The 72,089-nt window shown below is 29.1% G+C and overlaps 4 long non-coding RNA genes across 4 annotated transcripts; 2 read left to right on the forward strand and 2 right to left on the reverse strand.

Annotated features, from left to right (window-relative positions):
* Positions 1-16,899: 16,899 nt before the first annotated feature.
* LOC121121859 (uncharacterized) lies at positions 16,900-17,609 on the reverse strand. Its single transcript, XR_005865603.2, has 3 exons — positions 17,491-17,609; positions 17,263-17,432; positions 16,900-17,201 (listed from the first exon to the last, which is right to left on the reverse strand). It is a non-coding gene; the product is annotated as an uncharacterized lncRNA (long non-coding RNA).
* A 984-nt stretch (positions 17,610-18,593) lies between these two features.
* On the forward strand, positions 18,594-19,301 carry LOC121121858 (uncharacterized). Its single transcript, XR_005865602.1, has 3 exons — positions 18,594-18,754; positions 18,826-18,992; positions 19,050-19,301. It is a non-coding gene; the product is annotated as an uncharacterized lncRNA (long non-coding RNA).
* A 5,597-nt stretch (positions 19,302-24,898) lies between these two features.
* On the reverse strand, positions 24,899-25,612 carry LOC121121857 (uncharacterized). Its single transcript, XR_005865601.2, has 3 exons — positions 25,471-25,612; positions 25,243-25,412; positions 24,899-25,181 (listed from the first exon to the last, which is right to left on the reverse strand). It is a non-coding gene; the product is annotated as an uncharacterized lncRNA (long non-coding RNA).
* A 983-nt stretch (positions 25,613-26,595) lies between these two features.
* Positions 26,596-27,260, forward strand: LOC121122150 (uncharacterized). Its single transcript, XR_005865714.2, has 3 exons — positions 26,596-26,714; positions 26,786-26,952; positions 27,010-27,260. It is a non-coding gene; the product is annotated as an uncharacterized lncRNA (long non-coding RNA).
* Positions 27,261-72,089: the final 44,829 nt, after the last annotated feature.

Genomic DNA, 72,089 nt, shown 5'->3' on the forward strand with positions numbered 1-72,089 from the left:
GAGGCATTAAAATTTATGTAATTTTACACATTTGAAGAAAAAAGGAAAACTCTAAAATTGTACATAATTTGCAGGGCTTTATCGCGATTTGAACTTTTGTAAAAGAATACACCTCTACGGATTTCAAACTTATATCCAAAATTATCCAAAAAACCCATTTGGAAACACATGGTGTTATTAAGATCATTATAAGAGGTGTGTTTAAAAAGTAAGGTGATTTTTCAAGCTACGAGGGCAACGTACATTTAGTGTACTTGATTTAATCCATTTTTTATGATAGTACACTCACCATGAAGATATGTTTACTGTTCCAGCAATATAGTATGTTGAGTTTGTCTGCGAAAAGCATATCAATTAGAAGTATTTTGCGTATTCGGCAATATTTGCGTCAATTTTTTGTTGTAAAAAATGAAATGAAGTGCTCCATAACACTTGAAATTAAGACAATGGCATACAGTGAGATTGTTTTGAGAATAACAAATGTATTAAAGTAGTGCAAACTCTTCCAAATTGGCCAAGAGGATGTCAATGACGAGCCTCACTCTGGACACCCAAGTAGGTCTACACAAGATAGTAATGTTGAAGCAGTAAAGAAAATTATTGATGAAAGTTGCTGTGTTTAATACATATCGGTGGTGGTGTCATAAATTTTGTTTTGTTTTTATCAATTGAGCATGAGAGTCTTAATTTTGACCACAAGAATCTTTGTATTTTTTGTCCAATCAGCAACACAATCATTCCACAGCCACACCATCCACTGGATTGGACTTTTTATTTTTTTCAAAACTAAAGAGATCTATAAAAGAACTGAGATGTGTATCGATTGAGGAGATAAAGACTGCATTAATGGAAGAGCTCGAGATTATACCGAAAAGTACTTATGAGAAGTGCTTCGAGGATTAGAAAAAGTTTTGGCACAAGTCTATTGTCTCTCAGGGGGGATTAATTTGAAGGGGAAATCATAAATATTGATATATAAATTAATATTTATTCCTCTTACTTTTTGAACAACATAAAAAAATAAAATAAACCAAGGAAAACTCATAATCTATGTTCGACAAATTTAATTATTATTATTTTTTTCCGTCCGAAATATTGTGTTTGAATTTTTTGTTCGAGTTTGTAATCTATTTCTAATAAATCATATTTAGAACTAGCGTTAGTTACACATTGTGAGGTATCTGTTACCTGTCTATTCATTTCTTTCCCCTGATTGTGTGTGACAAGAAAATTCAATATCTACTATTTTTTTATCTTTTGCCATCATTTGAAAGTCATTATTAAAAATATTTCGAAGAATCGGTGTTGCTGTAAGCTGACATTTGCGCCACACAATAAATCTTGGCGTAATCTGTGACAAAAAAAAAATTACTTTTTATATTTAAGATATTCTTCTTTTTTGTGCTACTTTCTATTACACTATATTTTATTATCCTTTGTAATATTAACTTCTGAATGTACTAACAAGTAGGTTATTTGGGTCAACAATTTTCTTCTTTTTTTTCGATAACAAAGTTCACAACAAACCTTGGACTTTCCGATCCAAATATAGAGCAATCTTTCAATAATAGGTTAAATATGTAAACTCAAATATCAGAACTCCCTGATTAAAAATGTCAGTATGCATTTTAGACTCTTGAACTGGCCATAGGAATATATTCTTCATTAAAAGGTGCCTTTGTGGAAATTACCACTTTTGTGTAGAAGTTTTCTTTTTGGATGATTCTATTCAATACAGAAATTATCTATTTGCTGAATTACACATAATTTTTTTTTAATGCAAAGGATACAACATTGACATTTTTACGCTTTAAAATCGTTGTGTAGGCTAAGAGAACATCTCTCTGAGAATAAAGTGCTCAAAATCAAGTATTATACTCCTTCTGAAAAGATTTTTCTGACAGAGTGGTTATGAGTACCCATGAAGTATCAGTTGTTTTGAATAATAATACACTTTTCTACTTTTGTAAAGAAAGAAAAAAAGAACATGGGATCTGTTACATGAACTGTTTTGACTGCAGAACTAAGAACAATTTTCAGAACCCATTAGAAATGGAGGATTCATTTGTTCTTACATCTAAAAGTAAATTAAAACAGATGGCAGTACTCATAAAACTTGATGTATTTTTAATATCAATAAATTGTTATTATTATTGTGACAGAATACATTCAGACTTGTTGAAAAAACAATCAATAGAATGTAATTCTTAATAAGCATAGAGTACAAAATATGTGAGAATTTACTACATTTTTATTTATTTATTTAATAATAACCAAAAAAGGATTTTTTAAAGAAAATATTTGCATTTATTTAGAAGGAAAATAAATTGCAGTTTATCATTAAACATTGATTTTCTTACCCACAATAGTCTTTAGTCTACTTTAGACCCATTTAAACAAAGCAATAATGACAATCAATAGAAATATACCAATAATTAAATATATCAACTTAAAGTTCAAATTCGTGTCTTTTTTTTAATATGTAGGATATGAGAACTTGATTTAACATATAAAATACCATGCAGTAATGTGTATTAGGATTAAACAAATAATTAAGGTTAAAGTATGACATCTTTATTTGGAAAGTCAATCATTTGGTCATTTTTTTATAGACTCAGGCTTGTCTTGAACTCGTAACTATGAGGAATTAGATTTGACTTGCACTATGAAATGTTGGATTCAAATATAGCACTTGGTCCAACTACATCAATCTACAAATCTCCGTTACAAAATCTTACGTAAAATTATACCGTCCAGAGGAATTTTGAGGAAGCTCATTTTTATTATGATTGAAAGGCTTAAAAAATCTTTAATAAAAAGATTAGTTTAAATGTATAAGCACCAGAGTTAAGATAACATTTATTGCGGCCTTTGTTTTAAAATAAGCACATAATGCTATTATAATAGAGAATAATCAAAGTGGAAACAAATTAATAAATTTAATTCAAAAAGGTCTGATTTTCTAAGCAATATATGTAACCACACTCAAAAGAGCAATATTTTCCTTTTAAGGTCAACTTATCTTAACATACAGGATCATTTTATTTTATAATTTTGCCAACAACATGACTCAATTTTTTTTTTAATATTAACAGGTGTAACATTGAAATATGAAAAATTAATATTTTTAACTTTAAAGAAATATATTTCTTTAGCTAATAAATATGTACAAAAAATGTGGGAGATCAGCTGAAACACTATATTGTCTCTTCTTATTTTCTATGTAACCCCGTCTGACATCCACGATGCCTTCAACACGCCTCCTAAAGGGTTGACACGTCTTTTTGATGTACTCTTTGAACATTCTTGCTCAGTATTTATTTACGGTGGCTTATTTGGGAGTGATGCTTTTATGTCTAAGGGTACAGGATCTGGACTCTACAAACGATCAAAAGGCGTTGTCCAAAGGGTTGGTGTTAGATAAATACGGGCCATAATTTATTATGGCCAGAAATTGATAATATTGCTGAACCATCTATGAGCAGGTTTGACATTGTGAGCAGGAGTGTTGTAAAACTTGCTGAACCCAATTATCCCCCGGGAATTTACCCCGAACTAGCGAAGGAGGTAAGCCTCTACATTTTATTTTCTGTGTCAAGGAATATGCGTATCTTCATGCGAAGATATATTTTAGCATCGCACCGGGTATGCAATATCTGACGTCATTAAAACACTATAAACATATAGGAAATATTGATTTTTTTTACATATTTACATATTGATGTTTCATTGATATACTTTTAGCTTGAACAACAAAATATAAATCATTCATACCCTTTTTTAAAGTCCTATTCATAATCTTATTTATAAATACATTTTTTATAATGATATTATTAATACATATTTTAATATATATATATATCTCTAAATATAATTGAAGCAAAGTTTGAATGCCACAAAGTGGCACAAAGAAAGATAAATTATGAAGGCAGTTCACTCATATTTTTTATGTAATAAATGAACTTATAAAAACCATTTTTCTTAAGATAAACGATTATATATATATATATATATCACATTGATAAATGATCATTGTACGTATATCTCATAATATATTCATAATAATTAAAAAAAAATCTGTGTACGACATTTTATTTTTAAAGATATAATTTGTCAATGAAATATGTTAGTGAAGAGACGATATGATGAAAGTTGTACAAAATATGACTTGCCAGTTTGCTATAAAAAAAGCAAAGTGAAGCTAGTAATATATGCTGCCCACTCATATAGGTCCAAGATCCTCCTGGGCTTTGACAGACTCGTGAATTGAATGTTAGACCTCTTGGAGGTGTTCAACGAAAATTGAGCAAAACTAAGACAATTATATATATTGATTATTATTGATAATCACTGTGTAAGGTCACCGAAATTTTTTAAGGGAGGGATTAATTAGAGCTTGCTCTCTCCCTCCTTATTCTTTAATTATTAACTAGCAAAAGGTTACCCGGCATTCTTGGTGCCAAGAAGAAAGCAAAAAATTTTATTGAGAATGGTCAATGTTATTTCTTCTTAATGGTTATAACCATTTGGTGCGGGCAATCCTTAGTAAATTGTAAATTCATCATTATGAATTTTTTTTTTAAATGTGTAGTAAACATCAAATTTTAAGAACCAAAATTTATACATGAAAGCTTTGTCTATATACGATTTACATCCTTTATTCTTATCAATAAATTGCCAAATCGAAATTCCTTAAGAAAATTGTAAAAAAAATATTTTGCACTAATTTTGCAAAATAAAAAGTAGTAAAAAGCTTTTATTGGCATTGTAACAAGGAACACAAGCCTACCAATATTTTTTTTGTACTTGCAAAAACAATAAAAGTAATAGAAAATAATGACAATAAAAAATAACCCTCGGTAACTGGTTCATTTTTTGTAAATATTACAAAAAAATTCATACAAAATGTTCCATAAATTGAATAAACTATTATTAAAATAATAGGGTTTAAAATTTTAAACAACCTGCATCATTTTTGCAGCATTTTATATTAAAAATTTACGTTTGATGGAAAAAAAGAAAATAAATGAAAAATCATGTAGATATTTCAGTTAAACAAAATTTTTATATGCCATATTTATATGCTAATAAATCTACAAAAAAAATTACAAATGCTTTATTTTATCTACGAATCCAATATTTTATTGGAAATTTTATTAGTCATTTTTTTGTTTTTTGTCCATAACTTTTTTTTATACATGTTTTTTTATGAGAAGCCGGGTTCTTTTCGATTTATAAATAGAATAAACCCCCTTATATGCCCCCCTCCCTATAAAAAAATAGGCGAATCCGTCAATAGAAGAACCTATGATCAATTCAGCCTCCTCGGTTCATCGGTGTGAGTACCCATAAAAGACACACAAAATCTATTTGATATCTTGCAAGGACATGTGCAAATATTATCCTGAAGTCTATTTCAATTTTAACTCTGATTCTAAAACAAAGTTACACAAAGAACTCCTATCATTAGTGTTACTCTTCATATTTAAAGAATAAGTAAATACTATATGATTTTGATGTTCTTTCAAGACTAAAATAATAATAATAATAATAGCTTCTAAAAATAAAAAAAAACCTATAAGGTTGCAACTAAAAAATTATCATGTTGGTCTATGGTCATATTTTCTACAATTCTAGATATAATGTATAATTGTTTTATTCTAAGCAAAAATTGAACAGTACATAATTTTGAAATTTGTATATTAAAAAAAAATTTGTAAAGAAATTCAATGACTTACTGTAACAAAAGGAGCAAATAAAAACTTTTAATATATTGCGATTTTGCTATTTAATTAAAAAAAATAGATAATAATCTGTCTACAAAATTAAGCTAGTATAAGCCCAACTATACAATACAATAATAAATTATCTCACCTTTATAAATAAAATCCTCAGGGTCTATACTAAATCAATTTATTAGAAATTTTTAAACTGAGCTTTAGGTTATATAATATCATTCACTCATACTCCATTTAAAATCAAATAAACTAATAAAAGAACAAAATAATACTCATATTTTAATAAGATAATTTACTTATGTCAAAAAAGTTGTTAAATATATTTAATCATCAGTTCTTATGGTTACGAGATAATAAAAGAAAACACAAAATTTTCGGGGAAAAGGTGATTTTTTTTAACTTATAGGACGTTAGGTCATTTAAAAATTGTTCAAAAAAATTTCAGTCATCGTATTTTACCCAAATCCATACTTTTAGCCTATGAGAGTTTAACAATTCTCAAAAAAGTGAGAAATGAACCGTCTACTTTTATGTTTTTTGGATTTATTCCCCTTGGAAGACAAAACTTCAACTTTTGCTCAAACAAAGTTCGCTTGAAAAGAATCAAACAAATAAAGACAGTATAAAAGTAGTTTTAGGTATATCAAGACATTTAAAATTTTGTCATTTATCTTTACCTTCAACATCAAAAGTACAAACAAATATTGTGTTTGCCAAAACACCTTTTATTTGTTATTTGTATGCATTTTCAAGGAATACATAGGTTGACATAAACAATCATCTTTAGCATTTTAACGTGGCTAATAAAACTCAATTATTTGATCTGATTATTGGCATGGGTAGTAATAAATTAATTATCGAACAAACGACTTTATATTTGGGGATCTATCCAATGTACACATGAGAAAAATTCGTTTGACAAGAAGAATTCATCTATTTGTTGTTATGTTTAGAACGTTCAAACAACGATACGACTGATTATTTCCTTATGAACAGAATTATATATAATATTTTATCATTAACTAATATGCAATACATTATATACGCAACATCATTGGCAATCTTATATTAAAAAATCACTCTTCTATCAAGTACTATTTAATATATAATTATCTAAAATATTGAATCAAATCCTCGTCCTTGCATCATTTACTGTAAGAATATACAATAATGATTTAGCATCTGCCACTTACTCTTGTTTATTTCCATTCCAAGGTGAGGTACTAAAGGAACACTGTTTATTAGAAGATGATGAATCTGATCGCTAAGCGTGTTAATTCCTGATAATTTTATTGAGTGATTAGGTCTGGTATATGTATTTTCTTTATTTACTGTTTCTCCAGCTCCATCAAAATATAGCCAAAATTGGAAAAATAGGAGACTTAAGTACCTATCTATGAATCCAGACGTAATGGATAGAGGGAGGCATCATATATCAATTTTATGGATTATCATAAGTGTCGGCCGTTTTGATAGTGCAGTCATGAAATTTATCCACATTAATAAAAGTGTTTGCAGAAGACATCGCTTAAAGAATACTGTAGATTCTTTCAATGAACTTAAGGTCAACCAAAGTACTATTATATCTTTCCATTTTGTTATAGTGAAGACAATACTCATTATAAAATCGTTCAACACTAATAAAATTGATGTCTATATTAATAGGTCTTTATATATCTTTATGTTATAGAATGTTAATTATTAATAATATTATCATATTATTTTTACAAAACTCAATAAGAGAAGTCTAATAAGTTTTATTTCTATATTTGTGAGATTATAAGCAGATTATATATATATCAGTTTTAATTATTTATTATTACACACATTTATAAAATATAAGTAATCACAATAATGAATCACTCAGCTGACATAACTTGCACTGTAACAGAATCAAGATTCACTCACAAGTTGATTGATTGGCTATTTTTATCTTATTTTCATACTCTTCATTAATGACGTATCTAAATACACCCTTTTTTTGTACACATTTGTTCTTGTATCCTAAAACATTAAGTATATAAATAATTTTATGTATTTAAATCATAAAAATAGTAAAATAATAAAAACAAAAAATATTTTTTTATATTATTTATTAATATAACATTTACGAAAAATTACTGTAAAATAATTAGCTTAAATAATGCGTTGACATATTTTTATTTACAAATTGTGTCCAATACTTTTAATTGCTTTCAAACTTTAACTAGATGGTAATATATTATTGGTATATTCTCATACGTATAATATATTTGCGCATTAAATTAAAAAAAAATATTAATGCTCGTTAAATTATTTTAATGCCTGAACAACAAAATATAGAAACATTTTTATTAGAAGTATACAAAAAAACATAATTTATCATTATTACTATTTAGGTTTTTGGACGTTTTTTTTATTGTTAAATCAAACACTGTGCGTTGTATCATAATTTTTCTAATGTTGTTGTGTGTTAGATCAGTCTTGATGACCAAATCAGATTTATTTTTTTGATTTTCCATCAATCTTCGAGGTATTTCTAAACTCAATAATCTGAGACGAAGCTCGATTAATTTTGTGGGTCTATATTTGTCCTGAACATCTTAGAAATTCCAGTCTCAGAAAATATCTTCCTCAACACTACAAAATTGCAACCTTAGAATGAGGAATTCTATTAAACTGTTCTATGAATGGGTAACCAGATAGTCTATCAACATAAACGATATAATATTTAACCTTACCCTCGAACAGGTCAGCAAATAAACAGTCTTATTGGAGTCGAAAAGTGATTCCTTTGGTAAAGGTGTTAACGTTTCTATACATTTACAAAATGACAATTTCTTGTATTTGCATATTCATTCTCAGCCAGTAAACCGTTTGTCTGGCTCATATCTTTTTCCTTCCGTTCTATTTCTTGATGTGAATAGTAAAGATTTTACGAAATCTTTTACTTTTATGAGTTATTAATCGATATGTATGTAAAACGAGGCCTTTCTCAGTGCTCAATTCAGGAAAAAAAATTATATCAAGTTTCACTTCAACTCAAATTACATTATTGTTAATTGCATTTAATAATTCGATATACTCATGATCGCCTGAAAGAATTGTTACGAATATTCTCTAGTAATTGATTAATTATTTTCACTTCTTCTTCCAGTTGACTTATTCTAATCATTGGATTCAGTATTGCTTCATCTCTATGGTAGCCAACTCCTTCATAAAGATTATCATTAACTCCTGGAGATGACACAAGTGACCTTGATAATACGTCTGGGATCTCATGATCAGTTCCTTTCCTCCATTCTACCCAAAATTGATAATTTAACTTTTGATGCATTTATCTTAACGTATGTCTGAAATTTTAGATCTAATTGTACTAATACAGGTTGTTAAGTCAACATTTCTTTCAATTTGTTCGTGGATATGGTATGTTTCGTAGTCCAACTTAATTCAACTTTTCATGATATTAATTCTCTTAAGGGCCCCATTACTTCATTTATGGTTCGTGAAAATGAACTCCCTTGATTGCCTAATTACAACAAACTCGTAGGATTTTTTATTTTTTTTTTTGGATTAAGAAATTTACAAATTGCACTAAATTTATCATTTTCCGTTCCCCCTTTAAAAATGTAATACCCTCAAAATTTTATTATTGGTTGAGCAAATATAAATTTATCCGGATTTAAAATAATGTTCTTCTCTCATTATTTATCCAAAATCCTATAATATAGATACTATACTATACAAACATGGTCTTCTAAATCCATTGATATGTTAAAAAATCATTTACTACTCTAAATGTGTATGCTAAATTATTGAAAATTTCATCTCTACTTATGCAATATGTATCTTTTGTACAACAAAATGCATTTGTGTTCTTTTAAATACATATCTTCGCCAACGAGTAATAAAACGAGTCCAATTTCTTAGCCTTGTTACGTATCCATTGCTGCAAAATATTTGCCTTATAAGTAAGCTCAAAACAACATCTCTTGAAGTCCTCATAGGATGAGTTGGTGGTTAAACTTCTTCATTTAATTTTTTACCAATAGAAAGACGGATGGTAACGATCCACCTTAACAACGGTGGATATCAAAAATGAAACCAGTTATTTGTTTAATACTTTTAAGTTTTAGTGGTTGCTAAAATTGAAAATGATGTGCTACCCGTCACTTCTTTGTAAAAGATAACAGGATTTCAACCAGCAAAATTCAAAATATTATAAAAAACTTGGTAAGGCCATCGGCAAAAAGACATTTTGATTGAAAAAAGTCTTGCCATTGATCTAGCATATCAACTCCTTACTTAGTTAATTATAATACTTAATTTATTTTGGTAACATTTTTGTTCAGTAGAAGCTTTCACACATATTGTCGGGAGCAAAGATCAAAATTATTATTTTTTTTTTTGATGTTGAGAAATGAATCTTTAGACACAATTTACAAAAAAAAATCATAAACTAATTGCTTTTTTGGAAGCCTTTTGTTCAAGAGGTATTTCTTTTGGAGAACGATGACAAACAATGATTATCCTAATAATTTGGTTGATTTATGTTGATTAGAAGGCAGAAATCAAGTCGTCACTTAAATACATCCTATCATTTTTAAAATGTAAAATACACTAATTTGTCAAAAAGAAAATAAAAATAACGTCTACCAAAAGTAATAAACGCTTTTAACAAGATTAGATAACGAGAGTCTTGTCAAAAACTTTAGATTACTCATTAAAATCAGACGTACTTGATTGTGCTGGATGGACATATTATTCATATGATTCCAATTCAAAATCTTCTCCTTCTCAATTGGTGTACGTTGTAGACACAAATAATATCTTATTTCTTGAATGGATAATTTTTTGTCTGACAACAAATAGGGGAATCAAAATGATTAGCTCAGGAAAATATATGTTAGATTAATACAAATAAGGTACAAAAAAAAAATTATTGAGTTTTTCATCCATGTGTAAACATGTTTGAGCTTGTATTGCAGAACAAAATGGTTATTTGAAATGATTGGATATCAAATATGATACCCACGTCTGTTTAAGTACTGTTCACTATATCATCCAAACTATTACTAATTTTAATTTCGTCTTTTGTGGTTAAGAAAATGATTTATGAAAATTCAAGAGCTTCTAAACAAATACAATCAAGAAGTTTCTCACAATATTTCCTTGGTAAAATGATACCTTCGTCGTTCTAGTAATAAAATAACACAAAATCGATTTTTCCCATTTGATTTTGGAAATACTACTAACGGGTGTTACTATTCAATAGCCTCGTCCCCTTCTTCAATTATCACTCCCATTTTCTTTATGTGATCCATTTCCTTTATCTCTATTGGCAAATGGTATATAGAATGAATTGCATAAGGTATATAACTATCTTTCAACAATATTTTCCTTGGTTCTAACTTTTGTTCATTATAAAAAACATCATAGAATATTCCCATCAATCACTTTTTAATTTGCTCCACATCTTCATTCATTTTGTTATTTAATGATGTTATTTGAATCTGATTGGGAAAATTTCCTGGAATTAGCTGAAACTCATAATAATATATTTTGGATAAAAATACTTCAGTAACATTCTTACATTAAAAAAAAGTTTCTTCTTTTCAAACATTATTTAACACTAATGTTATATGTATTTTCTCCATCATTCTCAAATTGGACCCATCGACACTTGATAATTGTTCTTCAAGATTGTTTTCCAAAATTTTGTACATAATCCCACACTCTTCAGATTAACAAGACTCATCAAAGTTATATCAGCCCCAGTATCCGGCACTACTTTTATCCATTTATTTTTCTTAGTACTTAGATTTTTTCTGGAGATACCATTCCATCATCTACGTTCTCCTTTACACCAAATACTTTTATTGGATTGGATTTGAAAAATACTAGCTTTTATTTACACATTAACCGAAAATTATCTATTTTTGATATTAATTATTTTCTTCCTATAATCAGTATAAATAAATAGATCATTTCCAGTTAATGTGTAAATCAAAGCAAGTATAAATTTCTAAGATAACTTCTTCCACAACAAGAACACCTTTGAGTTTGTCTTATCTTCTCATGTTTATGATTTGTATTTATACCTGATATTGAACTTGACTTTCTCTTCCAATCTTCTTCCTGATTTTAACCATTTTCTTAGCTTCGGCAACTGAATATATCCTCTTAAAATAACATCTCAGTTGATTTGGACAAAAGGTATTTTTTGTATTGTTTAGTGTTGATATCCAATCTTCATATGATATATCTCTTAATTCAGCATTTTTGCTAGGCAACATAAAGCCATGTAAATTGAATTAAAACACTCATCTTCACACTGCTTTTAACCCACTAGTTATAATTCCACATTAATTTGTTTTCGAAGGTAATTTTCCATCAGTTTCATAGCTTCCTTACATAATTTTCTTCATAAATTTCTATTGATATGGTATGTTTTGCCCTTTTCTTCGTTTCGTTCTGATCCCTAAATTCCAGAGTCAACACATTATTATATGTGTTCTCAAGTGGATATTTTAAGTATTTTCTATTATTGACTATTTTTGTTCACTTTCTTCCTGCAAATTGATTCTTATATTTTGTCATTATTTTGGACATTGTATGTTGATAGATTGTTACCACTAATTAAAGGTATTGTTCATTTCTTTAAATGGACTCCTCACAAGCTCGTTTTTGCTCTTTCATCGGGGTCATCATCATTGTCATCGTCGTATCTTCCTTCTTATGTTTATCGACCTATGGTAAATTTCCTACTAACATTTTTTTATTAAAATTCGATTTTTTTGTTCTAATTCACCCCTTGAAGGCATTATTGAATCTTTTTGTTCACTCAATCGTCAATATCCTACGTTCTGCGCTATGATATGTTAAGAACGATCCAGCCTGTTCATTAAACTTATACAAACCAAAAAAAATATCCTTGCCTAAGTTTTCTTCGAAAAGGTTTCCTAGATTAATTTTGACTGGCTATCTAATATATCTGTATGTTAAAAAATAAAACGTTAACGTATTCACGTACCCTGAAAAAGGAAAACATATATTTAAGGAGCAGAACTACAAAAAGCATGACCCTGTTTGATTTTCATACTTTTTATCGATATTAATTTCCCTTAAAATCATTTTTGTTTTATAAAATAATTAAAAAAGTAGAAATGTATTGAAATATTGATACAAACTTTGTTACCGAAACCAGAACAAAAATATTTGTATTGCAACTTCAACTATACGATAATATCTTCATTTCATCTATGATATTTTATATGGTTCCAATATACCTTACGGGTTCCAAATCTACCGTATATTTTGTAAATGTCAGGATAAAAAAGAAGCCTTTCTTAAAGTATATAAAAACGAATGGAACTTATCCGAAACAAAATTAGTTAATATTCCTGCTTCTCAAGAGAACGATTTCCATTTACCATTTACTTTTAAACATAAGGATTTGTTTCCTTTGTCAAATTCTGTTCCTACAACATCTATCAATTTAACAAAATAAAATCGGTAAATTTATCTTTACCAACCAAATATTTGATTCAAGATACTTTTTCATTATATTTGAGGTATTCATAAGAAGTATAACTTATCATTTTCTGTTGCTTCATTTAAAAAAAAAATATTGTTTTTTTAATATTACAAGGTGCATTATGTAAATTTGATAGTACAAATATGAATTTAACTACATCTTTTAATCTGGAATGATAACTTCCAGACAAATAAGAAAATGATGTGTTTAAATTGCTAAGAATAAAAAAGAAATTCTTTTTACGTGATGGATGTAATTTGCTCAGTAAATTTTTGAAAAAGGAGATAAAAAAATGTAGAAATTGTACACATTCCATAAAAAAAAACAATACAAAAAATCGTACAAGAAATTCCTTTGTACAAAATACAAGTCATAAATCTTAACAAGGAATTAGAAAATTATTCGTTTTTCAGTTGTTTTTTTGTTATCTATTTCTTGCATTCGTAATAATTGGTTAAAGATAAGAACCCATATTAAAATTATTTGTTTATATTTATGTTATACTCGTATAATTAATTATAGTTGTTAATAAACTAAATAAGGAATTTTGTTTATTATTAAATTTATGAATAATTTTGTTTTAATGTTAATATATTATCCATATTGAGAAATAAATATATAATTATATTATATATCTTAGTCTACATCAAATTATTTATATACATAAAAAGTCAGAGAAAGTTGAACTAACAATCTTTGTTTCTTCCATTATATTTAATTTTATAAATCAAAACCAAACGGGATCACTATTTACTTTTACAATAAAGCCGAACTATTTTATTAACTAATTGATAATAATAAAATCATTATCTTTTACAAACAAACAGCTAAATCAATTTAATAAGGAATTTAATTGTGTATAATAATAAATATTGTATTTTATAAACTAAAAGTACATCTTAATCTATACGATTGATAACTTTTTCATTTCAAATTATAAGACTATCTACTTCTAATATTTCCAATCCTTCAGCAATGTTATCCTCCCTTCATATATATTGGTAAGATATGTAGATGGAAAAAAACATTTTCGAAGTTTCCAAATTCGTTATTAGGCGAAGTTATTTAAATTAAAAAGCAATTCATCAAATTTTGCAAAATTTATTATTTATAAATAACCAATTATATTTTTGAAGTAAGTAATGACTAAAGACAATAGTATTTTGTGAAAAACTACACATTTTAAATTATATTTTTTGTAAATTCAATAGGAATAGTTTCAAATCTTGGGTAAACACATTGAATTATAGGAATTCTGGTATTATTACTTTATAAATCAGAGATAAAATAAGAATATTAGTAATAGTATACTAATATTTCCTGGAAGAGAAGATAAATGCAGATTACATTAGATATTTTCTTCTTGTGTTACAGGATATTATTTTATTTCAAAATCATAGGATCGTAGAAAATACTATAGTATGTAAATATTATGAGTTTCAATAATAAAGGCTACTTGAAAACTAATGTTACTCAAGGAGACATTCCATGAGTCCTTGTCAAAAGCTGATTAGAATTCAGCAGACGTGGGAAAAAGTCGTCATAATGTTAGTCTAAGTCCCTGTATATTTTGATACTATTTCTTTTGAGATTATGTCAAGTTCATAATTATAATACATTATCCATAGAGTTTAGGCTTTTTGTCCGTATAAAGAAGCTTTTGAGTTCTCTAGTCCTAGCTATAGATTCCCAATCAAGTCTCGAGCTTTGATTGTGATAATAAGTCGAGTCGCAAGTCTTCAAAACAAGGACTCAAGTCCAACTCGAATCCTAGGTGTCCCTTTTGTCTTCAATTAATTCACAACATAATGAAAAATTAATAATTAACAAAATTAAACAATGGATTTGAGTTACGGTTGAGATGAAGTTTTTTTTTACTTTAAATTTCTTTCAAAAGCTTTTTTATTCATCTCACTTTAAGAAGCGCCTCTTATTAGATATGGGAGTACCAATTACTATAGCTGAATTTTTATTAAGCTAGATATTTGGTTAATAATAAACCTGAAATATCGGTAGAATAATTGAAATATTTCTCAAATAGAAATTGTAGAACAATAAACCACGAATATAAAGCTGTACATGGTATAGTTTTAGGGCAAAGTATTGTATTATATTGTCTTGTGTTCATCATACATATATTCATCAGTTACTCTAGATCCATTCCAACTCTAACCAGAACTGACACTTATAACTCACGAACTAACTCTCATTGTTACTTTCTTCTTTTCACGAGCTCACTCTCTTGTTATATGTTTTATTATCAAGAATTAAGTAATAAATATAACAGGTTCGGAAAATTGAAAAAAAACTTCTTTAGATCGAAACTACTAAAAGTCTCTCACGCTTTTTAGGTCATATTTTAATTTTCATACTCGCTAAATATCCTCTGTCCATTCTTTTTCTTTTTACTATAAACAATGATCTCAGAACAATAATGACGCATTGAAAATGGCAAAATCTCAGAGGTTGGACAGTGGTGCATCGAATATTAAGGGGGCTGGAGTAGATTGGAGATGTTAGGCTTAAACAGGGATTCAAAAACAGTATTGGGAAACACTTGTACTTCCTATGAACAAAAATGGTTCCGATTTCAGATGACTACGTCCTCACTCTACAAAAATAAATCAGCTTTGGGCAATAAATATTGCACTTTCTGTGCCTTGACAATTAATAATTCAGAGCAGTTCTTCTTTCTATGTGACTCTGTGCGGCAAATAATAATTAGAGTCGAGGAGATAGCACATCAAAAATGAAACTGCGTAATCACTAAGAGTGATTGGTTAGTGACAACAGTGACAAGTTACCCAGAAAAATTTAAAAAAGAAGCCTTGATTGCGAAATTACAGTCGGGCATGTATACACACAGGACTATTAAATGGGCAATACCTGAAGGGATGGAGAAGATGATGAAGAGATCAATATCAGTTATGGACAAATTAGATAAAAATGAGATATTGGTTAGGAGCATATAATAGAGTGTTAAAGTTTGTGTATTGAACTTTTTATTTTTTTATTTCATTATAGTTTATTTAAATAGATATCATATGATTTTTTTTATTGTTGTGGATAACATATTGCTTTTGTAACATGTATTTTACGTGAATAAATTAATGTAACGAGAAAAAAAATAACGTCAAGTTATATTGATTTTTTTATCATCGTTCCTGAAATGGTTGTTCTTTTTTCCTAGAGCTTTAATACTAGATGTAGGCATCTAAAGAAATTCCCCAACCTAAAGTAACCCCTGGATAGTGCACAGAGACGATAATCTGTTATTTTAATTTCAGAATTCAAACTTCCATACAATATTTTGGGGATATGAATAACGACAAATGTCTTTTTTTTTATACAGTTTTAACCCTAATTTAGTATAAAAAGTTGACAACGACTTTTTAGTCATCTTAGGTTGTATGATTTTTTTAACTAGACAAATATTTGGGCAAAAAAGCAATTCCAATATTTTTTGATAAAAGTAACATATAAAGCTACTAAAAATTTCTGACCGATTGAAATTCATTGACATAAGAATATTGATTTAAATCTATGATCAAAAGTCGAAAACGACCTCTCCGTCATCCTACTGTTAAACGAAAGCTATCATTATATATTCTATTTTGGAGGAGTTATGTTTAAGATATATAATCCAGAATGTCATATCGTGTCGAATACAAAGAAAAAGCATGATTTTTTTTGCATTTACACAAAATATATATTTCAAAAGATGAAAAAATATTTAATTTAACAAATTTTCTCTGCTTGAATCGATTCTTCGGGTCGAACATTCTCCAGCGTTTCTTGACTGCCAATTGAAAGTCCAAATGAGTCTCCCTTCATGACAGAAATATCTCATACATCGTCTTGGTCTTCCATATTGTCCACTCCGGATCAATGATAGCGAGTAATAAGGATCGCGACAGCAATTGCATCTAGCTCCATACCTGGTATAACTATAATGACATTTGCAAAAATAAAATTGAATAGTTTTAGATTAATCTGACTTATTCTTACTAAACTTTTCCGTTCGATCCACATTTCATTTGGATACAACATTGATAAAAAGACCTAACCAACGCACCAGAATTATAGGATCTTCGATTGAAATAGCACTTCCTCGTCTTTCCAACAGCATCATTCACAGCCAAAATGGACAGAGCCAAGAGAAATAAAGCTAATTTCATCTGTAAATACATTTAAGGACATTAAAACTATAATTTATATCAAAGAAATGGAACAAACCTTTAATATCTATTTAGAATGATAGTCCTTCTTAGAGCTAAGGGAAGATGTTCTCTTAATTCTGATTATCGTTTATATATATACTCTTTGAATTGTAAGAGGACAAATGTTTTTTTTTTGTTTTTTTTGTTAAAGATGTATTCATTATCTCTCAAATGATACACGTATAACAAAATGACAAAAGTTTTAATCTTTATAAACTCGTCATCCACTGAATAAAGTCAAGTATGAGGTTGTATAATCTGTCTTGATCAATATCAAATGATACGTTCATTATATCTATATAAAGTGTAACTTCAATAAATTATTGATATTTATTTTTATATTTCTCTTAGGTTTTTTGTGCAGTAATTTATATTAAATATTTCACGACATTACTGGATCAACCTAATGAAAGATGTAAGTTATCTGTTGAATATTGCAGATTACTCGTTCTTCTCATGGTGTTTAGAGATTTCCGTTTTGTATGTATCTCTCTCCATACACTCAATACTCGAACTATTAAATAATCATTAAAATAAAAATAGGGTTGTTAGCTAAAAAAAATGTTGAATACGGAAGAATCTCACATTTATAAAAAAACATGGATAGATTAAACTAAAATTTGTGTTATTCTAAGTTGAGTAGAATTTAAAAATATTTTGACATAATATATCCAAAGTTAGCTAGATTGGACAAATTATCAAATTAACCTGTGTTTTTGTTCTCTTTCAATAGAAAGAAAGATGTACAATATTTCATGAGTAGTAAGGATTTTTACAATGAAAAAGCCATTCCAGAGTGGTACTATATAAATTATGTAAAATCTGAGGTCGGCGTTTTTAGTACATAATAAATCTAGGATTACATGTCCTAACAGTGCCCATGCAACGTTCATTAAACTTAAATTATATGTTAAAGAGGACCATTAAAGACTAAATTAACATACTTAAGTGAACACAATGTAAATATTAAATATGCAACTGAATTTTTGGTGAACCTCTTTGTTTATCATAAGATATACAAAATATTTTTGGACTTTTGTACATATGTTTATATTTAGATAGGTGATACGTAATATTATGAATCAATATATCCTGATATTCTCTTTCTATTTCTGTAAGACGTGTACAATGCACACTTATTCTGAAAGAAATAAAGGCAAAAAAAACAAAACATTTGTTCTCATAAAATTCAAAGAGTATATATATGAACGATAATCAGTAATCAGAGAACATCTTCCCATTATTCAAAGAAGGATTCACATTCTAAAAAGAGATTAAAGGTTTGTTCCTTTACTTAGAGATAAATTAAATTTTTTTAAGTGAAAGGTATGTATATACCATTATATTACAGATGAAAGTAGCCTTATTTTTCTTGGCTCTGTCCATTTTGGTTGTGAATGGTGCTTCTAAAGTTAAGCTATGCAACTATAACGGAAAAAATTATCGTCGAGGACAAACTGCCTTAATGTTACCCTTCTGTTGTACTAAAATGGTATGTTCGTCAAACGGGTACTTTAGGTTAGTACTTTCATTTTTTGCATTCATATTTATGTTAATGAACTTTGTTCTTATTAGCTACCCTACTTACGGAAAAGGCAAAAAAATGCGGCTGTTGTATCGATCCATTCAATAAGAACAACTTTATTTCTGATGGACAATATGGACGATTGAAAGGCTGCTTAAGATATTTTTGTAGCCATGGAAGACATGTTTTGACCACTCATTTTAAGCGTTAATATTTTTTCATGGCTCACATTTTTAACAAATATATACTGTTTAAAATAAAACAACACTTTGCATCACTGAAATAAATTCTTGCTGATCAAATGTCCTTAGGGTACGGCTATATTTATATTATGACATTAGTGACGAGGGGAGGATGAACCAAGTTTTTTCTTTATATTAAGTAAATATAAGTTATTTTGTTAAAAGAAGTGTCGTCCACTCTTACATAGACAAAAAGTCATTAAATATGTAGATTGAGTATAGGATTGAATTTCAGTACCCACATGAAACCGGGACTTCTTACTTGGTTTGGAACTTATTTAAAATATATATGCTGGAATATAGTAATGAGGAATATATAGGGACGGAATTACTGTCAAGTGAGAAGAGAAAGCTTAAACGGGACCTATGACATTAGTGAATGAAGATTTTTGCTAATAACAACCATCTTTTATATTATTATTGTGGGGGAGGGGGGAATGAATGACTGGTTTATAGATGAAAATCTTCTACAGTTTAAATAGCACTATTTCATAATTTCTCATCAGTGACATGGCTCATTATGATGATGAATAGTTCTGTAGTAATTTTTTTAAAGAGTGAATAAGTTTTTAGATTTATTTTAGGAAATTTAGTTATTAATTCTCTTTTGTATCTTATTTATAAAAACGTTAATATATTAAAGGTAATCCAAAAAGAGATACTTTTCTCAAAATATCATAATGCACGGTAATTATCTTGGTTATAATCAATTCAAGCCATTTCCTCCACTTCCTGCTTTCCTTTTGATTACTTTCCTGTTCTCCTGGGCCACTTTCATGATCTGGACTGTCTTCATGGTCACTCCGATAATGTCTGGAAATATATTTTGTATGAATATCTGCGTCGAGAATATCCGAAACAATATATCTTTTTTATACCCGTCTTTCATTTTTCATTAAAGCAATGTACAAGAGAAACATTACATGCATTGGAACATAGCTGGAAATGTAACCTGAAACCTACATTAGCCAAAAAAAAAAAAAAATAATGACCCGGAAAATTTATTTTTCGCACTCTGTATATATTATAATTTTATGATGCATTTTTAAAAAAAATGTACAGTAAAGAGTTTTTTTTTATGTTCTGTGAGAGATGGTATCTGCACGCAGATCGATCAAAGATGCGGATAATTGAAAAAAAAACATACAGTTTACTTTTTCTAATCAGAAAACTGTAAGATTTCTCTACAAAAGACCCACCTATGATTAGAAAATAGCTCAAGATACTTCGAGACAAGTTATACCAGTTATAATTTCTTCTACCAATCCCGGTAGATTTTGATTTCAGGAAGATAAGTTTTATTTATTTAAATCTCTGTGTGGAGTGTCCGATGGCGTCAGAGGGTTTTCAGGAAAACAGTGTACCAGATATACTTTGTATCTAGGTATCTTGAATTAGCAGAGAAAAAAAATGACTCATTTTTGAGTAAAGTTGCTTTGTAGTGACAGTCATAATATAAAATGGATTTAACTATTTAAAAAAATTTATTTTAAAGACAAAAACATAATTAAAAAAATACTACATCAGAGATTTCTTGGTAATTTAAGAATAAGTTATATCGATTATAACTTTTAAGATGGTTTTAATCTATTTTTTTTCCCTTGAAAATCGATGGGAACTTATTTGAACATAATCGTAATATATTTTTTATTTTTTCGGAACTTTAAAAATTTCAACACTTAATCTCAACTTGTTCAAAAACGTACATAAATGATTTTATGCAATTACTAAATTTTAGTTGTCAATTGTTGCATGAAAACTATGACAGCTTGATTGTGTGTTGAAAAAAAGGGGTTATTTGACAGCAACTGTACTCTATCATTATTTATTTGATTTTTATCCAGCAGTTGATAACATGTGTATTATTAGTATAATATATTTTTGTAATATTCTTTGTAGTTTAATTTTCTTAACGATATAATCTAAAAAAATATTTAAAGAAAATAAATTACTACTAATTCCATTATTATATCACTTAAAAATTTTCTTAAAAAGAATATAAGGAATTATTTCCTCAGATGACTAAATTTTTAGTTAAAGAATATTAGCCTCATAATTATTTAAATAAAAAAATAAAGTCTTGGTTTACATTTTTTTCATACTAAGATGTAAGACCGAGTATCTTTCAAAACTAAAAAGTCTATATAAAGATAATCTTTTGAACTCATGATACTTTGGAGCCCTTAATGAGTTTGAGTATTTTCCACAGAGTCCTTTCATGGTTAATATAATATTAATTATAAAATAAATACACTATATCAAATAAAATAGAGCTTACGTAATTCTAAGCATGTATAAGTAACAATAGGTAAATTACATATTCATTGAAAATTTATCAACCTTAATTTATGGTTTAAATCAATTTGAAAAGAAAGAAAACATACTTGGCTATTGGTTGGTTGAATTTCAAATAGAGATTTCTCAATTTTTCCTTTTTCGCACTGTTTTGAACTTGAAAACTATTTCGAACATGTAAAGTAAGTCTATACTATGATTAGATTAGTATGTATTAAGCATTTTTTATGAGCTATGTGTTATCTTAATTCATAAAGTAAAGTTTGTTTGACTGTCTGTTTTATTTTTGAGTGTGCATTTAATATTTCCAAACTATGTGACGTCTTGAACTACATAAAAATTTCAATTTATCAACAAGTGTTTGAAGCAAAAGCTCAGTGCATCTTATTTTTGGAAAAAAAAAATCTTCAACAAATAACTCAAAACATTAACATGTATTCCCTCAAGTTATTCTATGAACAAGATAATATCTTGCATTCATTGAATAAAAGCTAAAGAAAGAATTGGCGTGCCCGTTAAAATAATAATGAATAAAAAACATGTACTCTAATAATAAAATACTTATAGTAGCATCAAATATGACTTGCTAGAATGTAAATGTTAAAAGATACAAAAATGAAAGTAGTAATCCTGGAAAATAATGTTTGGGGGGAGTACAGTTTAGGAAATGCACACAAATTTCATTTATTGTATATCAAGGATATATATGCTAAAATTATTAAAATTCTACTCCAATCAAACAAGGAATTACATATTTAACTTTCGAGCAAACCCTCATGGGCACACGTATTATTTATAACTTTATAATTTGATGTTTCATTCTCAAGAGTTAAACAATAATGATAACAGCTTTGGAAAATGAAATAAAATAAAAATCTATTTGGATTGAGACTAGCAAAAGTATCTCACATTTTATCTTAAATACCACTAATTATGTTTACTCATTTACACACCCTAAATAAAAAAATGACTAGGTATATATTTGTTGAGAGCAAGGACAATAAAACTGTATGTACTAGTATGAGCCTACCCGTTACATGCACACATTAGGGATAATAATGAAAGTGTGATGTCAAAAAACTAACCTGGCCCTAAATTACCTAAATTGAAGATCGCTGAATACATACACCAACAAAAAAAATTACTTTACCTCCAAATAAATTAGTATCCGGCGTATTATCCAATGCTACAATAAAATACTTATGAGCTGCAAATACTTCAAAATATTAACAGAGTAATTTGTCAAATATTTGATACAATATCACTATTTAGCTTTATTGAACAGATTAAATTATCATAACTGCTCTTTTGAATTGCAGCAATAAGTGTTTATTTAAATCGCAGCAATCCAAAACGAATTAACTGGCTAATTCAATCTTTTCTTCATGTTACTACCTAAAAATTATTGAACAGATTTAATTGTCATAAGTGGTCATCCAAGACGAATTAACTGGCTAATGCAATCTCTCCTTCCCTTCTAATTTTCAATTGTAGAGCGAAGAACAAAACTGTTGCTAGGGAGAAAAAAAACGGAGGAAGAGGAAGAAGATTTAAAAGTTTATTTTGTAAATATAAGACTAGTATGAGCCTGTATGTTTTACGGACACATATGGGGGAGGGTGGAGTTGACGCATATGTACAAAAAATGCCGGTGGTCCAATAATTTAATAATTCAAATAAAATATGTTTTTCCTAACTTATGTTTGTCTATTTTAATCGAATGTAAAAGTATCTAATTTATTCCAGAACAATAATTAAAAAAACCAAGAACGCTATTTTTTTTTTTTTGTAGTCTCCTGGGTTTGAAAAAAAAGGTTAAAAAATTACTCGTAAACATGTATTGTGTACGGCAATCCTCCTACAGTTGCACATGCTTTGAGGATAATCCAACAAATTCCAAAGATACCAAACAATCAGTAACTGTAATTTATCAACAGATAGCTACATAACAATCCTCTAAGTATGTAGCTAAACCAAATTTATGATTAATAATTTTTATTTTTATTTTGTTGATGTTTTTTTAATCACAAATAAAAAGCTTACGATAATAACCTTTGTAAATTAAACCCTCTTCAGCTCCATGTCAATAAACAGACCTAATCCTAACTTCCTTAAAGTACATATCTCTTAATATCTCATGCACCAACTACATAAAAACTTTAAATTACTTTACCTCCAAATAATTTAGTAGCCTGCCTAACATTCCATACTGATGGGCCATAGTTACTTTGAAATATTACCAACGTTATATTTCAAATTAGTTATACAATATCAAATTTTGTCTTTATTGGAAAGTTTAAATTCTTATAAGTGAAATTGCTGCAATGCAAAGGGGCCCCATTTATGTAAATTGTATCCCTTTCAATTAAGCGAGTTCAAAAATGTTCATAATGCAAATAAACAATTATATATTATTATAAAGAGTTATTCTGGTTATATTATAAATAAAAATTATCAATAAATATTTGACATTTTTTGCATTTACATAAAGTCAATGAAGAATTTTCTTTGGTAATACGTCCACTGGTAGGTTTACAGCCATTTTTACAAATTATGATTGTCATATTTTTACAACCCTGAAAAATTTAACAGTTTTTTTGTTGTTTTGGTGTTTCAAAATTAGATAAATTTTCCAGGTTATATTTCATGTTTCTTTCTTCATGTGCTGATACAAGTTGTTCTTGAAGGACTAACAATTTTACAGATGTATTTATTCTAGTAAAATGATGGATGTTCCTCCAAACTGCAGCTTGTTATTTGAAACAACCAGAATAAGAACCGATATGCCCGATATGTCTGCACAACCTAACCCCACATTGTTTAAATGAAAGTCACGAATGATTTCTAGTTTTTTCTTAGAAAAATGTTCATCTATTACTGGATTTCATTGTGCATGGTGAGTAATAGACACATTTACTTTCCTTTAAATTTTTTCTCATCGTCTTTTAAATAGTTATTCTTTTTTCCAAGAGCTTTAATGCAATCATTTTAATTTTAGAATTCCAACTTAAATACACTATTTTGTACTTATGAATTAATACAACTTTTTTTGAGAGTTTTAATAATAATTTCGTATAAACAGTTGGGAACGACTTTTTTATCATCCTACGGTGTGTGATAACTTTTAGCTAAACAAATTATTACAAAAAACCAAAAAAAAAATAAAAAACTTGTTTAAATACTGAAATATTAAGCCACTAAAAATTTAACAGCGATTAAAAATCAATACATGGATATATTGATTAAAATGTATTATGAAAAGCCAAAAACGACTTCTCCATCATTCTAGTATTAAACGAAAGTTATCATTATATACTCTAAGAGGTAAGGTTAATATATATAATAAAGATAATAACATAGTGTCCAATAAAAATAATGATTTATTTCCATTTACACAAAATATTTGTATTGTTTTAACATTGAGCAAAGTTTTAATTTAACAAATTTTCTCTGCTTGAATCGATTCTTCGGGTCGAACATTCTCCAGCGTTTCTTGACTGCCAATTGAAAGTCCAAATGAGTCTCCCTTCATGACAGAAATATCTCATACATCGTCTTGGTCTTCCATACTGTCCACTCTGGATCAATGATAGCGAGTAATACGGATCGCGACAGCAATTGCATCTAGTTCCATACCTGTTATAACTATATTGACATTTGCAAAAATAAAATTGGATAGTTTTAGATTACTCTGACTTATTCTTACTAAACTTTTCCGTTCGACCCACATTTCATTTGGATACAACATTGATAAAAAGACCTAACCAAAGCACCAGAATTATAGGATCTTCGATTGAAATAGCACTTCTTCGTCTTTCCAACTGCATCATTCACAGCCAAAATGGACAGAGCCAAGAGAAATAAAGCTAATTTCATCTGTAAATACATTTAAGGACATTAAAACTATAATTTATATCAAAGAAATGGAACAAACCTTTAATATCTATTTAGAATGATAGTCCTTCTTAGAGCTAAGGGAAGATGTTCTCTGAATTCTGATTATCGTCCATATATATACTCGTTGAATTCTAAGTGAACAAATGTTTTTGTTTTGCCTTTATTTCTTTCACAATAAGTGTGCACGTCTTGCAGTAATAGAAAGAGAATATCAGAATATATTGATTCATAATATTACCTTTCACCTACCTGAATATAATCATATCTGGTTATTTCTATGAATATTTGGTATATCTTATAATATACAAGGAGAGTCGACCAAAAATTAAGTTTTATATTTAATATATATTTTCCCCTCAGTTGATTATGTAATTATAATCTGTAAATAGCCTCTTTAACATATCATGTATGTTTAATGGGCACTGTTAGGAAATGTAATTTCATATTTCCTATATTCCCCAAATGCCGCCCTCAGATTGTAGATAATTTATGTTGTGACACTCTGGAATATATTTCCCATTTTAAAAATTCTTACATTGCCAATGATATATTGTATTCCTTTCCTCTTTTACGAAGAGGATAAAAAACCATAGAGGTATAAGGTATTCGTCAAATTCATAAAACATTGGGGATATTCTCTGCAAATAATTTTAAATTGTTCAAGGCTAAGCCGACACCAATAATAACTTTTTTTTTTTTAATAAGTTTGGATTTTTCCCAAGGCCCACCATTTTTTAACCAACACCTCAAAATTTTTGATTATTTCATAGAAGGAATATTTTTGTGCATAGAAAGAGATATTTATAAATAACAAGTATATTTAGATCACTGTTCCAGGCTATAATAATCAGTGATATTAGACAAATAAATCATATCTATCACCAGGTTGATACTGTAGTGTAGTAAAATATTAAATATAAATTACTGCACAAAAAAAAACTAAAATGAATTTTAATTATTGTACATTAATAAATTATTGAAATTACTTTTTATATATTTATAATAAATATATAATTTGATCTTTATCAAAAATCTCAATACAATATTAAAATTAACTTGATTCATTGTATTACAAAATAGAAAATATACTAACTTTTGTCATTTTGTTATACGTGTATGATTTCCGAGGCAATAATGAATACATATTTAACAAAAAAAAAACAAAAAAAAAACATTTGTTCTCATAGAATTCAAAGAGTATATATATGAACGATAATCAGTATTAAGAGAACATCTTCCCATTATTATAAGAAGGATTTACATTCTAAAAAGAGATTAAAGGTTTGTTCCTTTACTTAAAGATAAATTACATTTTTTATGTGAAATGCATGTATATACCATTATATTTACAGATGAAAGTAGCCTTATTTCTCTTGGCTCTGTCCATTTTGGTTGTGAATGGTGCTTCTAAAGTTAAGCTATGCAACTATAATGGAAAAAATTATCGTCGAGGACAAACTGCCTTAATGTTACCCTTCTGTTGTACTAAAATGGTGTGTTCGTCAAACGGGTACTTTAGGTTAGTACTTTCATTTTTTGCATTCATATTTATGTTAATGAACTTTGTTCTTATTAGCTACCCTACTTATGGAAAAGGCAAAAAATGCGGCTGTTGTATCGATCCATTCAATAAGAACAACTTTATTTCTGATGGACAATATGGACGATTGAAAGGCTGCTTAAGATATTTTTGTAGCCATGGAAGACATGTTTTGACCACTCATTTTAAGCGTTAATATTTTTTCATGGCTCACATTTTTAACAAATATATACTGTTTAAAATAAAACAACACTTTGCATCACTGAAATAAATTCTTGCTGATCAAATGTCCTTAGGGTACGGCTATATTTATATTATGATATTAGTTACGAGGGAGGATGAACCAAGTTTTTTCTTTATATTAAGTAAATATAAGTTATTTTATTAAAAGAAGTGTCGTCCACTCTTACATAGACAAAAAGTCATTAAATATGTAGATTAAGTATAGAATTGAATTTCAGTACCCACATGAAACTGGGACTTCTGACTTGGTTTGGAATTGATTTAAAATATATATGCTGGAATATAGTAATGAGGAATATATAGGGACGGAATTACTTTCAAGTGAGAAGAGAAAGCTTAAACAGGACCTATGACATTACTGAATGCAGATTCTTACTAATAACAACCGTCTTTTATATTATTATTATGGGGGAGGGGGGATGAATGACTTCTTTATGGAGGATAATCTCCTACAGTTAAAATATCATTAGCGGAGAGAAAAAGTCATCTGTTACAATGTTCATTTTGATGATGAATAGTTTTTATTGAATATTTATAAAAATTGGATATGTCTTTAGGTCTATTGTAGGAAATTAGTAAATTAATCCTCTTTTGCATCTTATGTGTAAAAAAATGATAACATCTGTATCAGTTTTAAATTTACAATCCCTCCTTATAATCTTCAATCCCTGAAGAAACAGTGACTTACTATATTCTTTTCTTGTCGATGATAGTAAGAATTAATAAAAAATGTTATTTTTCTATTAAACAAATATAAAGTTGAGAGTATCTAAAGCTTAGTGTTGTATTTAATTATTAGATATGTATTTAATGTAACGTTGGTTTGGAATTATAAATTACATGGAAAGTACATGAACAAAAATAATGAAATATTTTTAACCAATGTAGCCATTGTTCCCAGGCAGTTCAGAGAACGAGTTTGGCATTCAAATACGTTAGTTTTATGGTTTTATCCATATTAATTCAACCTTGTAAAATAAATTTTAGCAAAAAGAGAGTACCCTAAATAAAGGAAGTATTTCACAAAATTATACCTATATATAATGTATACATATAAATACACACAATTAATATAAGAGCAGTGTTATCAATATATTTCATATTGACAATTAGAGGCTATTCTTCTTTCGATCATCCGATTCATAATGTGTAAATTAGGGTATATCAAAACATTACTTTTCTCAAAATACCGGAACATTTTTATTTACAATGAACAAAATAAACAGGTAAATGGTTTTAACTATCTCAAAGTTATTTATTTAACAGAAAAAAAGTGTCCAACACCTTAATATTGATTTTGCTTATTAATGTTTTTGTTTTTTTGTATGCACTTAATATGTCAATAATATGTGTCAATATTTTGCTGTTCAGGCATTAAAAAGAAATACCTATTAACAGTGACATTGTTATTTATATCTTAATTTGCGAGTACGCATACCTTAAAATTATATGATGAGATATTAAAGTTTAAATACTATTCAGAACTTACTATCTTAGAATAATACTATCAAAACGGCCAAAATTTATGTCGACCTATATAATTGGTACATGATGCCTCCCGCTATCTATAAAGTCTTGATTCATGGAAAACAAGTAATTGAGTCACATATTTTTTTATTGTGTTTTTATTATTAAGAAGCTATGGAAGCATTAAGTAATGAAATTAGAAATGGAAGACTTAATTACTCAAGAATTAACCCCTTCACAGATCAGATTCACTATCTTCTGACTACACTTTATATTTCTTGACCCCCTTTGAAAGACAATTAAAATCAAGTTATTTTTTTTTTTAATTATAAAAGACAGAGAAGCAGGTCAAGACAGACACACATGATTGTAGGTAAAATATCACGTATTTCTCCTACATGTTAGTCCACTTCTTCTCCATGTCATCTTTTGGGACATCCTCATTCACATGGTGGCCCAGGTTTTTCTTAAGATGGTACCCTAGATCCCATAGAACAGAGGCTTACATTCTGGCAAATATATTGACCAAAATCACTCAATTGATGATATTTATTTTATTAATAAATGAAATTATAAGGCCATTTGAAAAGTTATTATGACGTTTAAGATGGAAATCATAGCTCTTGTCTGATATTATATTTGTATGTTAATCCATGAATTTATTTCATTAATGAGCAACACTACACTTTGAAGTTCCATAATTTTATGTATTTTTTTATTGAGCATAGTTTATTTACAATAATATTTTCCAGCAGTTATTTCTTGATATGTTTTTACTCAATGTGGCTACCATTTACTGGCTACATAGAAACAACAACAATCATTTAAAAAAGCACACCATACGAAGTACATCTAAAACAAAACTAGTGTAAATACTACTGGCCAATTTCGTATAGTCATACCTACATTTTTTATTTCCTGTGCAGTCTTTGACTACGCTCTATTACTCTTGTATATACCATCCACCTACTTTGGTAAATTATGAGATAATTAGACAAAATGATAATTTAATATATAAGTAATATAATTGATTCTGAAATATACTTTAGATTAAATTCAGCTTTGCATTATGGTAAAACTTCATTTTCAATAAAAAAAAAGTGTACGTTTTGCAGTTTTTAGTCAAGGCTTGGTAAATTGTTTTTAAGTCGTACATATGCATTTTCTATTTAAGATATGCGCGTTGCTGCTAATTTAATATAAGCTGTTATTCCATAAATCATACTCTAAATTTATTGAGTACATTTTTGGAAACTAAAGTTTGTTAAAACTTAGTAATTTTTATATTAGTTCTTACAAAAATAAAGCAATAACTTTTAATTATAATAACCATAAGTTTTATTACGATTGATTTTATAAAAATTATGTTTTGAAGTATTTTAATCGATATTTGTTTCTGCTAAATCGATGAAATATTTAGGAAATATAACAAGCATAAATATGGTAATTTTGTAGCTATGTCAATTATTTTTCCTGTAATAATATTTGGGGTAAAGTTTTCTTCGAATATAAACGAAGTAAAAAGGAAGGATGCTCATTAACAGAGGGTTAAAGAACTTCAATTATATGGTATCATATTTTTATCAAATTAACATAATTGTAAAATTAGTTTCCATAAATGAATATATTTTTGGATCGAGTATTATTTTAATAATATATTTGGCTTGACAGAGTCAACTTAATATAAAGTAAGTTACCAAAGCTATCATATGTGTACACGAAATTTGTTTCTAAAAATTTTACATATCATAATTTTATATATAATATAATAATTAACGGTTGGCAACAGGAAAAATACAAAAACAAGCTGGCGTTTTTTCAAAATTTATCTTTGACATTTGAGGTTGAGAGTGAATAAAAATCTTGACGTAAAGTAAAATTCAACAGTTGTTGTTGTTTTTTGTTTTTTTTTCAACAATAAAATGAGTAAAAAAATTGTGATCTTTAAATAATTTTTACCATTTTATAAAAAAACTTATAAACAAAATTTCATAAAAAATCGAAATTAGTGATAACCAATGTAAAAATTATGATTTAGGAGGTTATTGAGAGATGCTTTTGTTTACAATACTTATCTTCTTAATAAGGTATCCAGTCTCATTATCTTCATTTATCTAAAGATTCAGTCGAGATATATTTTCTTATATACATACCTTTTTGTATCTACATTTATAAAGACTAGTTCCAATTAGGATCTTCGATTTTATAATGATAACAAATCCTTATCCTACGAATTTTTGTGGTGATTTATATTCCTAGTAGCTAAAATGCTATTGATTAAAACAATACTTATTTTATAAAAAGTAAAGATAACAAATTCAGTAATTATTATTACGTACCACAATTGATTCTTATAGTTTTTTTTTCTTGAAAAAAACATTGAAAATGTATATTAGTTAAGAACATTTATTCATATATATTTTCTTGTGAAACGTTTGAAATCAAAAAGTATTATGAAGACATGAGTAATCCATATAAAAAGATCTCAATTTCATCACTTAATTATTGTTCTAAAAAAGTGAAATGATAATAATGACCTGTTATTAGATGGTAAATTATATATTTATGATAAAAATATAGAGTATATATTATGTACATATATACAGAGAGCAATTGCAATAATGTACCAAAACATTACATTGTCATTATCTTCCCAACAAGAAAATTACCATGTGGCACAACTGCATTTAATATTTCTTAGAACTAATATTTAATTGTTGTAGGATATGATAATAGAATGATTTGTCTGACATCATCATTTCCATCATAAATGCCATCTCGTTGGGCCGAAGTTGATATTTTTACTTCATAAAAGAGACTCTATTAAATGACGTTAAGAATAAAAAGAAATCACATGCAATGAGTTCTACTTGATGTCAATGATCAACTCTAATATTTCAATTTAATCAAAGTGTAATAAAAATTCCTATGAACCACCTTAATTTAGCATATTTTTTTATTCGATTACACCAGGTAAACACTGTTTGGTTGCAAGCCACATTTATTTGTGTTATTTAAGATGTAAACACGAAAATGACCATTGAAACATTAAACCTTTTAAAAAAATTGAATGGTATATGTGTTTATATCTATCAATTATTTTAAATATGAAGCATCTAAAAACTTGTTTTAGTCCCCTTACAGATAAATTATTAATCATAGTAGAATATATAATTTATAAGAAATCGTAAAAATTCAATTTTACCACCGGAATATTATTGTAATCTATATTCAACGCAACTTAACCTAGCATCATTAGAAAAATCTTATTCTTTCCATTGTTGTGGAAATTTTTTGTCGCCAGTATGGAAATAAGATTATATAACGATATCATAACAAATTAAAACACATTGTAGGTGTTGCGTCTTCACGAGGGAGAGACACAAACTTATTTATAAGGTGGAGAGATCCAAGATGACCGAGAGACAGATGAGAAGAAGAAATGGCGTGGAGGAATAAGACTACACCTATTATAAGATCATGTGTATTCTAACTATACTCTAATATATTTACAAAATACGAGACTATTTATAATACGTAAAACATAGTACTTTAATACATAAACGAATATACAAGAAGATAAAAACATGAAAGGAAATATGAAATACATAACAGTAGGGTTCAATACAAATATTACAAGAAATATTTTTGATAGGGAGTTAGATTTAATTTCTTTTATTTGTTGGTCCCATTTTGACATCCAACAGTTCACAATTTTTTTTTGTTAATATTAAAAAAAAAAGGTATTGATCACTTTAAAACTTGGTTGTTTCGGTTCCAAAATGGGCGACGTCAGCTGTATTGACGTCAAGTGACACCACTGTAAACTTGAATAGATATAAGGAAGACAGGAGATACTAAATAAGTAGTCCTTACTAGTACTTCATTGAGAAAATGGCTATTATTTGACCAATAAAATAAATGTATTTTGTACACTCTCAAAATAATTATTTTAACGTTATAAGTGATATGCTATAATTTTGTCTTTGGGATCCATGATTATTAAGAAAATCCTTAAGTAATAATTACTTCTTTAGCAGTTTTGTAATTAGTTATAGTTTGTATCTTGTTTTGAATTATTTAAAAGGCCTAAAATGTACTAAATGATTAGCCATTTTCCTTTTTTATCAAACATAACAAATCTAAATTTAGTCTTAGTTGAAGTGAAAGTTGTTGAACAAAAAAGAAGAAACAATGTTTTGTATTATATTTGATAAAACAGTTAATCATTGAATATATTTAGGGCCTTAATTAAGGCAAAAGGACCTCAAGGCTTCATACTTTTGAAAAGTCTTTTATTTTATTTTCCCCAGTTGAAAATGTCTTTTTTCAGGAGGAGATAAATATCAAAACGAAAATGGAACAGTATAAAAAATGTACATATCTTTTATATAATTATTTACAATTTATAACTACATATCATAAGTCAGTTTATCAATAATGTAGACTCTTACTGAGTACAAACATCTAAGCATTAAGTAATCATTAGTAAATGTGTTCATTAAATACAATTTGAATTTTTACCATATGTATTTGCTAATTACAGAGTGGGATTTGTAGTGATGTAAATCGTGTGTATTTTTTTTTTTTTTTTTTGCATTGTTAATCTGAAGAATGAATTTTTATTTCCTTATCTGTTGTCATTATTAATAATACAACTCCTGAGCAGGAAACTCTGTTGAATTATATCCAAAGCCTTATTGAACATTCGTGTTGCCTATCAAAGACGGAGAGTAACCTTGAAGATTTGTTGCAGAGTTATAATTGAACTTGGAGTAGAATTGGAGATTGACAACGGAGTAATTCTTACGAACCTCCTTGGTTATTTTCTTGTCCCTCTTGTCATATCTGATCTAATGAAATGACGTAACAGCTAAGCTGCTCTCCTCCAAAACATTTTTCAACTTGTCAGGGTTATCATCTTGATTTTCTGTTTATTTTTTTACATGCCCAAATTTAGGTATGTCAAAAAAGTTGTAGGGGGATCTGATATCGTACTCTACAGGATAAGAGGGAATTTTTATATTTTACTCAAGTTTTAGGTACTGTCCTTAAAGGATATCATTTGATATATTGCTTGAATTTATGTCGTTGAAACAAACGCCAGTAGACACATAAGACTAATATTCCTTACTCCAAAAATGAGGCTAATTACTGTTATATTAATATTGTCGTGTATGAAATTCGTTATACCATTTGTTCCTTTAAATCTTTAATTTAACTTAAAGTTATTAATTTGCTCTCATTCAAGAAGTTATCTATTATTTGATTTTTTTTCAGGAGGAACTGAAGTAGTCATGTGGTATTACCTTCAGAAATAGGTTGGTACATCTATGTGATAGTTTTCTGTTGTGGTGAAAAAGTTATTTTTTTGTTTTTCCCATACATCCTTGAAGTAGTATGATTGTCAAGGGCATTGATATTCATTTATATGTATTATCCCTGTTATTGATACAATGAATCTCAAATGTAATTTGTTTATTTTGATATAAAGTCAAAATTTTACTATTATAACGTGATCAACATAGGACATATGTCATAGCCAATAATTAAACAATAAAATTAAATTACAGACGCAGGGAGGAGAAAGGCGAATTTTTTATAAAAAAAAAATAAGATTACTCTGTTCTTAAATAAATAAAAATAGAAAATACTGGCATCACAGAAACAAAATAAAAAAGCTACATAAAATAAAATTAACTATCTTCTTTCAATTTATATTTTTTAGAATCTTTGAACACACCTACAAAATACACAAGATCTTTATCTCTAGGGGTGTTATTTCCTTCTTCTCGAGGCTGCTGGAAGCTAATCTAATAAGACATCCTATCAGCTAAGGCAAAAAATTATTGAAAATGACGTGGTGACTCAAATACCTTGGGTTCTTTTATTTTTACATACCTGATGGTATGTAATTATTTGTATCACTTATCATGAAACACATGAGTAATAAAGAACACATGTATACATATGTTCGTTTGTATGAAAATTTGTATGACTTTAGTTTATTCTTAAACGTTAAAATCTATAATCTCTCCGTCAATGTCAAATCAATTGATGATATTATATATTATGAAAATGATGTTGTAGGATGCAAATTGGTAGTTCTTATCTTTTGCATCATCCTAAGGATTACATTGATGTATCATTAAAATCATTTTACTTGAAGTTTATAAATAAAATTTGGAGAATTTGCCATTAGATAAGAGCTATTTTATGTTTGTAATGTACACATGTGTATAATATTAATACTTGTAGCTTTGCTACAGCTCATGAAAAAAGTATTTTTAGCTACTTAATCCCCCGATAAAAAACATCTTTTTTATAACACAGATAGTCAACAGGGTAAAAAAGAAATCTAAAAAAAATAATTCTAATTACATCATCAACAGTTGAGCAATTATGAGAATTACATCATTTAAATTTTGCAACATTTTTCAACGATTTCGCACTCGTAAATCTCATTTAAAATCTAAAAAAAACTTATATATATATAATCCATCGAAAAAAAATAAATCTTTACTTTACAACAATATTAAAAGCATGAATTTGGGGTTTCAACCAGATATAATTTGATATTCTTTAAGTAAAAACATTAATTATTAATGTTTGATAAAAATTTCTCTGAAGTAGTCAATACTTATATCCAATTTTGGTAATTATATTAGTACCTATCAGTTAAGTAAAATTGTGAATAATATATATGATAATAGCTAAATAACAATACTTTTGTAGCTACCATTCTCCACCTCAGTCCTCACATTGGAAAAACAAGAAATCCAAGGAATCTAAAGGAAAACGAAAGGCACCACCTATAAACAAGAAATTTAATTAAAATGACTAAGCCTCGATAAAAAAATTACTAAATATACAAATAAATCCCACCTAAAGTAATATCAGAATATGTAAGTGATGAATTACGCATAATTTGAATTTATGTCTCGTTAAGCACCTTGCAATATATTGGCGATACAATATATATTTTACTGAATATTTATGAATGGTTTAATTACGAAGTGATAAAATTGTACATTTAAATAAATGAAAAATGTATCACATAACTTCAAAAACTCACTCATACTAAGTCAGAAAAAAAACATTTATTTTATTTTGATACCTCAATCTATGTAAATGGAAGAATAAAACCAAAATTCCAGGCTTATTATCTACTGAGTGTTTAATAAGTATATTATCACTAATTAAATTACATTTTTGAAGGGCATCAAGAATTTATATGACTTTGTTGCTTGAATAAAAAATACAATTTTAGTGTATCCAGTTCTGAAACAATAACTTAATCATAATTGTAACTTAACAAAATAAAATTGAAGTTATTGTGCTAATCTAAAAGTCTGAAATTCACCCCTAATGATTATGTTTCTGATAGTATTGCTAAAAGAAAATTCTATATCTTATCATTTTTAAGGGTTGAGGCCTTAGCCTTTAATATGATAAATTACTTATTTAAAATAGGATTATGGAGAAAAAGTAATTATAGTGACTATGGATTGGTTAACTTTTTAATACATCATGAGAGTTGAATTTGTATTATTTAGTTGGAATTGCCGATTATTTTATCATTGAAGTTCTTAACCCATTGATGTTAAAAAACCCAAAGAAATGTTACATCATGTGTCTTTTAATATTTTTTCAATCAATTGTGCATTTTTTTTCTATGATTTACACCAATAAACGGTTATATAACCGCAGATCAATTCCTTGAAAATCATGTATAAATTTTTAGATACTTTACAAATTAAACCTTTGAGAAGCAATGTCTCCAAATATAAAACAAGGAGAAGCTAATATATAACAGGACGCTGGCACATATTCAACTACCAACATGTAAGCCCTTTTGGACATTGTCGTCTAGTAATAAACTTTTTTTCCAGTCAAATCAAATATCAAAATTACACTTTTTGTATTATTTACATACAAGATTGTGTTAATTCTATCGAAGATTGTCTTGGAATAATTACGGAGCCTTCTATCTAAGTACATGCGTGTCACGTATTATATATATTCATAACCGGAAAAGACGTATCTCAAATAATAAATAAAATCACATACATATTACAATCTCCCCTCCCTTCAAATCCCCCACAAAATGTCAATATGGTCTGTACAATGCTGAGGGTTGTGGGAATCGTGAATTGCACAAGCGTACCCGCAAATACAACTTAAATATCTGGTTCTTCTGTTTTCTTTCGGACATAAATAATTCCTTATTCAGAAATCATTCTTGATGGACGATGTGTCATTTCGAACATAATTATAAGATATCTTAATTATGATTTTTTTTTTTTAGTTATAGTATATCTGAAAATTTACTACATTTAGAAGCTTTCTTTCACCAAAATATAGCTATAACTTGGTTATATTAAATCAAAATAATATCATCAATAAAATGTCTTAATGTGAGTAATAATTTATTCTTTGATACAAATGGTATTAATTGTCATAATAGAAAAATTAAGTAACGAATATCATTATAAAAAATCGTAAATAGCATGTAAGTAAATTAAATGCACACTATTATATTTTTTGCATGAGACTGTAAATGTTCATTCGTTACATGGGGACGTAAAACAATTTAGATAAAGGTAAATCTGTCACGACAATCTAAGTCCAAGGGAGAAATAGTCTTAAATTTGGTCGAAATACTTATACTTCGCGTGGAAGAAGTTGAGTATCATATTATGCAATGACGCAATGGTAGTGTGTGAACTCCTATTTGAAAGAACATTCTAGGATTACGTCTAATAAGGAGATCAAATTGGCCGGAGTACAGAATTATAGAGCAGCACAGTTAAGATTGTTTGATGCTGCAAATAAAATATGTAAAGTATACATTAATAGAGAATAGTAGAAACGCCAAAGAATAATCAAAATTGTCTAAACGATTTAGTATCAGAGTTTGTTAACGCAAATACAAAGTCAAGTGGAGTCAATGTATATCGAAGAAGGAGTAGTCAATACCGGAGGAGATCGTGGAACAAGATTCAAGAAATATTTTGTAGACAGTGTGGCTTCTAATTTCTAATTATTAATATATAACTTCCCCATAAATAACTATATATAAATGTATATTATAATCTGTAGATTTATGCAAGACAAAATATATTGTTATTTAATTAGAGAACATCAAATTCATTATTACGAGAAGTGTACTCATTACTTTTTAGTGACCATAAAGGATGAATAGATAACTTTGACACGAAATATAAAGAGAAGAAATGAAATAATAAAGTAACAAATGATTTTGAAATATTGCCAATATTTACCTGTTGACAATCACAAAACATTTACAGAACATTAATTCCATTTGGTGATCAATAATTCCATCAATTTTTTAGTACTTAGTTTCATCTCCTTTTTGAATTGATCATATTCACCATACTAAAGACTCTCTCCGCATCCCAATTGACAATTAGAGTATTTTTGCATACAAAATTTTCACTTCTTGAGAGTTCCTTCAGTTTTCATTAGCCAGGGTTCTTTTGAAGCGCTTATTTTAACTTTGTCTTGACTGGCTTTTCCTTCAAATCTTGAGTCAGATTTACTACAATGGTGATGCTGGTATAAGAGACAATCTTTTCCTCAAACGTAGTTATTGCCTAAGGTATTTGACGAAAAATTCCCTTTCTGAATACAATTTCTTCTCATTTTCTCTTCTTTTCGTTATGCATTCGATAAGACGATGTTTCTGTTGTCCTTGCAATTTTTAGAAATGGCATATTCCTCACATAAAAACGACTATTTTCCAAGCGTATTTGGTATGTTCTATTTTTTTGGTTTAATAATTCTACCAAACTCATACCATAATTTTGTTGCAGGATTCTGTATCCAAACTCGACTTCTAATATCTAATGTACATTAATCACTAGTACCGGTGTAGTTAATAACATTTAGATACGGATATTGCATAACCTATTTGGGACGTCATGAACTTACTTCTTCAGTGCACAAATGTGTACTAGAATTTTTGATCCTAGGTTTTGTCCATGGACTATTTGATTGGGAGAGTGTCCGCAGTCGGAATGTGTATATCTATACTCTAATGGACTGTCCCTAAGCAATTTCGAACCATTTTTTTTTATGTTTTACACTTAGTAAGGAGGTTCTTCGTATTTTTAACGGTTTTTTTCCGCCATTTTGTTATTTTGATCTAAGATTCTTCGGATATCCAAAGTTAACAAACCATTTTGAAAATGTAACAATAATTATCTCAGTATTTTGAGCTTTTTTGTATCATGATAATGCATCAATACATACCACGTAAGATTTCCATTTAAAATAAACAAATTCATACAAAAAAAAAAAAAAAAAAAATGGAGACACGGAAATAAATATTACTTGTGGTACATCGTTAGGTTTTAAACTCTCTTGGCATTGTGAGAGGGCTTTCTGTGAAAAATTTCACCGTTTTCAATCATCCTTTAAATTTCATTGTTTATTCCAGGCTACTCTCTCGCTGTTCTTTTAGTTTTAGTCGTTACAAATGTAATTTAGCCAGAATGTTCTTTAGTAAACTTTAGGAATGACAATCCGTGTTCCTTTTAAAACTAAATCGTCCTAAACAAGTAAATCTTCAATCATGCTTTTAAATAATCTTACATAATGATTTTAATATTCTTTTTTCTTTCAGAACCACTTTCCGTGAATTGCACGAGTAACCAGTAGACTTAATTCACTATCACTATACTTTAGAGTTCTTCAATCATTAGATCAACAATTATAATATTTGGGCTTTTATCTTGTATGATCGCTATTCTAATTATTGCTAATATAATCGTGTCTTTCATTCCACTGACTAATAACAATATGGGGTTTCCTTTGCTTCCATGATTCTTTGAACTCGTTATGCTTAAGTCATTATTCTAACGTTCTTTACTTTGGCTTTTTCGATTTGATTTATTGAAGATAGTGGAAGCAGTATGATGATCAGTCGTTACTTTGAACTGTGGTAGTCAATTTTGTGAAAACAGGGACTTTGGGTTGATTTCAAAAACAGCTTCCTTTGGAGTTTTCAAAGGATAAACAAATCTCTTAACCTGGAATTTTAACTTATTGAAGTCAACTGGTTTTTTTTTGTTTTTTTTTTTAATTGAGGTTTTCATTTTATATGCACAAATTACATAAGAAATAAATGAAGGAAGAAGGATGTCTTAAAAAGATCACTTAAATAAACATTTTAGTTTATGAATATCCCTTTCCAAAAAAACATACCTAAACACTATACAAATATTACTTAACAAAAACAACTAAACAAAATCCTTCATCATACAGAATTTAGAACACGCATACAAGCATATAACTAAAACCAAAATAGGAGGAAATAAAGATAGTATAAGGAGCAATCCACTATTAAAAGTACAAGCAGTCTCCATAGTAAGACTATTTCTATTTAAAAGCTTTTTAAGATCTTACAATCCACTTTAAAGAGTCTAAATATTTTGCAAACATCGGGGGGTACCTCCATATTTCCATCCAGATCCAAAGGTGTCAGGAACCCTCAAAGAGAAAAAGAATACCTTGCAATAGCTGAGATGATAACAGCTCTTATCTCTTCAGCAGCTAAGGGTTCATAATTTGTAATTTTACTAGCAATAAGAGCTTTGTAATTTAAGAGCGCTAAGTCCATCTTTTTTTCTTGCAGTATCATATACTGGAGCTCACGATAATAATATAGACTTTCCTTTGCTTCCATGATTCTTTGAACTGGTAATGCTTAAGGCATTATTCTAACCTCCGTACTTTGGCGTTTTAATTTGATTTATTGAAGAAAGTGGAAGCAGTATGATGATCAGTCGTTACTTTGAACTGTGGTAGTCCATTTTGTAAAAACTGGGACTTCGGGTTGATTTGAAAAACAACTTCCTTTGGAGTTTTCAAAGGATGAACAAATCCCTTAACCTGTAATTTTAACTTATTTAAGTCAACTGTTAAGCACACTCTACCATTCTGTTTAGTAATACTAACTATGGGTAGGCACCAATCTATTATTTCATCCTCTACTTTGATGATCACATCCTTTTTGTGACATATTTCAAATAATAACAATAAACATATTATATTCATAAATATTACAAAAAGGCTCTTTAAAAAAATCACAAGCAAGATAGTGAAAGAGTTTTGATATAGAAAGTACCATTGCAAAAAAAAAATGGGAATAACGCATTGAATAACTTTTTGTGCAAAACTCAACAAAATACATTATAGATATTGAGGAAAAAGTATATGTATATTTAGAGCATACCGAAACAAAAATTTAGGTTATGCCTCAATTTGCAATTGTTTTTTTATTATTCATATTAAAAAATGCATTGCAGACTTGTATATCATTATAGTTGTAAATAATATGGTCTGCTGCTATATTACCCTCTGTTAGTGAGCTGGGATATTTTACATACCGAGATTCATAAAAATGCTTCTTATTCCTGTGAATCTACATTTTATTGCCAATATCTTTTAGTTTGCTCCTGAGACATTAAATCTAATAATATAAAATTATTTATTTTTCTTGATACAGTTTGCTTAGGGTATATTTGTATATTCTAAAATTTTTAATGGAGGCTTAGATAATTTATTTAGCTGTTTAATATAAAAGCAGTTCCTTTCTTTTTAATTTTGATTTCTTGGATTCTTCTTTTTTCAATGTGAGGACTGAGGCGTACAATAGTAGCTACGAAATTATAATATTAGGTACTTTATATAATACATGCAACTTGAACAAAAAATTACGGGTACTAATTTCATTTTTAACATATTATATATCTACAAGGATATAAATGTAAGTGAGGCAGTACACTAACAAACCAATTTTCTTTTGGATTTAATTGTTAAGAAAATGACGTTTTATTTTTTAGAAGCAACTATGATTTGCAGTAACTTTATTATTTTAAAAGGACTTCAGCTTCCTGGGATATTGAGTTTTGCTATGAGCATTAAGAAAAATCAAGATTCCGATTTTTCATATTCATCATTTTTTATGGTCGGTTATATATTGGATGCTCAAAAATTTGTAAAAAAGAGGGCTTATATTTCTTCACGCAAGACAGAAGAACTAAAAATATTCTATATAAAGATTTTTTTGTGTCTTCATTTTTTATTATTTTTTGATATTTCTAAATTTATATATTTTCTTGTAAATAATTATAACTTTAAAATACAGGCTTTAATTTCAGCTTAGAGATAATTATTTGTAAATATTAAAAATAACAAAGGCATTGTGATCTTTTTTTAATACATCATATTTTCTAAACATATAAAAATATGATTCATTTCTTTTTCTAAATAAATTTCTTTTTAAAATTTGTGAAGGTCGTTAGTGCCAATATAACATTGCTATAAAGAAAATTTTATCAAAAATAACTATTATGACATATTTTTCAAGCCTTAACGAATCTGATGATCACTTGGAGCAACAAACAAATTATTATGCTAATAGGATTGTTAAGATTTTCGAGTGTCAATATTGTAAAGTATTATTTTATGTAAATCAAGCAACCTTTCCAAAAAATTAATGAAAATTTGAAATTGGTGTTAAGAGTTTTGGCAAAAGTATATATATATATATATACCTAATTTTAGATTTTTTTTTCTCATGTCTACTAAAATTCCGTGGCTTATAAAGAAAAAAATAATATAGAAACAAAAGAAACGACCTAAGCTCCCTTTTCTACCTTAAATTATTTATTTAATTGGTTATAATCAAAATTGATTTATTTATACTGACTTAAAGAAAATGAACACTAAATATACAATAAATGTGGGCTTGAAATGGACTAGGAAACAGTTTAGACTTGAAAATTGGAAAAAATTAAAAGTATTCAAGTATTTCGACTTAACCCTTTAACGCCTGAATGTTATCTAATGAATTAAAAAGAAAAATTATCGTTTGTATAAGCTTTTATAGGCATCAAAATATAATATAAATGAAAAAACTTGAAAAATACTTTTTAATAAGAAAAATATATTAACAAGACTTTGAGATCCACTTGGTCATATTATTCAAAAAAAGTAAATATTTATATCGGTGTACTATGGCTTTGAAAGTACATTTGGGCGAATGAATATTAATAATAACACCAGGAACACAAAAAATAGAAAAATATATATACTTTTTATCAAAAACATTTCCTTAATTGAAAATACAAACATATTTTTTTTATTGATCATAGACTAAATTTTTTCAAAATTAGGTAGAAAATATACACTTGAAAATTAATACTGGACATGATTATCTAAAAAAAGACTTTGAAGTACATCCAGGCAGTAAAGGGTGAGTATTGGCAGGTAAAGGAATGAAAGGTGGGACAGCAGTAAAGCAAGTTTGATTTCTTGTTAATAAGCCAGGTGATAATTTAATTGAGGTTTAGGGCTTATTAAATGAAAAGGTTATAAACTCAAATTATTTAGACACTTAATAAATAAAAATTGTGTGGAAGGATAAAGGTTATACGGTTTTTCGAAAATGAAGGATTTTCAGTAAATTGACATTAGTGGGGGTGTAATGTCGGGGGGGGAGGGGTCTGAATGAGTTACGCATGAGAGATAGCGGACTACGGGTAGGTGGATGGGACAAGATAATAAACAAGTATACGTGGAATGGGGATGGCTAGCTAGATTTTAAGAACTCCTAGCTCCTAACTCTGCTAACAAAATTAATATAATACTATACTACTAATTTTGTTAGCAGAGACTTTAAAAAGCTAAGAATTCTTAAAATCTAGTTAGCCCTCCCCAATTTCACTTATACTGGCTTTTATCTTGGACCATCCACCTACCCGTAGTTCTATAATAACTCTATAATAGAGGTTATGGGTGTTAGGTAATTTGTCGAGAAAGGTTTAGAGGCCTATGGTCACGTATGCCTCTAATTGGGGCTAAGTGCTTAGTTTAGTAGAAATAAAATCGACCTTACGTAGCCTAAATTAATTTTTCATTTTCTCACTAAAATCGATTTATATTACATAGGTGGGTAGGTTTTATGGGGGCAATATAATTATATTAATAATAATAATAGGTCCTGTTATTTGCAAAAACTCGTGCGTAGGGGCATCTGTTTATGTATTATTTGCTCTGATCCATTAGGTTAATCGGGGTCCATTTTGTTTTCCTAATCTTTTTTCATTCTAAAGAGATTACATACATTACATATATAAATAAACATTTTAGTTTACAATTAGGTCTCTAGAAAAAACAACTGTCACCACAAAAACAATTTTGATATTTGATACATATTAATAAAACGATTTGAATAAAATATATTAACGGCACCAAACTTTTCAAAATCATTTAAAAAAGATGACTTCAAATCCCCTAAATGAATAAAATTGTGAAACATAATTTAACGAACTAAAAATAATTTATAAAACATAATAAAAAACAAACAACAACAAAGTAATTATTTGAAATCGATTCATTTTTAAACTTTCCAAAATTGCAAACCAATTGAGAAAGGAACTTTAAACTTACCTCTGAACAAGAAGGATAATATATTTTTTAATCTCCATTGTAAGTCCATGAAGTTAACCCAATATTAGGAAACTTAGTAAAAATGGATCTTGCAGTAGCTGCAATCATTATTCCTCTAAGATTTTCTACTTTGATGGGTTCTTCAATGGTTATTTTTTTGCAATCAAGCATTTTCTCTTTCACGATTTTTTGCATTTCGACTTTTCGAAGGAAGTTTTAATAACAATAAAGGGCAGACAAATTTCTCCGTAATCTTTGGAACATTCATTGGGACAAACTCTCTTACAATTTTGAGAGCCAGACAACTTGCAAAAGCGTGAACTATTAAATAAAATAAGTTACCACATTTCTTACAGGGAGTATTAAAATAAATGCAATCTGATGAAATTTGAAATTGGCTGTAAATTTTTTCCCATAATTTATGTTCGAGATTGAGACCATAATTATGTTTGTCCATTTACAAGGCAACTCGAGTAAGTCCCCAAAATAATCCCAAATTCTTGTGACTTCTGCTTCTGTTTGAGAGGAATAGTTCATTAACAGGTGCCACGGAATTGGTGGTTAATGATTAAATGCTGCTCCTTTAAGTGGGAAGATAAATTTTCTGTAACCAAACACCGAACCATCGCGATTATCGTGAGTTATAATGATTTTTCTCGATAAAGCCTCGAATTCTAGCATTTGCAGGTCTTCCTTATTTTTAAAGAAAAACTTTTTGTCAAAATTCCAACGCACAATGTCTATTGTTGAGGAAGATGTGAAATTCAGAATATCATTCCAAATAATTCTCTCGCTAGCTACCATGGATGGGAATGCATCATAATCATATTGCTACTCCAATCCGTACCTAGCATCAACCAATTATATATCAGGGACTTCAGTAAGTCCACATTTGTGAGGTCCTGTTGGTTTCACTCTCCAATGTGCCACATATAGAAAAATCATGTGGGTTCAAATCTGGGAAGGAAGGGGGCCATATCTCTTAGGACCAGAATCAAGCCATACTATCTGCGCAGAACATTTGACTGATAGTTACACTCACGGGCAGTTGGTCTTCTATATATATATAAAATATATAATATATATATATATATTAATACTATAAGGTATTTAGGCACGATGGTGTACCTAAATACCTTATAGTAGGCCTTCTGACCGATTTTCGGTCCAACCTTGAAAAAGAACGTAATATTCTTCTTTCCATGAGAGACCACAACGCCGATGACCATTGTTTTGGTCGGATATTCGGTTTGATAAACCCCTTGGACCTCTTTTTTTTTGTATCCGCAAGCCAACTATCGTTCTAACGATTGTTGAATTGATCAACAGGTCAGAATCTTTTTGTCTGAGAAATTTTTCACAATTGACCCATTTTTCTTGATCCATGTGAGGATATTCTTTCACCTTTTGAAACTTCTGACTTTTATGCCCTCAGTGAGAAGGTGCCCTCCACTTCTTAACATCCTGGAGAGGTCTTCTCCATTTTTTCATCTTGTCTAACTTAATAACCAGGCTCCTAGAACACTTCACAATGTCTGTAATCTTCACCTCATCAACTCCAGCATCTGGATATCAGAGATGCTCTTCCTTTTGCTTGTTGATTGTTCATGATGATGAAATGACTAAATTATATGATTAGTTTGTTTGTGTAAAAAGAACAGCAGGAACAGAATATCAAAAAATAATCACTAAATCTTTAATGTAATTGAAAATAAACATAAATTAAATTTATATCATTCTAGGCAAAAAATAACACTAAATAATGTAATTGTTGGAATTTATCTCTCTTAAAGTACTGTAGAGGGCATAAAACTAGTTTTTTTCGGTTATGAAGGTAACTTTAATATTTCTTGGTGTAAAAAGAATCAAGAATACACTATCTTAATTATTGATCAAAAAAAAAAATTGTTCACTTGTGTAATCAGCCTACTTATTTTTTTAATTACATTCATAAATTAGATTTTTAAAAACTAATAGAAGTTCAATCCATTTTATTGAAAATGTGTCAATATTTTTACACGTACATAATTACATTTTTATAGATATTATTCAAAAAAAGCTTCTCGTAAATTACTTAAATACATAGCAAACAATTTATTATCATTCAAACTTTTAGAGTAGAAACAAAAATACATTTTAGTGTTTGGTTTTGATGAGAAAATCCTTGAAAAGTGTGATATTGTTATAATTTTTAGTGGACCAAAGTAATTTGACCCTTCAAAAAGTTTGGTATGGAATGGTCACAAAGAAAATTTCGTTCTGAATTGGTCCCAAAGAATCATCGCTCTCATTTAAATTTCTGTTTTCGGTCTGAAATTTCAGTCAATACATTAATATCAATACAAATTGCCTAATAAAAAATCTTTTAAGACGTAACCAAAAAAAAAAAAAAAAAAATCCGTCTTGGAACGTATTTGTATCGCTAAAAATATTGCATACATAAATTTGCAACAAACAAAATCAAACTCTATGTAAAGAAGACTTCAATATGTATAAATTACAAAAGAATTTGAAGGGATGTATATTCAAATTGAAGATAAACATTGTATTTAGTTGAAATTTTAATATTTTAGATCAGTGGTTTTAAGAAAAGTTCCATTCCCCATCACTTACAATAACATCAAACTATCCAAGTACCACCAATTATTTTTGGACCGCTGTCAAAACAAAAGCAAGATCAAATGATTTTAGTTTAGATTAAATTCGTATTGTTTGATGAACCATCGTCAATATATATCACAAATTATTCTTATTAGCACCTGTGACAGATGAAGACTTTGTCTTCCTCACTCTAAGGGTAGGGCTCATTGTTTTTCTTAAAACTCCCCTCTACCTAACAGGTGGATAAATAAGAGGATTAGAAAATGCTAGACAAGTCACTGGGCAGATGATTAGCTTTTAAATATCAATTCGATTTCATTACAATATGATATCACTACTACTTTATAAAAAAAGTGTATGTATAAACGGGAAATGATTGGAAGTTGTCTTTTTTTTTCCACATTTCATACAATGTTCACAAATCCTTCTTTTCACGTAAACTTTATGTCAACTACTTCTACAACGATAAAAAAATATTAAACTATATAAAATCACTCCCCTTTCCAGACATAGTATGTCTTGTTGACACAAGAGTAAAAGATCCTCACACATTGGATTTATTGATACCAGTTTCACACACATCCTTCTCAGCTAACGTTCAAATGTCATGAAAGCATCCATCCTGACGGGTTCAGCTTTTTGGGGGAAAAATAATGAAAACCAAGCTTTTGGAGCATTAGAGGAAATTTTGTTATGGTTGAAATATAATTGTCTAGGCTAAGAGAAACTGCCTTCGTATTTATGGCCCAAATTAGGCAAGAGGAGGGTTTTTTCTTAATTTTATTTCACATACCAAAAAGTATCCAGACAATTTTAACGTCATGGGTATTCTCAACATAATAATAGTACCTATAGGATTCGCAAGAGGGACATGATTAAAAACAAGGAATGATTTAGAAGAAAATATAAAGAAATATAATCTATTCGACCTTGGCCTTTAGAGGTACCAATGAAATACATTATTCACTTAGACTAGCTTCACAATGGATAAGAAAATAATTAAAAGTAGATTAGATTATAATCTTGTCTCATCTATAATAGTAGAAAAACTTAACACATTTACAACTTTACCCCCGTATATCTGAGACCATTAACCTATTTACGTATTTATCGGAACAAGATCTAGAAGGAACAAATCTTTTTGGAAATTGAATGTGTCACTTCTTTTAGATTCAATTCATACAACTAAGGAGATAAAAAAGGGGATGTCTTATTTTTTTCATAACATTAAATTTGAAATCTACTAACCATGCTATACATACGTAAAAAAAAAGTATTGCAAAACCTAGCAAAAGGATTTTAATTGCGCGAAATGTGATACATAGAGCAATGAAAAAACGAACACTTTGAGAAGAATTACTTTACCTGAATAAAAAAAATTAATTGATATTCATGAATCACTAGAAAGATTTTGAATTACGAAAACATAGGTACACTAATAAGAAATAAATCCAAACTTGTGGATCAAAATGTCAAAGGGAAATACCCTTTAAATATTTTTAAAAAGTCATCAGGTCCGAAAAGTGATGCCTTGCATTAAAATGCGAGATGGATCAATATCATATGATCCAAATGACATAAAAAAGGGTGCAGTTAGATAATTTATGGAAAATTATATGTGCAATGAAAGTAACACTGAGAAAATTTGTAGTTTTTTTTTTAGATATGGCGATCACCAGTCCAGGTTTGAAATACTCAAAACCTAGGGCATATGAATTCTACTACCAATGTTCAAGAAAAATTTAAATAAATCCATGAATACATACCAGAAATAAAAATAATTGAGTCTATCTAGTCTTATAAAAAGAATTTGAAGTCCCTTGGCACCTCTGGTTTTCCTTTTGAGTTTAGGAAAATCTTCTGTGAGGAACTGGCACCTATACTAAAAGCAGCATATGGGGAAGCATTAAATAAAGGGTGTGTTCCAATTTTTATGGGTAAAGACATTGTTACTCTTATTCCAAAAAATGAGAAAGATACCCGCAAAATAAGTAACTACTGGCTTATTCCACTGTTAAATACTTCATATAAAATAATGGTTGCAATATTGAACGCCTCAATGGTAAAATTCCTCCCTTTTATAATCAATATGGATCCAAATAAAAATTTCATCTTCGGTTGTGCAGAAGACATCCCCCGATAAATTGAGGGTGTGAATGACAAATCCAAAACAGTGGAGAAGAGTACGTAACTTTTGCTCCTCGAATTTTAAAGTACATTCGACACAACCTCTCACAGATATATCATAAAAAAATCGTAAAGTTCAAGTTTCACCTTAAGTTGGTCCAATAAGAAATAATAAAAGGAATGAGTTCCTATTTGGGAGAAATTAAGGCTCAGCTATACCTATACAAACGACTTAACCATCTTTCTCACATGTACTCGAATTGAAAGCAAGTACTAAATTGACGCCCTACTAGAAGAAATTGAAAATTTCAAAAATAATTCCTGTCTCAAAATGAATAAAGAAGTAATATTATTTGGATCTAAACCACTGTTGGCATTATTTCCCATTCAAAAAGAATGAAAAAATGATCATCACAAAATTGGTACACGTATCCAAATCATTTGCAAATTTTATTCGCTATAAAGTGGTTAAACTCACAGCGCGGAATGATTTGCATATAATTGACTTCTCCATCTGTTATTTTAATTTGGTATTGAGCTTACTTTCTAATAATCAAAACTCGACGTGTAATTTTCCTTTTCGCTGGAAGCTAGAAAATCAAAAACAGTTAATTTGAAACAAATAGTTCCAATTAATCTCTTTTCCGATAAAACTCTGTTAATATGTCATCAAAATGTGATGGGGAACACACTCTTAGGTTTTTAATAGTCAATAATTGAATTTACGTTGAAGTAATAAATTTCAATTGAATAAATATTATAATTCTATGAAATGAATAAATCGAGACTTTTTAAATACTATGAACCTTTTAACTTTTTTTGGGTCATTCAATACTTTATAAGCTGGTTTATCAAACATGGTCATATAAAATAGTTAGTCACATTTTAAATATATCTTATATAGATTACGGGAAATTGCCGTATTTGGTTCAAAATTGTCAGTTATGATCATTGCTCAACTTCATGATAAATAAAAAACATTATAAATTTGCCAGGACGAAAAATGGGGTGGAGAGATTCCATAATGCAATTAATATGTGTTTTACATTTCCTTATCCTGATCTTTGCTATCTAATTGAAGCATTGAAAAAGAAGAATTTATGGCCAAATCCAAACATATTCAAAACAATAGAGTAAATATTGTTCAACAAAATAAAAAATATGATAAAATTAATAAGGGTATTCTCAATATTGTTAGAAAATATGACAAATATGATAATAAAATATTATACATAAAAACTTATCATATAATTTGCATCTATTTTAGGTCTTTAAAAATTATTGAATGGTTTTTGTTTTTTTTCTGACAGAAGTACAACTACTATATTCTAATTAACTAAATTTTTGTAAATACAATATAAACATTCGATACAAAAAAACAATGAAGTAAAAACACCTCCTAAGATTAAACCGATATTTTTTACATATTTTAGAATGTGAAGTGGTAAGGGGTTTTCGTACATAATAACTTTTGAAATAAAATAGATGATTTTGTTTTGGTAGGGGCCAATATTAAGAAAAGCAAAATGACTAGGTCTTAAAATTATTCTATATTTTTCTTATGCAATTTGGTCTATTTTATGTCTGTATTTTCCGTGTCACAGCGGTCAGACAAAAAAAGATTTTCAATTTCCTTTGCGGATTTACAAAAGAAGCAAACCCTATTTTTAGGCATACTTCCATGAATATTTGCCAGAAAGTGTGTTTTTATTACCCTGTGTCGGGACCAATATGTTGAAAATTTGAATAAATTGATAGACATCGCCCCAAATTTCTGGTCAATGTGAGCTTTCTCTCTGAATGAATCCCTCTTTCTATTTATTTGTCTTACATATCTTACTTTGTTCCAAAAAAGCCATTGTGATTTCAAAATCGCGATGATTTTTTTTTTCCTTTTACCTCGAAATGCGTAAAAATGAAGACTGAAATGAAAAATTGTTTCCACCATGTGTATTCTTCATTCTTCTGAACCACGTAAATAAAAATTTTTCCAAAAAAAAATAATTTAGGTTAGACCCAATCCTCCATACTTTTTAGGACAGATAATTCGCTTCCATTATATCCTTCTCCGGCCGTACCAAAGCAGAAAATCCACGCACAACTCTTCTATTTTGCTTGCACACTTCTTATAATAAAATATAAGTCTTAACATATACGTTATTTTGGGAAGGATAAGAGAGTTCCAAATATGAATTCTCTGGGCAGGTTCATCCCACAAAATATGTATAACAGAAATTTTCCTAAGTTTTTCCTTGATTTATCTCAAGTTTTCCCTAAAAGAGTCCCCCGTGATAGAAATTATAGTAACAAGGATTTTCATCAGTATTTCTAGACCAGGTAAGATATATTCTATGTTACTTAAAATTTTTGACTAAGCAAAATTAATTCTCAATCCAGAACAATCTCCGAAAGTTTAAAAATTTCCAGTGTACAACTTACAAATTTCTGGACGACTTATAATCCCCCAGAATACAAAACAGTCAAATCGTCCGCAAAAGCTTCAACCCTGTATCCAGAAATTCCAGAGTTAATCCCCCTTAAAGAATCTGCTGATTAAATTTTCTTGATTAAATAGTCGCTAGGATAAATAGTGCTCCTGGCGACAACCTTGTTTAATTTCAAAGCTGTTTACATCATTTCAGTATTTTGTGTAGATGTTACGTAGGCAAAGCGCAGCCATCTTCCTATAGTGACTACCAAAACCATAAATAATTAAACTTTTCATTATGAAATCGTAAAGAAAGCTGTCAAAAACTTTCATAAAATCAATGGGCATCAAAACTTTTATTGAATCCATTATTCCTCTATTTACATCCTCCATGAATCTCCATCCAACAAATCATTTTTGAGCATATGAATGATAGGAAGGAATGACGTTTCCAATTCTCTTATTAATTTCACCACTGTATATATTATAGAAAGTGTTTTAAATTGTTAGTTGCCTTAGGTTTTGGACATATCTAGTGTTTTTCCCATTTTGGGGAATTAATGTAAGCCTTCCTAATGTAATATGCTTGTCGAGAAAACCTTGTGAGTGTTTCACAATAAACTTGTTTTAACAATGTACTTAATAAGAAATAACATTTCTTATAAAATTCAATTGGGAAACCATCTGGTCCGAGAGATTTATCATTTTTGTTGTAGAGCTTTATATAATCTTCAATTTCCTTTTCAGTTATCTCTTCTTCTAAAAAAATTATCATTGGTTGCAATAATTGAGGAAGGCTTTGAGTATTGGATTTGAAGGTATTATTTTCAGAACGATAATCTACTGTAACATTTCTACATTGATTCCATATATTATTTTACGTTTTACATTCAAATAATTCCCGGTAATAATTAGTTATTGCTTGGTTAATATATATCTGATTTTAAATTTTTTACCATTTTCTTCGATCAACAAGTTAACAATCTTCTTTTGTTTCATATTTTTTTCAGTTTCTTTATACGCTTAAATATTACATGCTTTTTTGCAATATTATTAAGACCGGTTCGGATCAGATAGCCTCCATTCGACGTATTAACTAAATTGCACAGGTGTTCACTAATAGTAGTACCTATTATATTCACTTCTATTCAGCTCTTTTAGTTCATGTTTCTTCCTCTTCTTTTTTACTTTTACTAGCTCCTAGTTTAATGCATTCTCTCCTAGTACAGTCTGAGATTAATTTATGGGCATGGGAAGCTATTTTGACTATTTTAAATTGTATTTTTGATGATATATCCATAATGATTTCCCGAACGTTAACATCCATTTGGTTGTCTTCTAATAGGGAAACATTCAGCTTCCAAATCTTCTTCATGTGCTTGGTGGATAATTAACGGTTACAAAAACGGGTTTATGGTCCAATCACTTCGGTGGTACTGACTAATATTCGAGGCCAAATGTACTAATAGAAATACGTAGTCGAGTAAAGAGCGTTTGACTACTCCATTCCTATTGTTAATAAAAAATGTATGTTCAGGATCCTTCCTAAGTCTTGCTGCAGAATCCATTTGACCTCTTTTTTATCTTATTTGCTTGAATTTATTTGTAAATTTTCTATTATTTTCATTCACATAATTAAATGTGTCTCTGCTCTGATCCATGACAAAATTCATGTCTCCCAGGACAAAAACTCCCTCATTTTCCGTATTCTCATCTGACATATGTTTTACATCGAGTGATTCAAAAAATTGTGTATCGTCATTGTTGGCCCCATAAATTGATATAATTTGTCCACCAAGATTTAAAGTCATGATAATGGACCTTCTCCATCTGTTTATTTTATTTTGGTATTAAATTTACTTTTAATTGCAATCAAAACTCCTTTCGACGTGTAATTTTCCGTATTTCTTTTCGCTGGAGCTGGATAATATCAAAATTGTTTTGAAACAAATAGTTCCAATTCATTTTATCCAGCCTAGTTTCACAAAAAGATAGAAGATTTTGATAATATGTCATCAAAATGTCTATCACACTCTTACGTTTTTTAATATCAATAATTGAATTTACGTTAGCAGTAATAAATTTCAATTGAATAAATATTATAATTTTTAAATACTATGAACCTTTGAACTTTTACATTTGGGTCATTCAATACTTTATAAGCTAGACAGCTGAGACGTAAATATGGGGACATGGTCATATAAAATAGTTAGGATTACGGGGAAATTGCCGTATTTGGTTCAAACTTCATGATAAATAAAAAACATTATAAATTTGCCAGGACGAAAAATGGGGTGGATGGATTCTATAATGCAATTAATATGTGTTTTACATTTTCTTATCCTGATCTTTGGCATCTAATTGAAGCATTTACAAAAGAAGAATTTATGGCCAAATCCAAACATGTTCAAAACAATAGAGCAAATATTGTTCAACAAAATATAAAATATAATGATATTAATAAGGATATTCTCAATATTGTTAGAAAATATGACGAATATGATAATAAAATTATATACTTAAAAACTTATCATATAATTTGCATCTATTTTAGGTCTTTAAAAATTATTGTGATAAGTTTGTTGTACTATTTCATAAAGGAATTTATAAAATATAGATGTTTGTTTAAACAAAATTATAGTCACTAAAATTTTAATTTATTTTCCATTTACTCACAGGATTAGATAAAATATTTTCAATAAAAATCAACTCGATACTCTAACCTTTCTAAAAAGAAAAAGAAAAATATAATATAAAATGGAGAGTACCCATAACAAAATTAAAGAAAAAATAATACAAATACAAATAATGTTATTTGCCTTTAATGAGGCATCCATAAGAAAACAGAGTTAAATCGTGTAAAAACAAAAAAAACTCACAATATTCAATTTGCAAACCGAGAGCTTAAACTATTTTTTGGTATTAGAGTAGCTCCTTGGATGAATTGCAGGGTTTTCTAGCAATCCCACACTACCACTGGGCAAACCAAGTTGGAGGGCATTTAAACATATACTAAGAGACACTAAACTATTTATTTCCCCTTACCAATCCTATCGATCCATTTCATAGAAGATCGTATTGAATTTAAACAATTGGAAGTAAATTGTATTGCAATAATATTACAAATACTTGAAGGTAATACCTTGGGGGATGTAACAAATGTATATTTTAATATTTGTCATAAATAATACATGAATTTGTAATGTGTTATTATTCACATGAAGTTTGAACAAAATACGGGCAATTTTCTACTGGGTAATAGTTGTAACCGGCAATTCTCTCTATGACAGTTTTCCTAGTACGGTTGACGATGTATTCCGTGTCCAGGAATATAAGCCTGTCATGATGGCAGCACGGAGAAATCAAAATTTGCTGAGAGGTGTGTTAGCATTCTGATAGGAGCATTCTGTCGTGGAACATATCAAACTGAAAAACTCAGGAAAGTTTGAGCCATGGCTGGAGAAGGCCCATATGGAGGCAGCCCAGAAGTTAGTCATATAGTTGACTGCATAAATTTTGGTTTTTCTTCAACGTATGGGGCTGTAATGGACTTTTTGATGTTGTAAGCAGAACAAATGGAGATGCCAATAATCTTTGATCCTTTTCGGCACTGACGCCGGCACGAAAGATATCGCAAATATTTTTACATTTACAGACATGGGATATAAACAAAACATTTTTTTTATGTCTTTGCTGTCGTTTGGTAGCATAATGAAACGTAATTTAATTAAAAATAAGATTGATAAATTGTAATTTATTACTATATATACTCTGTATATAAAATTTCCAAGTAAATTGTTTCTTTAAGTCTAATGTTTATCAAGTAAAGCAAATAAATGGTGTTGGTAGAACTCATTTATCCCCCAAAACAATTTTAAAGTCTCATATCGCTTATAAAGCACCTTCAATCTTAAAATAATATTACATAAACTATTCATTATAAAGAAGGTATAACTCAGGGGTCGGCAACCTCTGAAACGCGTACCACTTCTGGCATGCAGAGTCATATTCACTGGCACGTGCAAATTAGAACATATTCCCGTAGTTTGTGTGTGTGTTTTTTATACCTTTCACTTTGATAGTGGCACACTTATTGATTAAAAATGTTGAACTTGACACTCCATGTCTCAAAGATTGCCTACCCCTGGTATAATTGTTTCAATATTTATTTTTTGTTTTACGAATACAACTAGCGACATAGTGATTTCATTGTTTTTGATTAAAGAATACATTCAAACCAAAACAATTTATGTGAATATGTATTATACGTCAATTTATGTATATAAAATGACAAAATTTGAATAACTTTTAAATAAATAATATTGTATATCTGAATAAGTTATATATTATTTAAGTGGTTACTGATCGAAAATTTTAGTTGTTATTTCTCTAATCATACATGATTTGTCGTACCGAATTTCTTTCAAATGGAACTTAAATTTTCCGTGGAATGACACAAATAAAAATTCATCAATGACCTTTAAACAATTTATGGGTTACTTTTATTACATTTTAAAAAAGTAAAGGCAATTCTGTCATTTTGAGGTAAAAGTTCATCCATCTGCAAAATAGGAAATAAGTTAAGAAAAGATGAAGTGAAAGAGTTATTACGTTAATGTACATGAAATTAAATCTATAAAAATTAATATACATTGTACATTCAAGCTAACAAATTTTTATTCAACATTTCAAAAAATACCAAAATTACTTTTATTTCTTTTTTAGTCATAAAATACATCATAGTCTTAGATTAATCTACATAATTAAGTCATGCAATTATATTTATATAATTTAACTTTTCTAACTTTTATTGTATTGCTGTAATTAATAGGATATAAATTATATAATTTGCATGACTAAATTACAAAAAGACGTGATTTGCTATATATTCAAAAAAATACAACTTAATTTATGATATGCTTATATTATCAAATTATAACACACAATAACAGCTTCGATTGTGAAGGCTGTGTACACTGTACATGGTGTACAATGCTGTCCTAATGGCTGCTCGAAGTGAATCCAAATTTTGATGAGAGGTGAAGCAGACATTTTCTACAAGACGATCAAAACTTCAAATTCTAGGGGTTAAGGGTAGGCTGAAGGAGGGGCCCGTTGAGGCAACCAAGAATTCAGCCATATTGTTCCTTCAGAAATTGTGATTCTACTTGGTTTGATGGGAAGGCTGTCATTTTGTATCCAGATATAGTTCCCCCAAGAATATGTTCTCCTAAGCCTTGGCAAGACTGTTCTTAGTCTCTCTTCAACACTTGAAGATATACAGCAGCATCTCTTTTTTTTCACTGGTGATGGCACACAGGACCATTACTTGGGCCGATTGCTTGCCCTGAAGCTCCTATCTTGTTTCCGCTTGAAACCAATAATTGTGTCTCTTAAGAACAACGTCTAACGTGAAGATATTCTTGTCTTCACAATGATACCAACGTGGGTTTCCTCTTTTGTTGTCACTTCTTTATTTTTAATAGTAAAGAAATAAGATAAAACTCTTAGATTTTTTTAGTTATTGTTTTTTGAGTAACGAAATAAAAATCATTATTACATGCTACTGCAAGTTTTGTTTATATTTTGAAATATTCAATTTCTTCAGTGTTTATTTTAGCATAAAAAATGTATATTTAATTAGCTACAAAACAAGTATATAACATGCACAGTTAAATCCCTAATATATTCACACAAACGACATTTATTTTGTCATAACAAAGTTACTACATACAAATTATAAACAATTGTCGAATAAAAAAAAATATTTTCTGACCTAAATTGCCCCTTATCTTATAATATCTAATTTTTTTTTAATACTTAAGATATAAGGAATCATCAAACAGCTCAGTTTTCTGGTATTTTTCTTTTTCCATTCGTTTCATATATTTAAGAATTGGATAAAAAATACATCATTTTGAAAAGAAAGTTAAAAAGCTTTTGATTTGCTATTCTACTACTTATTTTTAGGCCAATACAGAAATTTTATCTCTAGTAAGTTCATGGAAAATAAAAATTTCTTCTTTGAAAATTAAAATTTCATAAATCATTTAATTTTTTTATATATATAAAAAGATTTAAAGAATCCAAATTGACTACTGATAACTTCATTTCCATCAAAATACTTTCAGGAAAGTATATTATCATTTTGAAGAATAATCCTTTTTTTGTACAAATACAACTGAAGCTATTGTATTTTTTAATGTTTATTTCAATTTTGTTAATTATACACCAAATCATGTAATCTTGAATAAGTTTTAACTTTTGGTATTAGTTTGAAATAAATGACTATTTAAAAAAAATGGAACTTGTTAAAATTTTCATTGTATTTTTACCATTGTGTAGCCGAGTATGTGGAATTTATAAAAGTGTAATTTTTATTTTTTGTACAAGTCTACCACATACTTGAAATTGGCCTTGAATATTTGTGGTCGAAATTAATCCAAGCTATTTTTTGAGGAGTCATATATCTAAAGTACTTTATTCACTATGTATGGTTTTTATATTTATGAAATTAATGTGCCATAATTAAATTAAAAACAAGTATTGGATGTTGAAGTAAGAGTCTTGTCAAAATTCCTTGCCTATTCTAGATGAAAATATATTTCATTTTCCAAAGTATAAATGGCAATATATCTGAAAGCAACCTCAAATTGATTTCAAATTTTAAGTACTTTCATATATTTATATTATCAATATCCTGTAAAAATTAGTAAATTGTTAACCTTTTTGTTAAAGAATTAAAGTCTAGTATTTTGAGTTTTACAAACAAAAAACGTTACAAGCTTTGTTATTGTAAAATGATGAGATTGGAAAAATTGAACGGCTACTTGCAACAAACACTCTGTTTATTCATATTTTATTCTGATTGAACTTATCTGATCTGTTTCTAACTTGTTTATATTACTTTATCATTTTGTATTTGTAGCTAGTCAATCCTACAAATTGGCCTCAGCCTGTTTATATAATGTTCATATGATCTGAATAAAACAAACTGTCTTTAGTATAAACTTAGAAAGAGTACATCACGGCTTCATTGGTGCCCAGACGAGCTTCAATCACGAAAACACTTAAGATTTCTGAGATATCGCTGCAGGCAGTTTCAAACTCAGGGTAATAAATTATCGCAATTAATTCCCCTAATAATCCAAACGCAATCCTGAGCGTAAGTTTCTTCGATTTGAAATCAAATTTGAGCTCAAAGAAATATTGTAGACAAACAGAGATTTTGCTTTTTACCACAACAGTTCCTCCTGAGGCATTAGATCTTTTTGCAGATCTTGAGACCAAGAACGATTACACTGTAACAAAAAGTTTACTCCTCAAAAAGTACGGATCGTTGGAAGAAGAAATAGTTCAAAGGCTCAGTGATTTTGTTTAAAGAGAACCTCACAATCTCTCTGGACATACAAGTAGCGTTATTGGTGAGGTCATCGTTGGATAATAATCTAATGATCACCTTCCTAAAAACAAAGACCTTTAATTTGTAAAAATCATCTTACGTATGGATCAAGGGCAAAAAATTGTATCTCCACCTGCATTTTATTTAGCAAGATGTCAAAAACTCGTAATTCCTCAGCTTTTTATGGCTTAGGTAAATTTATAAGAAAAAAATCTGCTCTATGTCAAAGGCTATATGAATATCATTAATTTCTTGGTAAATTCAGGAGCTCAAGTTTCTGTGCTACCTATAAGCCAAATTATGACTCTCAAGTGTGGCAAATTGCCCCAAGCACCTTCATTGATAGGTTTTGGAGGAAACAAAGTAAAAAATTTGGGAAAAATAAATCAGACAATTGATATATTTGGTAACAATCTAACAGTTTGGTCATTTTATGTAGCAGCCACACAAAAAGTATTTCTTGGCGCTGATTTTTTGGAGAATTTCGGATATTCCATCAACATGAAGAAGAAAACTCTAACGGTGAACCACCTTTATGTTTCGGGAATGGACAGAACCCACGTTTCATATTTTCAAATGAAATTCCCAAGTGTTTTCTTCGAAAAAAATGACTTTAAGCCATTGGGTAAGGCAAAACATAAAGTCTGACACTTTATTTTTTCCAACAGAAATGCTATACTTTGCAAGACGAGTTAATGGCGAAAAGTCGTTATTTCTTAAGGATAAAGAAATGAAACATCAAAGTTTCGGAATCATTTGGCCATCAAACTCAACATTTTCCTCACTCATCCACATGGTTCAAAATCCAATGGAGGGCTTAAAGTATGTGGAGACTATAGTGGTCTAAACAACATGTCATAGCTGGATCGTTATCCTCTTCCTAACTTGAGGGATTCTTCCTCAAATTTGTCTAGCAATAGAAATAGAAAAAAGCAATAGAACTACCACTAGAAAAACTGGATAGACATTATTCCTTGTTCTCGTGTTATTTAGAGTTGAAGTTCAAATTTTATAACATATATAACAATCAATTGATATAATATGTATAAATAAAAATAGACAATAAAAATAAAATAATTGATTGTTATATAAGTAGTAAAATTTGAACTTCAACTCTAAATAACACAAGAACAAGGAATAATACCCCTCTAGTTTTTTTGATATGGTATAGTAATCAATATGAACAAAACATTTTTATAGCAAGGTCAGGCCAAAGTCTTGAGGTCTTCAAGGTCAAACTATAGTTTCGAAGGTCATTACCCCCAATTATATCCCAAGTCTAAAAATGATACCGAAATTAGTTTTCTGGGCTTCTAACTTTTCAATGATAGTTCATACATCGATATTGGCCAAGTAGTTGCGGAGATATGGGATTTTAAAATTTCGGGTCCAGGTCAAATTGGTTGAAAAAGTCAAAACATCAAAAGATCTTATATCCTAAACTGTTGATCCAAATGGGATAAAATTTTACAGAAGTTAATTTTTATCCACAGGCAACTATTGTGCAAATTTCATTAAAATTGGAGAGGGTAGGGTTACAACTCTTGGATGAACTGAGGTGGAATAACCACGTTCCAAAATTTCTTTAAGCTAGATTTTTCGAGAGTATATACCCAAATCCCCATGGAGAACAAATCTATTTGCAGAACTGAAATAATTACACCAGGGGGTCTGTACGAATACATACAATTGCCTTTCGGTCTTAAAAACTCCACCCAGACATTTCAACGATTCATAGACAATATCTTAGACATATTTGTCTATTTAAATGCTATTGTTGTAGCTTCAGAAGGTATTGAAACACATCACGAACGCTTGGATATCATATTCTGTAAATTACAAAACAATAGCTTGCTCCTTCCACGGAGAAGTATGAGGTTTTATGTTTTTGTTTTTAAGAAAAGAATAAAAATTTTAAGGACACATTAATTCAGAAAAGTGCCTTCGACCTAACCCGGATCGTATTAAGACTCATCAAAATACTCCAGTCCCTACATATGTCAAGTCATTACCAAAGTTCAGAGCATTAGTGCAATATTACTCTAGATTCCCTAGAAATCTTGCAACGTATAGTCGGCCATTAAATAATTTACTAAAAAAATAGGCAATTTAACATTTTCAGTGGGCGGATATCATTTCACGGTTGATGCTGACTATAAACCACTAACAACTGCCATATTTGTCAAAATTCCATCATGGACTCCAAGACAAGTTCGACCATTTTCATTTATCTTTTAATTTACCTCTAACATGCGACACATTGAAGGTAAATGTAATGTCTCTGTGCACTTCCTATAAAGAGAAAAATTTGCATTTACGGCGAAGATTATCTCTACAAAATAATAGTTGAGTATCAATCTATACGTCATTTCCTTTCACATTTCACAAATCAGCCAAGTCAATTCAAATGTTTTGGAAAATATAGAATTTGAGGCTTTTGTCCGTGGTAATTGATTTAAAATAGCATTAGGGAATGAATTAGCACTCATAAAAGAATTTTTTAGTTCATACAAATTATCCTAACCCTCCCAGGAAAACACTAAAAAGAGTTAAAAATAGTTTCGAATGGACGTACTTAAAGAAATATAGAAGACAATTTACCTCAGAGAATATTGTTTTTCAATGACTATTCACACATCCTGACAGTCATGGACAAATATATCAGAAGGTCAGAAAAATACCCCATAAAAAGTAAAACGGCGAATGAGATCTCAAAGGTTTTCATCGCGGCCTGGATCACTCGATACGGCGTTGCCATTACGATTGTCTCGAATTTGGGATCCCAGTTTACGGAGATTGCTTAGAAATAATCATTACAGGCATTAGGAACAAAATATTAATTTACAACTTCCTATCACCCCCAATCAAACGGTCTTGTTTTAAGATTCCATTGTTCTCTTAATACTAGCCTCCTGGACTACTCTCCTCTACGAGTCAGAAAACTGGGTCCAGGCTCTTCCTCTAGTCATACTGGGTCTACGGAATACCTTCTTCGAAAGGACACATTTCTTCCCAGTAATATCCGTCTTTGGTCAAGCCACTCAACTCCCTGGAGGAATTTTCAAAGAAACTCAAGTAGAATACACGGGCCCCTCCAAGTCCTTCCACAGCTATGGACGCCATCCGCCATCGTAATCCTCGTACAATAAAGAGAAGACAAATAGACTGGACTATCTGAAGCAGGCTATGTGCTTGTGAAAGACAATCCTATAAGAATGCCTTATCACCTACTTACCTTGGACCCTATATGGCGATGAAACGCTCGGATTACTACTATTCCTTAGATTTTGGATCCAAGATAGACAACGTGTCAAAAGATCGTTTTAAGCCAGCATTTCTACGGAGAGTGTCTAGAGGGCTTCCTTCATGCGAGAGGAACGAGGTCTATTACCTCGTTCCTTGTAGTTCCTTCTTCCAAAATTATAAGTACTAACTACTTTTTGTTTGTTTGTAACGATACCACTCTGCTTTATTATGTTTCTTCTAGGAGAATAATTATAAACAAGAGATGGAGGTGATGTGTTGTTTATTTGTAATGTTGCCACTCTGTTTTATTTTGTTTCTAGTTAGAGGATAATCCGGTAAAATATTAATACGATTAATAAGTTGAATATTTGTGGTCTATCACAATTATGTGATATTATTGATATAACTTATAATATTAATATGTTATGTTAATTTTTTTGTTTGAATTGCCGTAAGCATCCTCTAAGGGAGCCTATGTTGCGAGTCAATCCTACAAGATAGACTCAGGTTGTTTATATAATATATATATGATCTGAATTAGATAGAGAACATCACGGCTTCATGTTTAATCATCCTCAAGAAAGATGGTTTTATAACTCAGTCAGTGAACTGGCTCAAAAAAAATCGCCAAAAATTGAATTGTTAAACTAACATAATAAACATTTGAATCATTATAGCAATAACTTTATGTAAATTAGATGTAATTTTTTTACAACTCCATTTTGCACTAGTAAAAATCATTTTTATTGCTAAAAGTAAATATATTTATAAATGCTATGAAAATAAAAAAAATTACTTTTTAAGTAATCTTGGTAAAATAAGTTTAAAAAATTTCCGGAAATATAATTTCTTATTCCTATAGAAAAGTTATTGAATTTATAGTTTGTTTAAAAACTTATGTTAAACATTTATTACTTTATGTAATTTGACGAGGCAAAACAACATTCGAAATTTTTGAAGGAAATAATGCAAAAATTGTGAAAGACTGGTCAACTCAAGTTTGAACTTGAGTGAACAACACTTCAGTAACAGTTTTTGGAAAATTAGAAAATATACCTTCATAACTACCCATCAAACAACACATTAGGCCTTTATATTTTCATTTAAGGATCAAACTGTTTGCAAAGCGCAACAATTTTAGGTACCTAATGAAAGACTGTGTGAATCGTGCCAAGTAACTGTCTGAAAAAGAAGATATCTAGCACGAAGAATGAAATATACTTACCCTGACAATAATCATGTACCTATTACTAACAACATAAAAAACCCTAAAAACCAAAATATACCAAAAATACTAGAAGTGGTGACAAATCCCATTGGAACAGAGTATGAAGAAGATCATGTGTCGCCGACTGAATGGGAATTGAATGTAGGATATAATGGGATTGACAGTCAGCACAGGATAAAGGTCTGGAAAAAAGAAAACTATTTAACAGATCTTGCAGATGTTACAAAAACTATAGAGACCTACATTTGTCATTTGTGGGGAAAAACATTAAAAAGCAGGATAGATCAGAAATACATATCGATCAATTTAATCTAACAAGGCAAAGTTCAAACGTGTTATGGATCAATTCGTTCTCAAAGCAGTTATTCAAAAGAGTATAAAAGTGACAAGTCTACTAATTTGAAACTAAATGAAACATTACTCAGAACTTTTGAGATGAAGGAGACAATCCACATTGATGACATTCTGGAAAAATTCTGGATGAACTGTTAAAGAAGCATTATTTTTTTTTTTTTTTTACTAGACTGCTAAAAAAAATTTAATTTTTTTGTTAAGATTGAAGCATAGAAGAGAAGATACCACAAAAAAGAAATTGTTGAAAGAAAAGAATACTCTATATTATTGGATGAATTAGAAACTTTAATCAATTATAAAATGCATGGGTCACGTATTAAATATAAATTCAAAAAATTTAAAACCAATACAAAACATGGGGAAAACTAATGGATTAGATACACTCAGTGCTATTGAGACAGACAATATAAAAAAATGCACCACAGACCATAAGATTGAATTTGTTCAAAAATATTATCACCGCCTATATACTCCCAAGATATAGATTGGGATAAAGAGAAAAATTGTAAAAAAAAATGACCTGTCTGAAAATGAGCAGAGGGATCAGACAAGGAGATGGACTCCATCAGAAATCGGGGAATGTATAACTACAAAAATTAAGCTAAAAAAATCATAGGTATAACTGGATTTCCAGCTGAATTTTACGAGTTTTTTTCACAATTAATCTTATACATTGCAAAATTCTTCAATAATGTTTTTTTTTGGCACAGGTTTCTCAAACGATCAAAAAAGGACTTATAACTTTAATACTAAAAAAAGGATAAGACAAGACTAAGATTTTAAAAATTATGAGGTTGTATGTATTACATATATATATATCATTTTAATTTTGTAGATACTGTTGTACACCTCAGTCCTAACATTAAAAAAAATAGAATCCCAGAAATTAAAAAGCACGACTTCTAAGCAAGAGAATAGCTTAAGTTCCCGCTAAGCATCTATTAAAAATTATTAAAAATACAAATTAATCCTAAAAATAACATTATCTAGATAAAGAAACTATTATTTATAATCTGATTAAATATTTTAGAAGCATACTCTGAAGTGTTGCCAATCATAAGAAGATTATAAAAAAATAGGAAGAATTTTAATAACTCCTGGGACCTGTATTATTTCCCAGTTCACTAACAAAGGATTTCAATATTTTACTTTTCGTATATTTTTACTCAGAACAATGTTGGGTAATACCCCGAGTATATTGATTTATACAAGTACCTCATACAATGTTTGCTTGATACTTTGAAATAGGAACACGGGCTAAGAATATACTGAAAAAAGTGGCACACTGATTATGTGTTGGTAAATTTGTTCCATGTCATTACAAACGTTCCGTATTTAAGGTTTTGTCTGAATTTTTTTGTTGTATGTCGGATTGGGCCACGAAAATTTGAATGATAAACTACACCTTTCCATCAGTAAACTGGGATATTACACACGGAAGATATATAAATAAGTTTCTTATTCCCTAGAATCAACATTTTATGGCATTTCTTTTTAGTATGCTCCTGAAACATTAAATATACACAATATTATTCAAAAAACAAAAAAAATGATGGGTACTTATTTAATTCCAAACATTTGCATGAACTAATAAATATTTCATAAACATTTTTATCAAAGATAAAAAAACAATGTTTTTACTTAACATTAGTACAATTAATTTTTTTCAATTTAAAAATTTAATTTTTTTATTTTTATACAATTATTTTTAGTATTTTATTTGATATTTTGAAAAATCTTTTGGAAAAATATTAAAAATTGATTTTCAATTTGCATGGTTTCCAAAATGTAAACAAAAAAATAGATAGTTCGTTGTAGTTTTTGAAATATAAAGAACAAGCATTAGGCAAAATAAATTATACAAAGAATATATCCTAATGTGAATAAAAAGTCAAAAGCAACGAATCTAATGATCTCTTAGAGTTCCATTCCACTAGTTTTGCAAAAAAGATACTTTATATTTCTAGATGAAGTAGTCTGAATGAAGTATAATAGTATACAAATTACACCACAAAATCATTTAAAATACATTGGATAATATGCATGAGAAAATTGTACATAATATCCATTTTTTAGTTTATGATTTTATACACTATCCTGAAGTAAAAAGTTGCGATTGATCGAGAAAGGATATTACCTGAGAAAAACAGCATAATATAGTGTCCATTTTTTTATTACATTAATAATCGGTAATTCCAACTAGAAAATGATAGTTAACACTTATGGTCTAATAAAATAATACCCCTTTACTAGATAACGTATATTAATGTTTTGAAATACCAGTTTTTACTCGTTTTTGACCGAGCTCGTCTGTCAAATCAATTCATCCCTAAGAAAAATAACTAAAACAAAATTTAGATTGAAGTGGCACTTGCATTCTGTCCGTAACTCTTGACCAACTTGTATCTTAATAAAAATTCGGACGTTGTAGCACTTATACCGTAAGGTATTCTTGCAAATTTATTTCTACCCTTTGTATTAGCTGATGTTTATTGCTAACAGCCTAAATATTTTAATCTAGTACAAACTTACTATGCCAAACTGCCAATCGAACTCTTTTGTTGTCTATATGTATTTCTTTCTCTTTAAAAAGTGCCCATTTAATTTCAAGATACATTAATTATTAGTCAAATAAATTATTCATCAACATCTCTTAAAATAATTAAAAAGGCAAATATGATCAAATTCATACTTTAAAACTCACCATGCATAAATGCACAAGAATATTATATATTTTCGTCTTTCACAATGCTATCTCTAAAGCTTAGATATTTAACAATAGAAAAAAAATCTTTCTTTCTTCTTTTCAGATTAGCAGAACATAAATCATATTGGTTAGTCCATCTAAAAGAAATATGAGATTTAATTTGAACAAGAGGAAGAAAAAAACTTACAGTCTTTACTTTTGTATGTATTGATAGTATAATTTTTTTATTCTTCTTCATTCCTAAAGCTTTTGTTTCATGGTTGAGAAATAGATAAAGAAATATATTGATTTACAGTCAAACCTGTAATCAGTGGTGAGGCAAGGGAAGGTGAAAAAGTGGCCACTTAGTGAAAGGTACCACTTCAACAAAGTTTACTATTTAAAAATAACTCAAAAGTTGAAAAGAGAGGGCAAAATTTACAGGGAAGGATAAAATTAACGTCTATGCTGTAATGGGATGACATTCATTCTCAGATAGAGAAGAAGGGTAACACAGAAATGTGGGGAAAACATGAAAATATATACATTTTTATGGTTTCACTCGTCAATAGAGTCTCTATAAGTCGTTAGCTGGTCACTCCTTCAATGTTTTGTACTCAACTTTATAGGTAAGTTCCATCTATGAAGCTATGTAATAGCTATCTAATAATGTATATGACAGCTGGCCGCAGATTTCTGGGAAATATCCTTTTTTTATGTTATGAAATTCCTGGATAAGGGTGTTAAGTGTAGTGGCCAGGGGTGCCATTAAACTTTTCAAGAAAAAACACAGACACATACAAGATTCAATTAATAATACACAGGATTAACAAAAAAAAAACCTACCTGTCTACACGAATATAAATTTAATCACTTAATTTCTTATCTTTATCCAAGAATTAAAGCAACTCCGTTCCTTCACTCTACTCAGTTACCATTGTAACCCTCATTGATTCGTTATTTTCTTTTGATAACATTTATGTATTACTACCCTGGGTTATTACAAATACAATTTTAGCCAAAATATTTCATATGCAAGATAATATTTTAAGTATCATAGAACCCCAAAAATTACATTTTCTTTTAAATGCTTATTTAATCAAATTTTGTTGTTATTTTTTTTTCTTTTTTACATATTTATCATCTATTCATACTGTCAATGATAATATTTTACTTAATACATAAATCCATTTTAGCAACATCTACTATTGTTTTATATTCACACTGGTTCAAACACAATATACATCTTAATGGTAGTCATAGTATCACTATAGCATAAAAATGTTTTATTCAATGTTAACAAATGATTAATAAAATTTAAAAGATATATGTTTAAAAAGTTTTCAGCTCAAGACTGCATCAACAATGTATATGCTTGAATCAAATAACTAAATATTTTATAAAATAATATAATAGTTGCTATAGTTTCTTATCTTATTTTATACAACAAGAAAAACAAGATTCAAAACATTTTCTTAACTAACACCCATGAGGTTAAGATGATACATTAAAGACCAACACAATGGGAGATAACACAATCACTTGCCGCCTTGGTGGTAATATGCTTCAATCCAGTGACTATTGAACCAGGGTTGACTGTTTCTCTTAAACGAAATGCTTCTTTATATTTTTTTAATTATTTGCTAACAATGAAAAAATTTCAACAGGTGTTAATATGTCAGAAGAGTTGATGAGATGTTTCAAAAAACATTTTTCGTATGGTACTCGTTTTTATTGCAAACTAAATGAAGGCCTATATAATGCGTATGCTTTTGTACATTTAACTATCCTATTCGATAATAAAGAAGATGGGCAATATTCATTGTTAAGCGTCCACAATAATATGTTTCATTAGATAGTTATAATATTTTACATTCTTAATGATATGATTTATGAGACGTATGTTGTAAATAGGGATACAGGGTGTCCACGATAAATTGGAAATATCTTAAAATTCAACCTGCTTGATAAAAATGGAATTCGGAGTATATTTGTTAATATTAAAAAGTTAGACATGATATTAAACAATAAATTTATTCACAAGTCCTCCCTCAACAGCCACCATCTTCTCCATCCTGCCCCTAAAGGATTTGCATGCCCTGATGACTTCTGCGGAATCGCCAGCATTCCACTCTCTCGTAATGGAACCCTTCAGGGCTGCAATGCTCTTGTGGCTGGCCTTGCACACCTCCCTCTCCAGCTTCCCCTACCAGTAGTAATCACACTGATTGAGATCGGGTGAGTTGGAGGGCCAGGTGTTGCAATCCCAGAAAGTGATGTGGTGGGAGTTGAAGAGGTTAGTGGTCCTCATGGCGATGTGTGCGGGCGCTGAGTCTTGTTGGAATATGAACTCCCTCCCAGCGGCCGTATCCTTCATCCAGGGGATGACGAACTCCCCCGTGACTTCGCAGTACCTTATCGCGTTAACCCTTTGAAGAAGAAAGGAGGCATCACCTCACCGGTGCTGCATATGACACCCAGGGTCATCACTTTGTGGTGAAGACCGCAGGGACCTCTTCTCTCTCCTTGGTAAGCCACCTGTCATTCTGGACGTTGTAGTTTCTGCCGACAGTCCAGTTCTTCTCGTCGGAGAAGAAGATGATTCTTCTCCATGGCTCTTCAGGTCATTAAAGGATACGCTTACCGTAGGTGAGCCTGGTGGCCTTCATGGATGCCTTGAGGATGGGTTGTTTGGCCATTCGGTATGACCTGTACCCGAGGTCCTCATTCGCAGCCTTGCAGACCAGCTGCTTGCTCAGTACACGGTTCTTGGCCAACCTGGGCAAGGAAGTCCCCGGCAAAGCCTTGATGGACTTCTGGAGGCCTTCAAGGAAGCGGGGAGTGCAGATTCGGTCACTTCTTATGTTGTGGGCCTTGCGGCAGACTTTCCCCTCAACCTCCCAGGCATTGAAGACCCGCTACACCGTGGTCTTGGGGTAGTTAAGAAGCTTGTAGTTAGCAGAGCTTGTGTCCCGCGCGAGCCAATTCGAGGATGGCGTCTCTCCTTGCTTGGTCCATGATGACTATTGTTTCTTGTCAAAGCAATTCTGGTGGAAGTTATAGTGTATTGTTCACGCAACCTTTTATATTAGTATGATTTAACTCCGATTATCCACATTATGATCTGGATCAAGTTTAAAGTAGTTCCAATGGATCGTGGACACCCTGTAGACTTATCTTAAAAATTAATATTATGATGTTATTTATTTTTAAATGTACTAAGTTTCTTTATAAATACATTCAATATTTCATTCAGTTTCACTTTATTTTGTAATATAAAAGTAGATTCAAAAATCAATATATATATATATATATAATGTTATAAACAGCTTTTGATCCATACATCTAACCTATATCTAACCCTTCAGATATTTATCCGAGAAATTATACTGTCCTATATTTATAAAAATGAAATTGGACATCATTCACCCAAAGACTTATTAAAATGTTTTTTAATACTTTCAATCTACATTGTATTACCAATACTTTCCGTATGCTCCTAAAACATTCAATTTCAATACTGATAATTTATCTGTGTGGGATGTATCCGTATATTTAGCCATTTGTAATCGAGTAAAAAAAAGCGTCATTACTAAAATACGGAAAATAGTAAAAAATGGAGATACTATGTTTTACCAATAAGCAGTTTAGTTTTAAATTTATAATTAAAATAAACCTATTTTTCATAAAGGTGGATTACCACATTTATCGTGTCTGTACACTAGGGTGTCTAAAGACATATCACATAATTTTTTCTCTCAAAAGTTTGAAATGCATAACCCCTCCCATATTTTTTCATGAGATCTCAGCTACTCAAATATGAAAAAAAAATTATTTAAGGCAACGATAACAGGTGCCGACTAGAGCTTAAAGTATATTTGATCAAGGTTGGACCAGAAAATTTACATTCAAAAGAAAATTACACCAAAGTACTTCTTATAAATGTATTTTAACTCGTTTGACTATGAGTACATAGAAGTATGCCTGTTGTGTAAAACTCTGGTGTGTCTAATTTGAAGTATCTCTAAGTAATTTAATACAACTAGTTTCAACTTTCCCCGATCCAACCTACTCTATGTTAAAGTAATGATGTTGAGTTTATCTTTCAGAATTGATAAATAATACCTGTTTTATTCATCATAACAGTATTCCATTAAGACTTAGTAAATTTTGAAGACAGTGAGATTTTACATATTATATTATAAAAATTCAAGTTAGGAAATGTTGTGACCTTGTTCGATTTTAACTTCTAATGCAATCACAGAATAGGCGCTCCTAGATAATATACTATCTGTTTGAATTTTTTTTCTGATTTATATCTAAACAATGAATTTATTGATCTAAACAAGTTATATCTAATTTCACATGAAATAACAACCCAAAAAATGATTAAGAAATATTTTATATTTTTTTGATAAGAAATATAACTTATTTAAATAAAAAAGACATTAATGTAAAGTCACTGATAAAACATTTATTCCAAGGAAGGCTTAATCCTTCTTTGTAATTAATTAAAAGAATAATTAAATCACAGAAAAAGTCTTTGAAACTTATGTTTCTTTTTTCTCATGATAAGAACAACGACTTTAGATTCTCTGTTTCTAATTTGATTTTTGTGCGGTTAGGAATTTGTATTAATTTACTTGGTTTTATACATAATTTTGTGCACTTCTTGTGTTTCTTTTATGCCAACGATTATTCTATATCTACTATGCTATCAATTTTCACCTCTTCAGACAACACAAATTAAATGTAATTAGTTAATAATTCAACATTTAGTTGACAAGTAATGATTGATTCAATGTAAGCAAATACAATCATATTTAAGATGTCATTGCATAAAGTTTTTGTTTTTTTTTCTAAATCCTCATCATAAATGTCATAAAAAATATATATAACGGATAAAATACTTTTTTAAACAAACATTAAACAAAAAATGTTAATATATTCAAAAAGCAACCATCAACCTGAATTTCTTGGAGCCAATTTTAATAAAATTATTTTCAAGGTTGGCTCAATCATCCATGATAACGGACCTGAGTTCCTATTTGGAGGTAAAAGCATATCCTTCAAATGCTTGTAGAAAGCATAATAGAAGAATCAAAGATAAACTTTGTGTGGGGACATTTTTGGGTATTTTTGAGCTTGTTAAATAGGAATTATGACTTTTTTAATAGAATCAATAAACTCAATAAATCCTGTCTCAGAGTCCTTTATTATATTCATTAAATGTAAGATCTTCCTGATTTGGATGGCTTATAATAATCTTCTTCAAGCCAAACTGTCTGCACTGGCCTTTGATAGTCGCCTTTCCTTCATTATCATTAATAGTCTCAATCATTCCAACAACAGACTCCTATAATCTTAATGGCTTGGTCCTTACTTTCTTGGGTGACTGGGCAGTTCCTTCCTTGATTGTTCTGTACACGTTGCTAATGAAGAGCCCAATCAAAAAAATATTCTATTTTATTCTGCTGTGTGGAAAGTGCAAGTATTGCACTTCTTTGTGTTTGCAATTGGTGTGTGTCTGATTGGTTTACCCACAAAAACAAGAAAATGATTCTTTAGAACCCCGATTTTCTGGTTTTATGCCCTATAAAGTGTGGGTTTTTTTTCAAATGTATACATGATTTATTATTATTTTGCATATTGAAGGATCTAAATAGTGAAAAAAGTATAATATAATTTGTATTTTCATATTTCCGTATTCAAGACAATATTTTTTTTGTCTGCATTGGTGAAAATGCCTTCTTTGTAGAAAAAATTTACAAAAATAGAACCCTTCTTTGAAAGTATAATAAATTCTTCACTTTTGATCATAATAACAAAAAATATCGTTTATTGTTAAGTGAAG

The sequence above is a fragment of the Lepeophtheirus salmonis genome, chromosome 7 (assembly GCF_016086655.4).
Source record: "Lepeophtheirus salmonis chromosome 7, UVic_Lsal_1.4, whole genome shotgun sequence".
NCBI classification, from domain to species: Eukaryota; Metazoa; Arthropoda; class Copepoda; order Siphonostomatoida; family Caligidae; genus Lepeophtheirus; species Lepeophtheirus salmonis.